Source organism: Pseudochaenichthys georgianus, chromosome 16, assembly GCF_902827115.2.
Source record: "Pseudochaenichthys georgianus chromosome 16, fPseGeo1.2, whole genome shotgun sequence".
Lineage (NCBI taxonomy): Eukaryota > Metazoa > Chordata > Actinopteri > Perciformes > Channichthyidae > Pseudochaenichthys > Pseudochaenichthys georgianus.
In genome coordinates, this window is record NC_047518.2 from 9,026,690 (window position 1) to 9,098,778 (window position 72,089).

The following is a 72,089-nucleotide window of genomic DNA, read 5'->3' on the forward strand; positions in this document are numbered from 1 at the left end:
CTGTCGCTGCACAGAGCCTGCCTCTGCTCAACAGATCCCTCTCTGAGCAGGACAACTTTAGAACACTCCTCCAAAGCTTAGCTCAACTGATCTGTCAAGATTCAAAGGCTTTATAGTCATAGCTACAGTGTTGCTATGCATTGGAAATCTTAAGTCCCCGGTTCAATACAAATAGTGAAAGACTATGTTGCAAGAACAATGTGGTAGTAATGCAGATTAATTCAACTTTATACATCCAAATTTTGCACCTTGTACACAAAGCTATCTGCATGGCTTTACACCTGTCCTACCAATACTGTACATATTATACCTTATACGTATATAAAGGTATATCTATATTTAATCTATATTTCGTGTAAATATTGCTATATTTTCCTGTTAGAATATTTTTTTTCCGTTATTTTCTCACAATGTACCTTCTTTAACTCTGTTTATGTATGCACCATACACCAAGGCAAATTCCTCGTATGTGTAAACCTGCTTGGCAATAAACCTGTTTCTGATTTTGACATGTCAAAAAAACTACAATAAGCTAAAAGTTGCAGTGTGCTTGTAAATGGCTTGTTGTGCTCATGATTGACCAATATGCGGGTCACTTGTAACTAGAATACATGTATTGTTAGCAATGTTCCCTGCTTCAGTGTTATCAGCACAGGAATGGCCTGAGCGGGGGGGCGGGGGACAGACCTGTCATGAGCAGGAGGCGCAGCAGGATCATGTGCAGGCTCATGGTGCTGGGGAGGGCCAGAGCCAGCAGCAGGGCCAGGCTCCCCAGGTGGAAGAGGAGGTGGTGCGCCTGGTCCCATTCTGTGCAGGAGGTGCTATTCAGCTCCGCAGCCGGGACCCCTGGAGGGGCGGAGGGGAAGGAGGGCAGCGCGGTGAAGAGCGGGGGCAGCGCCGGGGTGGAAGACATCCTGCGGCGTGGTCACCTTGAAAAGCAGGGCGAGGTTGGAGAGAATGTGGGTCGAGGAGGATGAATACAGGAGAACAAACCTGCTTCTACTTGGTATGTTCCACATGTACCGCTCATTACAGATATGATCACCTTATAAAGTTGTTATGTTAAACATGTTAGCAAACTGTTTCCTTTGGTATGCCTCCAGCAGCTTTCAGTAACTCCACCTGAAGAATGTGTAGTTTTAAATATCCTTTCAGTCGTAGTTCAATCGTCACAAAAACATAATTTGCTTACTTTTGCAGCATTCATGCAGCAGAAGGTATGAAACATCCGGTCATACCAATGTGGGGGGGGGGGGCTTACTAATTATTCCTCATGTTGACCCACGAGCCAAAGTCACACCATCATAATCGCCTTTTTGTGTTAGATCTTTCTGGATCCTTTGATACAAACCAGATCAAAACAAACAGTGTAGGCGTACGGCTTCACAGAGTTCATTGTATACAGTATGTTGTATATTTTTTACAACTGTCTGAAGATATCGCATCGAATCATATCGAAGCTTTTTACTTAACATAAACATATATACATACATATAAATACATATTTCCTTTAACTATCACATACTTGGTAACAAATAGTTCATGTACCCAGAAGTGTGCACTTACTTAATATAATTTACTTTACTTGAGTACTTCCATTTTCATGTACTTCTACCTGACTACATTTCAGATTGAAGTGTACTTTACTGCATTGCATTTATTTCATACTTGTTACCGTTTACATAAATACATGTTTATGATGTATGTAGTACCAGCAATGTACTCATCATTTGCTCCATATTGACAAATTACAACATTCTACAACTCTTATAGTTCTAATGATAAAAACAGAATAATATAATATTCCATAATAATACAACACATTTATAAGATGCATTCTGCACAATGAGTACTTTCACTTTTGATACTTGACTTTCACATTGTAATGGAGTATTTTAAGACTGTGTTAGTACTTTTACTTAAGTAGATGATCTGAGTACTTTTTCCATCACTGCATGTTCAGATACGTCAATAAGCTGCATGTAATGATGAATTGAAGGAGATCACATATTTCCATGTGGTTTGTTATTTCTCTACGTGGACGACATACATGCATTCTCCACTATGCATGTACGAGTATCAGCTGCTGTGTCCCTGTCTGATGTGACGGGCTCTCATGTTATAAATAGCAGTGGGATAAACACCAGCCTCTCAGGAATATCTCACAGCTTCTACTTTCTGACGGTTCTTCAAAGTACAGAGAGGAAAGCGTTACTCACCGATCAGCAGCAGAGCAGGAGGAAGATCTCTGGGAGACTGAAGCAGTGAGGGGTCTGTAGGCTGGACCCTCTGAGGGGGGGGGGACAGACAGACAGACAGGAGGGGGCGGGTGTCAACATTCCACGCAGCTGAAAGGGAGAGACTAAAATGGTCAGGAAGGCGACAGCAGAGCACGTTCAGGGGCTGAGAGCTCCAGCAGGGGGCGACAGAGCGCACTGACCCCAGATCTGTCACTGGGACGGAGATGTGAAAATGCTTTTATTTAAAGGTCCCCTATTTTACTCTTTTTCAACAATGTATTATGTCTCATACCGTATATATTAAAAACATGTCTCTGAAGTGTTAGGCTGAAACAGATCATTTTAGCATCCCATAATCCCCTCTGTTTCAGCCCTGTTTCAAAAGTGCTGATTCTGTAGCTATCAATGCTAACGAGCTGCTGCTGGCCACGCCCCTCTGAGAGATATTTGTTTTTTCTAAAAACAATGGTGCGTAGGAGGAGATTCAGGTGATAAGGGGGGGGGCGGTACCTTGGTTGGTTATTGGCTAATGGTTACACAACCCCAAAAACATTGTGACATCATACAGTGGCCAAAATCTGATCAGCTCATTTTCAGACAGGTTTTTATAGAAATGGATCAGGACAAAAAGAGAGAGAATCTTTGTTCCTGAAACTTTACAATCTCTTTAGGGACACATATTTATGTATAAAAGACATGAAAAAGTGGATTTTGCATAATAGGTGACCTTTAATGATCTGCCAATACAAAGGTATTTTGTATGGAATTCAACATTCCAAAATTGTATTTTTATTGTTATGCTTAATATATAATAATTAATAAATGCTCATCCTTAAGATTTTTTTTATTATTGAAGCCCTTCTTGAACACACTTTGGGTGATTAGTAAAATAAGATGTAATTAATATTAACGTGGTCAACTAAATATTTTATTTCTGCCAGTATTATCTTGTTCACATTGTTGTTGGACGGGCGAAGGTTACACAACACACAACACAGATACACACTCATGCAACATGTGCTTTATTTACTTACTCTCCACATAAAATCAAACTTTATTTATTTAGCACTTTTCATACAGCCGAAATAAAAACAGTACACAACCCACCCCCTTTCCCAGAGGCCTGTACTACGAAGCTGGTTCAACCTAACCTGGATATGTTTGAGTTAGCCGGTTGGCCTAATCCAAAACATACGCGCTCTCCCTAAGCGGTCCGACGACGTGAAGTGGATCGCTCAAGCCAGCCGTGTCCTATCTAGGTGCGCGTTCACATGAAAGGGTGGTATCTGGAGCATTCGACCAATCAGAAACATGGACAAGCGTACTGACAGCGCAGCGCGTCATACTTCCTGAATGAGAAGTCAACTATAATATTAGACATGAAGAAGTTAAACTTTAAACATCCATGACTTAAACACTTTATCCAGGATCAAAGCCACAGAGCTGCACCTGCAAGGTGAATACAGCTGGTAACAGAAAAAGTGTTTGAATGCGTACATTAACAGGTTTATGATATCACTGCCCCGTCTAAAACACGATCTGACTTTAATTACATTTGACTCGAGTGTTTCGTCAACTTAATGTGTTGCTTGAAATAATATGGGCTCAGAACAGTCTCATAATACACACATGCACACAGAAGGATTCACACTTGTGTTTTTAATGCACACACAAATGTGTTCCGTTTCATATACATGTCAATAAAATCCAAATACAGAAAAAAGTCTTACATATGTATTTTTGATCCTCACATATTTGTTTTCCGTTTAAAACCTCTGCACCTTCAAACACAAACCGCTTTCTGTGCACGGATCTCTGTGCATTCGTGTGTGGGTTTTTTGAGACTCCCCTGACGGTCAGCCGATTCGTACTTGTAATTGTTTATATCTATAGCCAATCAGATGTCTCCTCAATTCTAAGCCAATCACATGAGGGTAGATTTCTTGCGTTCATGACGTAGCGCTTCATGTACGCATTTTGCGCAGTCTGGAGCTGACAGGTCCATGGAGCCTGCCTGCAGGCGCTAATCTCAGGACACCTCCACTCTCAGTACAGCGCCACTTCCCGAACAGGAAATGCACGCAAATACAAGCCTTTATATTATTAAGGTACAGCGCCACTTTCCGAACCATTGATGAATGCTTGTGTGTACACAAAAACGGCAGGCAAAACCGTTTTAAATGTGTGTTTCCTGTATGGCGAATAGAGCTGCTTTATTTATGTCTGTATGAAGTTGTCAGGCTTGTTTGAGACACATTGCGGCTCGCCTCGAAAGTAGACGAGAGTAGCCGATCGCAGCCGGGGGAGGTGTCAAAAAGCTCGTCTTGAGTCGGACAGCTCGGACTCGGAGTCGGCTTGACTGGCTGGGTTTGCAATGGCGGAAATTGCGTTGGCGTTTGCAAAACTGATAGGTGGACAGGCTACAAATGATCAGTCCCTTCAGATCCGCACACATGAAGCTTCATGAGCATGAAGTGAACAGACCTGCTGCTGTGTTAATTCTTTAGCTGCCACTTTAAGCTTTATGATGTGTACAACATGGATGTAATTTGATTTAATCTTGCCATTTTAAATGATGTATTCAATAAATAAGGTTAAACCAAATCATTACATTACAATAGATTTTATGTTAATGATTTGGTTTAACTTAAAGAGAAACTTTATTGTTATTGCACAGATTACAGGTACTGAGACAACGAAATGCAGTTTAGCTTCTAACCAGGTGCAACAAGCAGTGAAGTGGAAAGTAATGTACACAATCTACAGAATAACATATAGAATGAATTGAATGATGAATAAACAGTGGGGTATGAATACACTAGATATCAGCCTGTGAGCAGTATGAACAGTGTGTATGAATATGCTAAGATATATAAAGTATGAAAACGGTAAGCAGTATAGTATAAAATATATAGATATTAATTTCATGATGATAAACATTGTGGAACAATGATGAAAAATGGGAATGGATGTGGCGACGTAAAACTGACACAAAACAACAACAAACGTTTGCCAGCCAATTGGAGAGTTTCATCAGCAGCACGTGGTAAAAACCACCAATGAGCGCTCAGCTCGAGATACCAGCGAGCCGTTTCCCATCAAGCATTTCGCTTCCGCAGCTCGTGGAGAGCAACTGCGCCAACTCGCCTCGCCTCGCTCTCAAGGCTGCGGGCGTCTTTGTCCCGCGAGATTTCAAAGGCTCATGTGGGCGAGACTCCAGAGCAAGTCGGACAAAATGACTAACCATCATGCAACGCACTAGCAAGACGTTGATCGCAACTGCGCAGGTCTGCGCAGGTCTTGCTTGTCTCAAACAAGCCTGTTGTGAGTGTGGAGGGAGCAGCTCCAGGTTAGCTTCGCCTAATCGATCAGTGCACTACGAAGCCAGTGCTAGACAGTGAACTGTCACCGGTCATTATCGGCCGATATTCACTCTTAATAGTTTGATCGGTGCTCTCTATAAAGGCCGATCAGGAGAGCTGGATCTGATCGATATGGACATAAACGCGAGTGAAGTGTAACCGGACGAGAGAGAGAGATCAGATCAGCTGCTGAGTCTGACGGAGAGACGCAGCTCTGCATGATCACCTGATGCTCCGCCCTCTGTTTAGCGAGCTGAATACGCAAAATGCGTATCTGAAGTGTCATGAACGCAATAAATCATACCTTCGTGCGGGCGCGCTCATGTGATGGCTTAGAATGAAGGAGACATCTGATTGGCTATAGATATAAAAAATTACAAGTAGGCCTACGAATCGGATGAGCATCAGGGGAGTCTCAAAAAACCCACACACGAATGCACAGCGATCCGTGCACAGAAAGCGGTTTGTGTTTGTAGGTGCAGAGGTTTTAAACGGAAAACAAATATGTGAGGATCAAAAATACATATGTAAGACTTTTTTATGTATTTGGATTTTATTTACATGTATATGAAACGGAACATATTTGTGTGTGCATTGAAAAACACAAGTGTGGATCCTGTTGAGGATCATGAAATACAAGTGTGAATCCTTCTGTGTGCATGTGTGTATTATGAGACTGTTCTGAGCCCATAAAATAATACTTCTGCATACAGTATGTGACACTGTGAGTGTTGCACGGCCAGATACGGCTCAGCTGACTCAGATAAGGAAATATATGATACATTATGATGTGATATGATAATGGGACACGACGAATCAGGCCCGGTTCTACGGGGGTGCATAAGGGTGCACCCTCAGTTGAGTCGTTATGCACCCTCATTTGAAAAATGAAAAGTAAAAAATATTACATTTTGCCTACTATTACTAACCATAGTAGTAATAATAATAATAATAATAATAATAATAATAAGAAGAAGAAGAAGAAGAAGAAGAAGAAGAAGAAGAAGAAGAAGAAGAAGAAGAAGAAGAAGAAGAAGAATATAGTTGAAATAAAATAAATTGTAATTGTGGTTGAATAGCATTGTCTGCTGCATTTATTTGATCAATTTAAACGGTAAGTAACGTTATTATGTCAGGTGCGCGTGACCTGTGCCGCTGCACGTTCATCATCTGCAAGGTGCTTACACAGCAGTCAATGATGGATCAGAAAATGGTTAAAACAACCAGCCCTTATCGCCAGCATACACTGCATCTACTGCAGGTAATAACAGTTCAGATCATGGGGACATTACGTTACTGTCGTGGACACGAACGTCCTCCTGCCCGACTCGCCGGCTTTGCCCGCCTCGCCCACAGAGGCGGAGCAGCCACAGCCGTCTTCGTTGCCCCAAACGCCACCACCCCTCGGCGGCCCGCAAGTGCAAGAGGACCTCTGCAAAACAGAGCCTGCAGGTATATTTAAAAAAGTACCCAACTCGCCTGTACAGTGGGGTGAGGCGCTCATTTTGCAGCTCACGGTTTCAAAAAAAGAGATTGGCTGGAATATTCATGTAAAAAAGATGCCATCTTCTGCTATGCGTGTAGACATTTCGGTTCAAGTAAGTCAGATGGCTTCACCACAACTGGCGCCATGCTCTTATAGGCTACGTGATAAGGGACTGGGAAGGCATAATCAAGCAACGAGCACATAGATCCATAGATCTCTTCATGTTGTTCTCAAAGTAACCAGATTGATGCTTTTAACTTCAATATTTAAAAAATCATGCTCCCGGACCCCCCCAGAGGAGGTGAGGACCCCCATAGAGGGTGTTAGGTACACTCCCCACTTATAAAAATAGCACTTTACCACTGCACCCTCTCTAATCTCAGATGCACCCTTAGTCATTTTGTTCTGGAACCGGGCCTGCGACGAATGCTCCAGATACCACCCATTGTATGTGAACGCGCACCTAACTAGATAGGACACGGCTGGCTTGAGGGAACAAGTTGATAGCCAGCGTTGTAGGACAGTTTAGCGAGATCGGCTTTGTTTTGGATTAAGTCAACCGGATAACTCAAAAACATATCCAGGATATGTTGAATAGCCCCTGGGGCCTATACTACGAAGCAGGATTTTCGTTTAGCAAGCTAACTTCAGGGATTTCCGGTCCTACGAAGCTGGTTCACTTTTTAGCGGGCTAGATCTCCATGGTGACTTATCCTGGAACCTAGTCTGTGCTCCGAAGCAGGATATGTTCCAGCATAAGAGATCAACTCAGTGAAAGCACCACGCCTGCTGACCAATCAGAGCTCAGTGTGCGGAGGAAATACAGTTTAAACTGCCGTTGCAGGAAAGACGGCCGGCCAAAATCACTGCTGTGTGAACGTGAAAATGAATAGAACATCACCTCCCATCTTCAGTGCAATCTGACTATTATAACTATTATACTATTATGTTAAGAAAGCTTAATAACATATCTGCCACAACATAAGTAACCGGATCAAAGTAACATTACGTTGCCAGTCAGTGGCACTGTGAGTGCAGACGTCGATGTCTCCCATTATCATTCCACTAATGTATCATATTTTCCTTATCTGAGTCAGCTGAGCCGTATCTGGCCGTGCAACACTCACAGTGTCACATACTGTATGCAGAAGTATTATTCTAAGCAACACATGAAGTTGACGAAACACTAAAATGTAATTAAAGTCAGATCGTGTTTTAGACGGGGCAGTGATATCATAAACCTGTTAATGTACGCATTCAAACACTTTTTCTTTTGCCAGCTGTATTCACCTTGCAGGTGCAGCTCTGTGGCTTTTATCCTGGATAAAGTGTTTAAGTCATGGATGTTTAAAGTTTAACTTCTTCATATGTCTAATACAACCTGATCTCACCAGAATGCGTGACTCCACCACGACTCCTTAACACCACAATGCGTGGTGGAGTCACGAACTTTGTTACATTTGCGTGTCGGCACCACGCAAACAACCCCAATGTAAAGTGAATGAGGCTCCTTTGTCGTGGTGCACACACGCATTTCTACAACGTGCATTGTGTGTAATGCAACTGTTATTTTTATTAAATTAGTTAGTTTTTAAGGAAGGCCAGAGCTTCAGCTGTGTCAAATAGATTGTTCCCTTCAGTTAACGTTATTTAAAAGATAATGATCATGTCCCCTGTATTGTATTACGAGCGTCCATTCCCATTGGATAACGGAGAATTTTACACCCGGAAGTAAGTAGCCTATTCTCCTTACTGTCGATTGATTTTACAGTGATATCTGCACTACTCATCGACTAAAAAACACCAAATTGTCCTTGTTAATTACACAACATTGATTGGTTTGAATTGTGTACAATGCTTTTGTATTTTCCCCCTTCGATTCGGAGAAACAAATATATTTTCGGAGTTTTTGGACGGCAGAAGACACTACACTACCCAGAATCCTCAGCTATCGTTTGGGACTACACCATAGAGGCTTCTCAATACTCAAATGTCCCCTCCTCGACTCCCCTCCTCGATTCCCCTCCTCGAGACTTAGTCCCGCCCACAGGAGATGCGAGCGGAGGACCGAGGAGGGGAACCGAGGAGAGAGGAGGGGAAGCAGCAGACGTTTAAAGAAATGAGAACTCCTCTCCTCTGAGCGGTCATATTAAAGCGACGTCCGTTCATTATTACGTGGCAACAGCTGCATCAGCTGTCGAGTGTTTTGTCATATTTTATAATCTCTGTTAGATCAGCTGAACATTGTTCCCCCACATATTTACCTTGAATTCATTGAGAGTGCGGTATAATGAGACAATAACAGGCTACAGATGCGGACACACGCACACAAATATATTTATATAAATATATGCAATTTAAAGTATGAGAGCACTCTCATAATAACGTAACACAATCAGAGACTGGATATATCCCCCCCCCCCTCTCTCTGGTCGCTGAAATGGGGAATTGAAATTACGGGCCAAAAGTTGTATTTGCAAGTATTAAAAGTAAGCAGAGGACACCAAACCAACTAAGACCTGTCTGTCCGCCGCATCTGCGCACACACTGTACCACACACACACCTACACACTGTACAGGACACACCTACACACTGTACCACACACACACACACACACACACACACACACACACACACACACACACACACACACACACACACACACACACACACACACACACACACACACACACACACACACACACACACACACACACACACACACACTGTACCACACACACCTACAGCTCCTAAAGCATAATCAGGCTACAGCCGTTGTGTATTTTATTATGTGAAGCACTAAATGGTTTTAGAAAAATATCGACTCTTTGTTTGTATATATCTACTAAACTAAAGCAAATAAAGAGAGTAGGTCTGTTATACTGAGTGATATTTATTTTACACACTGCTCTGCTTTCTGCAGGACCTCACAGCTGTTCTCACTGATGCGATGAGAGCAGTTTCTAAAATAATATCCAGGGGATGCATGCAGAGCTGTCATTGGCTGAGATAAGTCCGGCCGTGCGTCACGCCTCCACCGTTCCCGGAAATGCATCCGCGGAGGAGCCGTGGAGGAACCATCAGTGTATCCTCGGTTATAGCTCCTCCAGAGAGCCTCCTCGACGCTCGATCCTCGGTCCTCGGTGTGCATTTAGAGAAATGAGACGTCCTTCAAAATGGCGCGCTGAAATTCATTTCCGGGTCACTACCGGAGGACCGAGGAGTCGAGGAGTCGAGGAGGGGAAATTTGAGTATTGAGAAGCCTCTAGTGTGCTTAGCTTGACAAACCCCGTGATCAGTCCTCAACCTCTGTGATTGGATGCGCGACGTTTACACAGAGCGTCCAAAAGGACTTTGAAATGGAATGAAACCCATCTACGGCACACTATTCAAAACAGGAATCGAACGTGTCCTACCCCCCTCCCCCCCTTAGGTCACAGGCTCCTCCAACAGATGCACAGAAAAAATAGTGAAATAGTGCAATAAGAGTCTATATACAAGTGATTGGAATATGATATATTAGATAAATAATTTCTAAGTAGCAGCCAGATGAATGTTATTTCTAAGTTCAGGTGTTTAATAGTCTTCTGGCCTGTGGGATGAAGCTGTCTCTGTGTCTGGTGATTTTAGTCCGAATGCTGTGGTACCGCCTGCCAGACAGCAGCAGACAGAACCGTTTGTGGCTGGGGTGATGGTGGTCTTTTATAATCCTGAGGGCTTTCTTTAAGGTTAACCTGGTATTTTTAATCGACTACATTTATTTTAGTTACTTTACAGATTTGGATTAATGATGTGAAATATAAACAACCCTTAAATCAGACTTTAGTTACACCTGAATGAAATTCAGTGAAGGTGATTGTCAAGTGCCAATAATCAGGCGAGATATTTGATAGTTGGTTGCTTGAGAAGACTAAATATTTATCTGCAGATCCGTTTAAAGCATATTCATTACTCGTTATTCTCTAATAGTTCATTAAAGACTGTATATAATTGCTATTTTGCACATCCCTTTCAAGATTTCAAGATTTTCTAAGGTTTATTGACATCATATACACAACAGTGTAGTTATGCAATGAATGAACAACTTGGGTCACAGGTTCATCAACAGTGCATTACAAGACATCTATCAATGTGTGTATACTTCCACCATTACACTGTCGTATTCTGCACATTTCTTTAAATAAAGCCTTATTAGTTAGCACATCCTCCTATCAGGCACTAAACTGTTTTACTCTAGATATCATTTGAGTATCTTCTTGATATTTTCTATTCTATATTTATATAATTGACCTTCTACTTTCCCACTATTTTGTATGTACTCTTAATATTTGAATGTTTTCATAAAATATAACACATTCAAAAGTGCGTTACAAAAATGAAAGACATTAAGAAAAAGGCATTTTAAACAGTCATTAAAAAGCAACACAATCTTCCTGCATTGCAATTACTCTAAACGTGTAATAACGTGCTTTAACCAGTAGGTGGTTTGGGTTAAAAGCATAGGTTAAAAGGCTGTCAAGTTTACAGTGTTAACAAAATAAAATATACTGCTGTTTCCGGTTTAGTTTACGACGAATATTATTTTGTTATTGTTTTGATATTTGTAACACAAAAGCGATGGAAAAAACCCATAGCAACCAAAAAAAGATGGTCTTAACATGACCCAGTCGTCTAGTAGTTAATAAAAAACAATAATATCAAAACAAAATATTACTACTAACTTTATTGTGAAATTAAAACAGAACGGTAAAAGAATAGTTTCCGGTGTATTCTGATGCCCGATCTCTGTAGATAAATAAAGAACTAAGACAGATGTGTAATATGTAATGCAGCCAAACCATTGATTACAATGCATTCATGTGATGACTATCAAAGAGTAAAGCAAGCACTGCTGAATAAAGTATGATTTTCTCTTTTACGAAACGTTTTTTTCATATGGAATGCAGTTGGAGGTCAACCAATCAAAGAACTTGAGGACTGATCACGGGGTTCATGGTGTAGTCCCAAACGATAGCTGAGGATTCTGGGTAGTGTAGTGTCTTCTGCCGTCCAAAAACTCCGAAAAAATATTTGTTTCTCCGAATCGAAGGGGGAAAATACAAAAGCATTGTACACAATTCAAACCAATCAATGTTGTGTAATTAACAAGGACAATTTGGTGTTTTTTAGTCGATGAGTAGTGCAGATATCACTGTAAAATCAATCGACAGTAAGGAGAATAGGCTGCTTACTTCCGGGTGTAAAATTCTCCGTTATCCAATGGGAATGGACGCTCGTAATACAAGACATGATCATTATCTTTTAAATAACGTTAACTAAAGGGAACAATCTATTTGACACAGCTGAAGCTCTGGCCTTCCTTAAAAACAAACTAATTTAATAAAATTAACAGTTGCATTACACACAATGCACGTTGTAGAAATGCGTGTGTGCACCACGACAAAGGAGCCTCATTCACTTTACATTAGGGTTGTTTGCGTGGTGCCGACACGCAAATGTAACAAAGTTCGTGACTCCACCACGCATTGTGGTGTTAAGGAGTCGTGGTGGAGTCACGCTTTCTGGTGAGATCAGGTTGGTCTAATATTATAGTTGACTTTCCATTCAGGAAGTATGACGCTGCGCTGTCAGTACGCTTCTCCATGTTTGTGATTGGTTGACTGCTCCAGATACCACCCCTTTCGTGTGAACGCGCACCCAACTGGATAGGACACGGCTGGCTTGAGCGATCGAGTTGATAACCAGCGTCGTAGTACCGTTTAGCGAGAGCGGGTTTGTTTTGGATTAAGTCAAGCGGATAACTCAAAACATATCCAGGATAGGTTGAAATAGATTCGTAGTATAGGCCCCAGGCCTCAGGTAACACATGCCTTTGTGATTGATAAAATACCTAAATAAAGAAAAACACAGCCACTAAACAAAACCAGAACAAAAATAATAGATATAAAATATTAAAAATGGAAATAAAAATAAAAGAAGGATGCAATTATAATACATATAATCAATTAAAAGTTTAAAACCCAAATGAATAAAGGTGGGTCTTGAGTTAAATAATAAAAAATGCCTCGTGTTTGAATAAAACATTCCATACATTAAAACAACAATCATTTATTTTTCAGTACAAGACACAAATAATTATTTACATTGTCACAATATTACATTAACAAAAGACAATCGCCAAGCATACTTGTCCTAATTAATCTGAGCCTTGTGTCATGAGCCTGAACACAAACACACTTTCCTCAGTCATATCCACTACCTTTTCTCTGGAAATCATAACACATTGTTGTGTGACGACGAGACACAGACACATTGTGGTGATTGTTTTTTCTCTTGATCAATATGTCTAGAAAGTGCTCAGAGCTTACTTCTACATCCAGTCCTGGAAACCCTTTCACTTTCTTTAATGAAAGACAATCCTATTCTACGATTCAGCTTTCATCTTAATATCAGTAAATATATTTATACCTCAAAATGACAATGATGTTTTAATTGCACAGGGTTAGAAAGCAACAGCTAGGCAGGGTACACCTTGGCAGAAGAGCGGCTAGGTAAAGCCATACAAATTAGACACCAAAGTATTTACCAATCATTCTTTTTATTGGAGTCATATTAATGGTCTTTGAATGGATTTAACGGTCAAGTACTTATAGCTGTTCCTTCTATATCGATACACGTGTTGAGTGCACCACACACCAACATGTCCTCACTCACTGCATCAATAAACTGTCCTTTGTCAATTAATTAGCTTCAGCAATAACTTTAACAAATTGTCATTATGTATTTACCAAATATCAAACAAATGACAAAAAGACACAAGCGTCCCAAACATGTTGAAATCTCTCCTTGAAGGTCCCGTGTCATGGCCATTTCTACTGATCATGATTCCATTGTTGAGGTCGACTAGACTAGATTTATACTGTGCAATGTTCCAAACTCACATTGGTTTCTCAAACAGCATCTCTGCATATTGTGTGTATTCACTCTCTGTCCTACACGGCTTGTTGGAGCTCCTGAAAATAGAAAATATGTGTTTTGTTTTGATGTTTTGAGGTACGCAAAGGCACGTAGTGACACAAGTGACGTTGCGCAATTCAGAGTTGTGCCGCGCATGCGTACCTGCGTACCAGTTATGTGCACCCCTGTTTATAACGCTGTGAGAATGGGTCTGCGGAGAGCATTTCACCGCGATCCCAACGTAGTAGCCCGAAAAACGTTTACCCATTTAAACAGTCGTGGTAGATGCCTTGTTTGTTTTAAACATCATAAATACACAAACAACAATGAATAATTATAGGTTGTGTACCCGAATATCCTGCTGGTCCAAACAAAGTAGGAACAGCATCGTTCTTCAGCCCTACGCTGTACATATCCACCATGAATCGCTGAAAGGTTTTGGGAAGCTTTGTTTCGTGAAAGGCTGGCAGAGGGTGCGACCTCTGAGTATTCACACGTCAGAGTACCCAGGAAGAACATGAGAAATCTCCGACGAGGCGTTCTGGGGCAGCATAGACTGTGTTAGAGTTTTACTCGCTACAGGGTGTACTTTGAGGGTTTTGACTCTACAGACCGTTTACATGCAGAAAAACCTTCATAACCGGAAAAGCATGACATGGGACCTTTAAAGTTGACAGGATCAGTTCTATAGAGCTGTTAACGTTTTCTCAAACTGCCTGGGAAGAAACTACTGATATCCTTTTGCCGCTAAATAGGCCGTGTATATGGAGGAAATACCTTCTGCAGGTTTAGCAAACAAGAAGAAAGTGGAGGATACTTTATAATTAGGCCTCTTGCTTATTTCACCTCTCTTCAAAACTCCCTGACGTCACGTTCCCGTCAGGTCTTTCTCCAGCGCATGAATACTGATTGTAACCTTTCCCGCTGAAATCACGTGTGCCCAGTTTACACGTGGTAGCAGCCCCCTGGAGAGTATCCTCTGACACATGGTGTGTTGAAGTCTGCCAGCTCCACCTACATACTTTACATGAGGTCTAATAATGTGGGCAGAGTAAACAAGACAACGCTGGACACACACTAATCCAACACAGTGCAGATAACACCTATTCCTACATGCAAGGAGTAGCTTTAGTGTTTATGGTTTACAGCCGTGTGTGTGTGTGTGTGTGTGTGTGTGTGTGTGTGTGTGTGTGTGTGTGTGTGTGTGTTTAGACAGTCTTTGGTCTCTGCACCGGCACTTGCAGGAAGACATCTGCCTTTTCTAATTCGGTCCCTGGCATGTGACAGTAGCTGGGCAGGCGCAGATCGTAGCGGTGGCCGGAGCTGTCGAAAGCCTTGTCGTTGAGAGAGTACAGCTTATCTGTGATATCGTTGCGCACCACCAGGGCAAAGATCTTAGCAATGTAGCGATGCTTGGCAAAGAGCAGATAGAGTTTCTTCCTCCTCCACACCACATATCTGCAGGGGTTATCGGCACGCAGCGTCACCTGTGGAGGCACACACACAGTAGAGGGTAACAAAGAGGTGCGGCTGACAGGAAACAGGCTGCCATCATGTGTGAGTCAAAGGAGAACTCCACTTTATTACAACGTGGTTCTTCTCTTGTAGCTTCGCCCATAGTTTAAGCAATGGCTGTGATCGGGAACAGATGGTTGTAATAGACTGGACATATCCTTTAATGGGAAAAGATAGGTCGGACAAAGAGAGTAGTGCAGCGTGGGCCGGCTTGGAAGTTATCCTCACAAAAGGGTCCCGTCAAAAAGCAATGTAATCTTCCATTGGATTGGGCTTCTTAAATACAACCACAGGATGTGAACAGCTAAGAAAACTACGTAAAGGTAACGTGACTTCACATCACCACCGCTAAGCTAACACAGCTAATGTGTTTGACATTATGACGTTACTGGTTATCAACCAACATGTTTAAGAAGCTTTAGACATTAACCAGTGCGGTTTTTACTGACTTGTTTCATGTCCTCGAACAAAACGAGGACATTGTGTGAACCACAGACCTCACTTCAGACATCGAACCAAAGAAACCTTGAAAAGCCACTGACTTCGAGACGAGCGACCCAGAAATGCTGTAATGGAAACTCATATCAGGGTTTAGGACTCATTCCTTCTATAATCCATAACAATGTTAAAGATCAGTCTGATCATTCGTGGAGAGGACAGTTTTGTTGGTGTGCATGGGCAAACATTAGAAACATCATTGATTTGGCCGCAAAATGCCCCAAAAGATAAAAATAAACGTTCCAAGATAAACTAGTGTGTTCACGACGGGTGCACCACTGTGGCCCATTGGTGAGGTTCTAATGAGATGAGCAAGTGTTGAAGTATCCAGTGACCTTACCAGGACCCAGGCGTGGCTCTCTAAAAATAGAACGCTGTTATCGTAAATGCTTTTCATTTCAACGTACGTGTTTCATGACATGACATGTCAGATTTGCTGTTGTGACGAAGAAAATAATTGTAACAATATAATCAGAATTTGCACACACACACAATAATGTTTATAGGAACCATTTCATGTACTAACATTGATTGGGTAAATACAGAAGGTGGTGTGTAAGCCTTATCCTTCAATCAGTGCAGTATGCTTTATTGGCATGAATGTAACACATTAGTCATTTAGGTTAAGCTGATGGTGTCATAACGGTGTGTGAATCTAAAATGTGGGTTACAGGCATAACAGTGTATGGTTGCCATGACATTCCTGAGTTATTAATAACTGAGATGTGTTTTTAATGTTTGTGTGTTCAATTGACCTGGAAAACGCCCTCCTCCGATGGTCGGAGAGAGTCCCACTCGGGTGAATCCAGAAACTGGAAGGGGTAGATGTAATGCAGGAACTCTCCGTTGACCGTCACACAGACTCTGTAGGAGAACGGAGAGACAGGTGACATTACTCACCCCCCGTCCAATAGGAAACAATATTAGAAGAAAACAGCCAGGGAGTGAAAGTCAACGCAACAACTGTACACACAACACCACTGTGTCCGTACGCAGCTGGTCAGTGGGATGTCCATGCAATTGCTTGAATTACTTTTTGGTGTTCATTTAGGTTACTTTCATTCTTCCTAATTAAAAAAAATATTTCATTAACAATTATTTATTCTCTCTAGTATTTGTTTGCACTTCATGTAATATTGACGTAACCCAAAAGTAATCAGGTTATGACTTTAGTGTGCATGTGTAGTGTGCGTGTAATAACATATGTACAAACAGAGGGGAGCACTGAATCTCCCCCTCGGGGTCCAATAAAGGTTCATCTTTATCTGAACATGTTGATACTCAGATAAGCTTACTGGTGACATTTTACTAAGTTATAGTCATTGTAACAGAACCAACCAGCTAATGCTCCTGATGGAAAACTAAAGTGTGTGAATGTTAATGCAAAGATTGACAGAATCTGCCAAAGAATAATACCTTGTGATGTTTAAATATGCAAACCTTTAAAAAAACGTGTCTGCTGTTGTAAGAGGACATAAGTCCGCCTAAAAGAATCATACAATTACAAATGTATATTATTCACCACATTTTAGAGTTAAATGTTTAAACGGACTTCATCTTAACCAACACATGTTCATTCATTTTAAAGATGTTTTATGATGAAATAAAAACACTATTTCCTCCCAGAATTGGAAAGGTCAATTATTATAAACAGCATTGCTAATCCCCAATGAAGCCAGTGGGAAATCAGAAGCACTAGTGCATATAGCAAAGTAACACAATTACTCTAGATGGAAAATAGTGAAAAATATCATTTTGAATTCCACTGTAAAGTATTTAATTTGACTTTGAGTTCATTATTTCATTTAGCACAAATATATTTGATCTATTCCTGCATTTAACTTGCACCATTGATTCCTTAGCATTGATGTTGTTTCTCTTTATGTCTTAAAAGTATGTGGCTCTGTTGGAGGAGCCAGAGACTTCAGACTCTGAGGTAGCTATTGGGCACATGACAGTAACACTTGGTAATCTTTTAATATTAGAATGCATTCTATGCTGTATTGTCTTGGATAAAACACAGGATGGTTTTATTGGCTTTAATGGGGACATGTTTACACCTGCATGTCTAGGGGAGGGCTGAGCTTGGGCCCCCTACAAATGAAGAGTCTATGACAGCATAATTTGTGATAGATACTAATTATGTTTTTTATGTTAGTTTGTGCACTAAAAAAAACTAAAAAAATGTTGAACTGTGTCATATGCATCCCCACAGAAATGTTTTAAAATATTTCTTATGATGCACAATTTATTTTGTTTGTTGTTAGCCTCAGTGATGTAAAGTAACTAAGTAGATTTACTGTACTATTAAGTACAATTTTGAGGTACTTTTATTTTAGTATCTCCATTTTCTACTACTTTTTACTTCTACCCTAACACAATTCAGAGGTATATAGTGTGCACTCCACTACATGTATTGAATACTTTAAGATTACAGATGTGGATTAATGATGTGAAATATAATCAAGTGTTAATCAGACTTTAGTTCCACCTGGAGTAAATTCACAAGCTACCCTGCAGTCTACAAAGTCATTCAAACTAGCTGCACCTTCACCAGCTTTGAGAACACTTTACTGATCAATCATTATAAAACATATCATATATATTATTCTGAAATGGACCAATCTGCACAATGACTACTTTTACTTTTGGTACTTTAACTATATTTTGATTGAAATACTTTTCTACTTTTACTTGAGTGATATTTTTGAATGCAGGACTTACATGATAATTCCTACACTGTGGTACGTTTACTTTATTCAAATACAGTACTTATTCCACCTCTGGTTAATAATAATCTCCTGCAGTGCAAAACTTCATTAAAACTTTAAATAGGCCTACAGAAAGTGTCATACTATATGTTGAAGGTAAACACAGGTCACCTGCCGGACAGCAGCACCGACAGCTTGTCTATGGCAGTCTTCCCCTCCACGGCGAAGCACTGGTCCCTCTCTAGGGTGTGGATGTCTCCCTCACAGCAGGTCACTATCTTCCCGAAGTGAGTGAGCGACACCCCCAGCTTCTTAAACATGCAGTTGTAGAGCTCCTGGAAGTCCTCACTGAGGGACACGCTCCTCAGGCGGTAGGACGCATGCAGCACCTGTACCAGACACACCCCGAACAAAGCGAAGCTCCACAGGAAGGAGTCCGTGGAGCAGGGGTTCCCCCAGGCCCACAGGGTGGAGCAGAAGAAGCCCAGGGTGAGGAAGGTGAAGAGGTAGAGGAGCCCGTAGAAGCCGCTGCCGCCCATGAAGCCGAGGAACAGGAGGATGTTGGCGAGGTGGAACACGGAGCCCTCCGCGGACTCCCGCCACGCCTCACACAGGGGCTGTCCCACCGCAGCCTCCACCGTGAAGTTCAGAGCCTCCACGTCCAGAGGCTCCATGTCCATGTCAAGTGAAGACAACTACCAGAACATTGGAGCCATGGGAGTCACAGAGCGGAGGAACACGCGCAACATGTCCCGAGTGTTCACCTGACTGTGTGAAAACAAAAGCACCGAAATAACACCGGAAGTAGCCTCAGTAGAAGGACACAACTGACCCATAATTTTTTTTCTAAATTCGTGTTCCCATAAACAATTTGACTGTTATATTTCATATTCTAGGTTTTGGGCAACACAAATAATTTTATTAAATTAGAACCAAACAGTATGTTTATTGCATATCCAACTTTTTGTAAGTAAGTTGGTAAATTAGTTGGCTTTGGCTATCAGAATATATATTATGTTTCATTCTGGTGCTATGACGTAAGGACACAGGTCACGCAAGAAATTAAAAATGTTCAGCGGGCTCTTTAAACCTCAGTCACAAATATTATACTTTTATTTTGAAAGTCAAAACATCGTATTTCCGGTTTGTATGTTTCACTGCGTAGCTTGACCATGGTTGGCCTCAGTAATAAAATATGATGTGAATATGATAGCAGAGGTCCCCTTTGTCCTGCTGTCCTCCTGATTCTAAATGTGAACTGTGATGTGTTGGGGAAATGAAACCAAAAAACAATTACAAATATGATTAATTATGAATAATAAGTGATAAAGCTGCAGCGCTATGAATGTGAGGCTGCTAAAGGTGACTATTGCTGTTTACTGGTTGGGATAAAGTAAGTGTGGGTGATATATCTGGGGCAGCAGATAATCCCAAACGTATTTCACGTCAGACATAAGGGGTCTGGCCCCGTTTTCGGATGAGGGGTAATGACAAAGGAAAGCAGAGGAAGGGCATCAGCTGCCAGCTTTTGAGCTATTTTTATGAGGATGAGAGAATATAACAGAACTGTTGCATGTGTCTCTGTAAATGTTTAACAAGCGAATGGATTTATCTCCCTGCATAGGACATCAGACAAGTATTTCCACTCACGGACTGTTTGAGGGTGTCTGCATACCCGATTTTAAATTGAGAGAAATCAGATAGCACCAGGTTTTGGGAGTAATGGATTACATGTAACTGGATCACGTAATCAGGATACATAAAAGTAACTTTTTCCTTACGGCTACATAAAAAAAGGTGTGATCAGATTACCCAAAAGTTATAAAATAAAGCGCATTAGCTTTTGAGTATTTGCTCATGTGTTTCATTGTTGGTCTGCTTCCTGAATTTGCTTAATGAAATGCAGGTTTTTCTTTAAAAAAACAAATTTCTAAGGTTACATTGTTCTGTTGTCTTACATAATACACTTACAGTAAGATTTGATATTTATTTTGTCTTGTATTTATTTGCATTGCATTTGGTATTGACGTAATCCAAAAGCAACGGAAGTTAATCAGGTTACATTACTTTTATATAACGGAATACATTTTTAACTAACCCTCCCAACCCTGATAGCCACATGACAAAGGGCCAAGCAGCACTAATGTTGGTGCGCATATAAGGAATGAAGTTTATATTATCACTGTTAGGAGCAGATGTGTCCAATCACACTCCATGTTCTCCCAAACACACTCCTGAGAGACACACAGCAATAATTAATCCGAGCCATTGCTGCCAGTCCTCTCTTATTTTTAGCCCTCCCTGGATAGATCACTTTGGGTTTTGGGGGGGGCAGTTGCAGGGTTTCATGCTGCAGCCAGAAGGTCTCAGGTTTCATCTCACACATGACAGCTATCAGTGTGTGTGGGAGGGTGACTTTAAAAGTGTATACAGGAACAGTTTGCCTGTAAACATTTAAAATGTAACCTGGTCTTAAATGACATTCATTTAAACACAGACAGTGGCAGAATATCAGTTTTAGTATTATTAGATCTCAGCGCTGCCTTTGATACTGTTGACCACAACATATTGCTAGACCGTCTAGAAAACTGGGTGGGAGTTTCAGCAACAGCTCTAAATTGGTTTAGTACCTACTTAAAGGACAGAAAAAACTTTGTCTCAATAGGCAACTACACATCAACTTTGACAAATATGTCATGCGGGGTTCCTCAAGGGTCCATTTTAGGACCTTTGCTTTTTAATATTTATATTCTACCTCTGGCTGAAATTATTAAAAAGAGCGATCTAAGCTATCACATCTATGCAGACGACACCCAGATTTATTTTAAAATCACACCAGGAGACTATTCTCCAATTAGAACACTGAGCAAGTGCATTGCATGACTCAGAACTTTCTCCAACTGAACAAACAAAAAACAGAGATAATTGTTTTTGGAGCAAAGAAGGACCGATTAAAAGTAATCGCAGAGCTTCAGTCGGCAGACTTCAAAACCACTAATAAAGCCAGAAATCTAGGTGTAGTGATGGACTCAGACCTGAATTTCAACAGCCACATTACAACAGTCATTAGGTCTGCTTATTATCACCTGAAGAATATATAGAGGATTAAAAAACTAATGTCACAACAGGACTTAGAAAAGCTTGTCCATGCTTTTATTTTCAGTAGACTCGACTACTGCAGTAGTGTATTCACAGGGCTGACAAAAAAATCCATCAGAAAACTGCAGCTGATTCAGAACGCTGCTGCACGTGTCCTCACTAACACTAAAAGAATGGATCACATCAGTCCGGTTCTGAAATCTTTACATTGGCTTCCAGTCGGCCAAATAATTGATTTTAAAGTACTATTGCTAGTTTTTAAATAATTACATGGTTTAGGACCAAAGTATATTGTTGAAGTCCTACATAATTACGGGCCATCAAGGTGCCTCAGGTCTTCTGGGACGGGTCTGCTATCGGTTCCGAGAGTAACAACAAAACATGGAGAGGCAGCATTTAGCTGTTATGCCCGACACTCTGGAACAAACTACCCAAATCATGCACGTCCGCAGAAACGCTTACTATTTTTAAATCGAGACTAAAAACATATCTCTTTGCCGCTGCTTTTAATTGAGATGATCATATTCGAACTACAGTATGCCTTTTAAACATGTATTGTATACCTGTGGTGTTTATTTTTATTATCTTTGCTTTGTAATGCCTGTTGTAAAATGCCATTATATAATGTATTTTACTGTATTTATTCCGAAAAAGTCTTTTAATTTGTTTTGTAAAGCACTTTGAATTGTCGCGTACAGAAAAGTGCTATATAAATAAACTTGCCTTGCCTTGCCTTGCCTTGCCTTGCCTTGCCTTGCCTTGCCTTGCCTTGCCTTGCCTTGCCTTGCCTTGCCTTGCCTTGCCTTGCCTTGCCTTGCCTGCCTTGCCTTGCCTTGCCTTGCCTTGCCTTGCCTTGCCTTGCCTTGCCTTGCCTTGCCTTGCCTTGCCTTGCCTTGCCTTGCCTTGCCTTGCCTTGCCTTGCCTAATCAGAGTATTTAGATAAAAAAGGTTATGTAACCTGATCACTTTTTGGATCACAATTTGGATTACTTCAATATCAAATGCAATGCAAATTGATAGAGAAAACAAATATATATCAGATGTTTTTAAATTGTTAAAGTATATTATGTAAGACAACAGGACAATGTAACCTTAACAAAATTGACAGTATCCTATACACCAACAAGGAAACACATGAGCACAAAAAAGCAGAAATAAAATCTGAGCTGACAGGAAATGCTCCGTTTTAGTTTAATACACACAGTTAAGCTCACACACACTATTGTATGAACATATAGGTTCACCTACTGAATTAAAAACCGAACAAATGAACAAAGAAAGTGAAAACCATAAATCATATTCAGGCAGATAGGCGTATAGATTCACACTTAAAGTATTAGTGAATAGTACAGTTTACAGAGAAGAGATAACATCTGATCCTTTACAACAAACTCTATATGCTCTTTTTAGGTTTTTAACAACAATGTAATCCTGCTAGTAATCCCCATTTTTAGAAATCTAACAATAATCTGATTCTGTCTATTACTAATGTAACTGTAAACCGGGAATATAGTTACCTTTTTTGTATCCTGGTAATGTAATCGGTTACTCCCCTCGCCTGCATGGTGTTGAACCTTCCTAACTCTGCACTCTAACCAAACTGACTCCTTTCCAATACCCCATTACCGCCAGCACTGTAACCCTTAATCAACAGTTCCTTCTCTTGTGTCAAAGGAGCAACATTGAAGGGGTCCTTTGGCAGAAATGGAATGTAATATTCATTATTATGTTTTCAAATGAGGATAATCCCCTGGGACTAACTCGTTTCTTTTCTTTTATTTTAGAATGAGCCTACAGTATCTACATTTAGTGTGGAAGAAGGCCTATTCTCCTCATTTCTAGTGGGTTAAACCAGGTGTCTTCAATTACAATTCTACATCCAAAATCTCCTCCCAGCAATAGTTTGAACCTCATGTGTACCTAAAGTAGCCGACATGGGTTAAAACATTTAAATGAGGAAAAAAACTTTACAGTTCAAATTTTCTTTTTAAATGCATACACAGTGACCTTCCAAACCTGCCTGTTGTACCTTGTTATAATTACAGTAATATTATTAATAATTCTAATAATACACTTTATTTATAAGCACCTTTCATGCAAGATGCAGCCCATGTGCTTTACAGATAGAAATTAAGTCACAGTGACTCATAGGGAGCAACAGAGAAAGTGTGAAATAACTGGCGGCCGACGAGGGCTTCAGGCGTGGGAAGATGAGATGAAAAGGTTAAATTAGAGAGTATGGAGCAGGTGACAATATCCTGTCTTTAAAGTTATTCAAGAGAAGGCAAACGGCTCAAAAGAGGCTGCTTTTTATCTGAGGTTGGGGTAATTTCATAGATTCTTCTAAGCCATTCTTCATTTGAGCAACCCCATCATACATCCATGAAGAAGAATAAAATCTGCACCTTGGAGAGAAACAGAAGCCCATCTAATTTTAATTTCTCGCAATCAAGATGCCCCCTGTTTCCTCTCCTCATACAGTGCAAATGGAGGAAGAACATCATCACAATTGCTGGATCTCTGCACATCAGCAATGCAGATCAGTGCAAATGATGTGCGTTCAAGTCTTTGTAACAGGAAATGAAAGAAGAGCACAGACGATTTGTAAAAAAAACCCAACAAAAGACAATTTGAAAAGCAGATTGGCTCCCTTTATCCTCCCAGCATAATGAGAGAAGAGGAGACAGAAGATTTCTATCTGACCTTTTTCCTGCGTTACCCAAGAGGTTTCTATTCTTTCAAGGAACACAGACTTTCTCTATAAAGTCCAGGGGGAAACCGGAGGGTACGGATGACAGTGTTACATGGACCTCTTCACATGTACTCTCAAACCATAAAGGTGTCACAACACTACATGTACTGTGAGAGCTGCTGTACAGTATATCCACACGTACAGCATGAACAAAAAAGGTAACTGTATTCCCTTAAATACAAAAATCTGATTACTGTTACATTTCTAAACATTGGGGATTACTAGCAGGATGTTAATACAAAAACTAGAAAGAGCATATAGTGGTTGTTGTAAAATCTCAAATGTTGGACTGTATTTCACTCAAAAGCCAAGCTGCAATTACTTGTACCTGCAATTTACTTTTTGGAAACTTGACCCAGATTTGAAAACAATGTCAGCCTGCAAAACCAAGCTATGATAAAAACAAATTGATGGAGTCTAAACGATAGAGGTATCCAAATAAATCGCAAAAAGTACCTGGTACCAAAAGTATATCCAGTCGTACCATCTAGGGAAATTCTTTATCACAGACCCCCAGGGAAACTCCCTCTGGAGGGAACACGGGGATTTTAGACTTTACAGACCCTTAACATGCACACAAATCTATAGAACACACTACACTACAGGAAAGGGAAAACCACAAAAAGCATAATAGGACCTCTCCAAAATGCTCTGGTTGCTCAGAAGCTTCATAGAAATGTAGCTGCTGATTAAAGTCCTTCTACATCAATCTAATATCAATGTATTTCTTTATCTCAATTTGTGCAATACTTTGTTCTAGACCAAAAACATTCTCATACTAGTTTTTAGAAATGGTTAACTAAATGAAGTCCTCTAACTTGTTGTTGATTGATGTGTCAGCTCGTCTTATAAAGTGTGAGCGCGCTCATGCTGTGTCGAGTGCTGAGTCATGGCAGCGGGGGTGCAGCGAAACCTCTCAGACCTAAGGACCTTTCAGGGAGGTGTAGAGTGCTCCTTCACTGCCATAAGACGGCGTGTAACCACGACAACCCCAATGTTATCTTCATTACATCCCACACTCTGTCATCTTGTTGATTATTCGATTCTGCATCATGATACAAGATGCGCCGGTCAAGATGGCCGCATTGTCGTTTGGCTCCTCTCCAACTTTGCCCTTTTTTGTATTTTGTGCATGTTTATTTACTTTGTGTCGTTTGCTTACCACAATATGGTGTCACCACACAAGCCCCCCCAGAATTCACAAGTAAACAAAATCCGTATGGCGGGGAGGAACCACACGCCTACCCCCACGTGTCCTGCATCGGAGCCGGCACAGCGACTTCCGCCTGTACGGTCCCCGTCAGAGGACGGATCGGAACAACAGGTCCACACCCCCTGACAGGAATCAAAGCTGGAGGGCGGCCCCGTCTCGGCAGTCGAGCCAGCACCACCGGCCGGTCCACGTCCAAATGAGCAGCCTTCACCCGGTCAATCGAGACGTGCTCAGCCTTGCCGCCCATGTCACCGTGCTCCAAGACCCGGAAAGGTCCATCGTAAGGGGGCTGCAGGGGGCCTCTGTGTGCGTCGTGCCGTATGAAGACGTGCCCAGCCGAGCGTAGCTCCGCGGGAACTTGGGACCCTGGCGCACCGTGCTGCGAAGTCAGAACCGGAGCAAAAGCCTCCGCTGCGTCTCTCAGGAAAACCCACTGGGCCGTGGCAGACCAGGGAGCTGATGCATTCGGGAGGAAATCCCCCTGGAACTCTCAGCGGCTGCCCGCCATGCTCTCTTGCCTGCAGATGGCCCACTGAGCGTTGTGGCTAACGTCTCTGCCCCGGGCTGTTGTGTAGCCAGGAAAAAGCGATCCACTTCATCAGCCAAGGCACGGGGCTCCGTGACAGGCGTGTTGGCCAGCGCCGTCTGGACCCGGGAAGGTAAGTGACGCAGGAAAATCTCCGTGAATAAAATCCGGGGATCTTCCCCCCTAGCAGATTTAGCATTTTCTCCATTAGCCGAGATGGCTTGCTGTCTCCTAGGCCTTGAATGTTAAGTATCTGGCGGGCCCTCTCCTTAGCAGATAAGCTAAATGTCTTAAGGAGAAGGGCCTTAATCGCCTCATATTTGCCATGGTGTGGGGGGTCTGTGATAAAACCAACCAACCTGGACGACGTGGAGCCTCCTAGCGCTGCTACAACATCGTAGTACTTCAGGTCCCCGTCACGGACCTGTCGGCAGGCGAAGTGCGCCCCCACGTGTGCAAACCACGCCGTTGCGGCATTCTCCCAAAACTCCGGCAGCTTTACGAAAACATCGCGCTCAGCCATGTTCGTTAATTTTCCAGAAACTTTCTCGGAAAAGTCGGGGTCACCAGTGTGGTGCCAAGGAAATGGAGTCGGAGGCGGTGTGTTTAGAATAGAGTTCCACTCTTTATTATAGGTTAACATCCAGTAGGTAATACACGTCTGCTCTGCATGACAAGCTAGCAGGACTCAACAGCTAACACTAGTTGGGTGGGGAGAAGGGGGTATCATGCACCCCCCTGAAATATACTTTTAATCAGATTTTCTAGATTGAAAAAATGGTGTAGAAAACGATTAGCTATGTTAAAAAGTTGAAAAATTGTCCCACGTATATTTTTTTCCCAAATTAGTGTTTATTTACCCTAAAAATCGAGTTTCACTCTTTTTACACCTTTCACTATATCTCAGCCATTATTGCAGATAACTGAACAAATAAGGTATCCAGATCCATGTTTTGAGGGTCAAGGAACACAATAAAACTATTCTTAAAGTGATCACATGTGTCTGTGGCATGCTATTATGCTAATTAGTGCCGCCATTACAATAAAATAGCATTTTAGTCTTGTACCAAGAACGATGTATTTTGCACCGACAGAGAAATATTCTTATAATCAGTGTTTCCTAAGTGTAAAAAGTATGTAGAAAATGATGAGCTATGTTAAAATGTTGTCTGGATGTCCCACATGTATTTTTTATGCAAATTAGTGTCACAATTGCCAACAACGGAATGTTCACACTTTTCACTCTATCTCAGCCATTATTGCAGATACATGAACAAATAATGTGTCTAGACCCATGTTTTGATGGTCAAAGATCACAATAAAACTATTCCCAAAGTGATCAGATGTATCTGTGGCATGCTATGCAAATTTAGAGACGCCAATATTGCAGTACAGTAAGTGAACACATAGGGTGTCCAGACAGATGCTGTGTATTTAACCAATATTTATTTGTTTTGTACTAGCCTACAGCAAGGGTCAAACATCATAATATAAGTATTGATGTGACTACTCTTTCCCATTCCAGATAAGCAGTCAAGGTTTGGCTCTCCACTATCTGATTAATACTCAATTTGAATCATCGTTTTCAATGCTATCATCAGAGTCAAATTCCTCTTCCTCTTCGTCTTCCTGTTCACGCTCTGTCGTGTCCAGGAGATCAACCAGGGAGGTTGGCAGGACAGGACCACAGGACCACACCGGTCTCAACACTCCATCAGTCCTCATCCATCCCTGCTCCTCATCATAGGGGTTTGGTTTTTCTAAAATTGATTCATCAGCTCGCTTGTATAGAGCGACGCGATGGTTCACACGTTGGACGTGCGGCTTCAGAGCATCATAGCATGGAGGAAGGCGAGCCAGGTCAACCTTAGACTTGGCAGTGAGTTTATCGTCCTGCCCCACCATTTTGCGCAGCAACTTGGCACGGACTACGTCCACTGAAGACTCACGACTCTCTCCATATATCAGACAGGTGAATTGCTCCAACTGCTTCAGCACCTCAGGCTTGACATTCCAGTTGTCACCGAGTTGACTGAACGCCCTGTGAAACTTCGGGTTCTTCTCCAGCTTTTTCAAGGGCCCCACCTTCCCCTTCCCTTTGAAGGCACTGGTGCAGTCTTCTCCGCTGAACACATGGAATCCAAGAAGTGTGGCACAGTAGTCTTCTCCCAGGGATTCTGCGAGCTCAGAGAGGTTGAGAAGTTGTCTATGTTTCCCTGACCCCGTATCCAGGTATATAGTCAGCCTGATGGCATGAGCGTGGTAAAGAAGAATCACAAAGATATCTGTGTCAGGTGTTCAGACTACAGCATTCTTGTACCCAAGGGCAGCAGCATGATGAAGGTAGAGTACCACCCTTGTATCAGTCTCTTCCTGGTTGCTGTAGATAGTGGGGAGCTCACGTACCTCAACCTGATACACAATGGGACATTGCACTTTGATCAACAATGACAGAGACTAGACACAAATCACAGATAATCACTTAGAGTATAATTAAACCATCAATCACTTTTAATATGGGCTTTCAATTTACCTTGCCATTTGAGGAGAGAAGTTGATGGGCTCTCCCTTCCACGACCAGCACTGCCATTTCTGTTCTCTCCAGCCTTGAAGCTGCCTGTTGATCACTCCATACACGCAGCAGGAGCTGGCAGAGTTGCTTTTTGTTGTCATCATTTGTGAGAAACATCTTGAAGTCATATGGCTTCCTGGTTGCTGGTCCAGCCAAAATGATCTTCTCTGAACTGCCACGTCTCAAGCTCTCCTGTGCTTTGATAGATCCTGGATGGCAACTGTCAGTCGAGAACAAAAAGTGCTTTTTGGCCACCATCTGATCGAGCAATTGTAGGCATATCTCCCCACAGGTTGGAGGAAGGTTGGTGAGGACATGGAGCAGAGCCATGCCATCCTGGATGAACAGGGCATCCTTAGGGTATGGCAGATCCTTTGGGGTGGTGTCCGCCAGAATGTAAAGAAAGGGTCCAATCATAACCACATGACGGACAAATGTATCTGGCCAACACCAGATGATGGGTAGGGCTTTCATACAGACACCAAGATCAAATGTATTCAGGACCCACCTCTGATCCACCTGATCAGTGGCTAGCTCAGAACGCTTCAGTAGCTCACGAACAACTGTATTGTCAGTGATTGGTTGATGGATGGGCGTGCCGTGAAGTAGTCCACTGTTGATTTTCTGAGTGGAGGAGTACCAGTTGCAGAGGTGAAGCCCCCAAGTCCAGGCACAGGCAGCTGTCCATTGCTTCCTATGTGCCTGATAAAGAGCCAGATGTAGTACACTTGCATCTCAGTTGCATAGACTGTGTCATTCTCTGCTGGCTGTGTGAATGATGAGCCGTCATTAAACTTTGGGTCGGCGTGAGTGAAATACAAGGGTCTGGTGTGTTGACTTTCAGGCTACGCTGTTGCGACTTGTCGATGACGGGTAGCATTCGGACCTTGTTGCTCTCAAACCCAGGCTTGACCACCTGGACCATGATTCCCCCAGCACTGTTGACAATGTTGCTGCCGTGCACACTGGGCGTGGTTTTATTCAAATTGTCCCACTCACAGTGGAATACCATGTTTCAATCTCCTATCACAATTGCGGGTATCCGATAGGATGAGACTTTGTCCAGGACCTTTGCCAGGGCAGTTTCCAACTCCAAACCAAATCCGTAGCTCTCAGAGTGGCCAAGCCTGTGTAATATTGTGGTGAGCTGCATGGTCCAGGTGGTCAAGCCTGGGTTTGAGAGCAACAAGGTCCGAATGCTACCCGTCATCGACAAGTCGCAACAGCGTAGCCTGAAAGTCAACACACCAGAAACACTCCCACCCTTGTATTTCACTCGCGCCGACCCAAAGTTTAATGACGGCTCATCATTCACACCGCCAGCAGAGAATGACACAATCTATGCAACTGAGATGCAAGTGTACTACAGCTGGCTCTTTATCAGGCACATAGGAAGCAATGGACAGCTGCCTGTGCCTGGACTTGGGGGCTTCACCTCTGCAACTGGTACTCCTCCACTCAGAAAATCAACAGTGGACTACTTCACGGCACGCCCATCCATCAACCAATCACTGACAATACAGTTGTTCGTGAGCTACTGAAGCGTTCTGAGCTAGCCACTGATCAGGTGGATCAGAGGTGGGTCCTGAATACATTTGATCTTGGTGTCTGTATGAAAGCCCTACCCATCATCTGGTGTTGGCCAGATACATTTGTCCGTCATGTGGTTATGATTGGACCCTTTCTTTACATTCTGGCGGACACCACCCCAAAGGATCTGCCATACCCTACGGATGCCTTGTTCATCCAGGATGGCATGGCTCTGCTCCATGTCCTCACCAACCTTCCTCCAACCTGTGGGGAGATATGCCTACAATTGCTCGATCAGATGATGGCCAAAAAGCACTTTTTGTTCTCGACTGACAGTTGCCATCCAGGATCTATCAAAGCACAGGAGAGCTTGAGACGTGGCAGTTCAGAGAAGATCATTTTGGCTGGACCAGCAACCAGGAAGCCATATGACTTCAAGATGTTTCTCACAAATGATGACAACAAAAAGCAACTCTGCCAGCTCCTGCTGCGTGTATGGAGTGATCAACAGGCAGCTTCAAGGCTGGAGAGAACAGAAATGGCAGTGCTGGTCGTGGAAGGGAGAGCCCATCAACTTCTCTCCTCAAATGGCAAGGTAAATCGAAAGCCCATATTAAAAGTGATTGATGGTTTAATTATACTCTCAGTGATTATCTGTGATTTGTGTCTAGTCTCTGTCATTGTTGATCAAAGTGCAATGTCCCATTGTGTATCAGGTTGAGGTACGTGAGCTCCCCACTATCTACAGCAACCAGGAAGAGACTGATACAAGGGTGGTACTCTACCTTCATCATGCTGCTGCCCTTGGGTACAAGAATGCTGTAGTCTGAACACCTGACACAGATATCTTTGTGATTCTTCTTTACCACGCTCATGCCATCAGGCTGACTATATACCTGGATACGGGGTCAGGGAAACATAGACAACTTCTCAACCTCTCTGAGCTCGCAGAATCCCTGGGAGAAGACTACTGTGCCACACTTCTTGGATTCCATGTGTTCAGCGGAGAAGACTGCACCAGTGCCTTCAAAGGGAAGGGGAAGGTGGCGCCCTTGAAAAATCTGGAGAAGAACCCGAAGTTTCACAGGGCGTTCAGTCAACTCGGTGACAACTGGAATGTCAAGCCTGAGGTGATGAAGCAGTTGGAGCAATTCACCTGTCTGATATATGGAGAGAGTCGTGAGTCTTCAGTGGACGTAGTCCGTGCCAAGTTGCTGCGCAAAATGGTGGGGCAGGCCGATAAACTCACTGCCAAGTCTAAGGTTGACCTGGCTCGCCTTCCTCCATGCTATGATGCTCTGAAGCCGCACGTCCAACGTGTGAACCATCGCGTCGCTCTATACAAGCGAGCTGATGAATCCATTTTAGAAAAACCAAACCCCTATGATGAGGAGCAGGGATGGATGAGGACTGATGGAGTGTTGAGACCGGTGTGGTCCTGTGGTCCTGTCCTGCCAACCTCCCTGGTTGATCTCCTGGACACGACAGAGCGTGAACAGAAAGACGAAGAGGAAGAGGAATTTGACTCTGATGATAGCATTGAAAACGATGATTCAAATTGAGTATTAATCAGATAGTGGAGAGCCAAACCTTGACTGCTTGACTTGACTGGGAAAGAGTAGTCACATCAATACTTATATTATGATGTTTGACCCTTTGTTACGTGCCGTAGTGTGTGTGTGTGGTCGTGTGTGTGTGTTTTCCTCTCTCTCCCTCTGATTGTCCCCAGGTGCAGCCTCTCCCCAGGTGCTCCTAATTAACAATCACGGCTTCCATATAGGACCGGAGGAGGACGGCAGTGAGGCCCCTTCTTTCTCTCCTTCTCGTCTGGCTGCATGTGTGCAGCATGTCTCTGTGTGAGACCCAGCTTGGTTGTGTGATGTTTATTGTAGTCTTGTGTTGTAATTTGGCTGGTGAGCCGCCTCACTTATGTTCTTATTAAAACCTCACTTAAACTCCTTGAGCATTGAGTTTCCTCTCCTTTTTCTCTCGTCCAGCTATCTTGTGTGTCGCTACTTCCCTTGGTACCCCTAGATCTACCAGGGAACGTAACATGGGGGCTCGTCCGGGATTTTTGACAAAGAGTGAGTATTTGGTTGTTGGTTAGTGTTGATATTGTGTGTGGTGGTGAGCAGTAGTGTATATAGGTGTAAGAGTGGCTGTGAAGTGTCTTCCTGTTGAACAGCTTCCTCAGTTTAGACAGGGGAGTGTCTAGCTGGACTGAATCAGTCCTTCCTTCAGGCACTCATTTTTTATTTTGCCTTTTTTATTTTCGGGGTAATCCTGGGTGGGGATTCATTCCCTGTTGGGGGCAGGCGATTCAGGGTTTTGGCCGCTGATGTTTGCCTTTAAAGTCGCCTCGAGCCCGGCACGCTCCAGAAGATAGTTGGGTACAGTTTGGTGGGCAGGATCTGGGGAAGTTTGTAAATAAATAAATAATAATATTTGTAAGTAGCCGTTACTATGGGGTCTAAATTAGATGCCAGGGTAAAAGTGCGTATGGCTCGTCTCCAGTGTGAGAGGGAGGAGCGTGAGTGTGAGCGAGAGTTTCAGCTCAGGCAGGAGCTGGAGATCAGGAAGTTGGAGGCAGACACTGCTGTCCGGATGCGTCAGCTAGAGCTCCAAGCAGCTGTGGTGGGTGATTCTGCCGTTACACCTTCAGGTTCTGCTGCTGCTTTTGATGCTGGTAGCAACATTCAGCTAGTCCCTGTCTTTCTGGAGTCGGAAGTGGAGATGTTCTTTAGTGCATTTGAGCGCATTGCTGCTGCTCTGCTCTGGCCAGAAGACGTGTGGGCCATACTCGTACAGTGCAAGCTAGTCGGCAAGGCTCAAGCGGCTTGCTCTTCTCTTTCTGTCGAGGATAGTTTGGAGTATGACAAGGTGAAAGGTGCTATTCTCAGGGCATATGAGCTGGTGCCTGAGGCCTACAGGCAGGGTTTTCGCGGCATGAAGAAAGCTGCTGGCCAAACATACGTGGACTTCGCGAGGGAGAAGAAAGTCCTCTTTGACAGGTGGTGTAGAGCATGTAAAGCGGATGACATCGCTTCAGTATGTGAGCTGATGCTGGTAGAGGAGTTCAAAAACTGTGTACCGGAGCGTACGGTAGTCTACCTCAATGAGCAGAGAGTGACTACCCTTCAGCAGGCTGCCACTCTGGCAGACGAGAGTGCGCTGATACACAGGAGCGTTTTGTTTCAGCGGGACCCTCCTCAGCGGGACACTTATCGGAGAGCTCCTAATAATGATGTTCCCTGTGCCAGTGTTCCATTGTTAGGTCCCAGGATAGACAGAGCTTGTTTTTTTTGTCTTGACCCAGGTCATATGATAGCAGACTGTGCAGCTTGGAAGCGAAAGCAGGCCACCACTATGGCGGATGAGGAAGGGCTTGAGCTTTTGGCTCAGAGCGATTCTCCTCATCGTTTTGGTTTCCGGAAAGCTCGTAACAGGCGTGCCACACAGGCTCATTCTGCTTCTCTTCCAGGACCCAAGAAAAAGAAATTGTGTTTCTTTTGTCTTGATCCTGGTCATCTAGAGGCAGAGTGTGTAGCTCGGAAGGAGCAGGTGGCAACTGCTCTGGAAAAGCCAAAAGACCGGCACCCGGTTGCGATGCGACAGAGTGGTGTGGTGCAGTTAAGTTCTGCATCCGTCTGTGACAGTGCTGTGGGTGTTTCCGTCTCTGAAGCGGTGGGTGTGGACCTAGCTCAGAGCGATGTGGATCTGTGTTCAGTGAGTGGTGTGTGTGTTGTGTGTGTTCCATGTGTTGCTCCGGTGTTGGCTGCTGGTGAGCAGTATAAGGTGTGTTTTATGGGGGGAAGTGTTACGTGCCGTAGTGTGTGTGTGTGGTCGTGTGTGTGTGTTTTCCTCTCTCTCCCTCTGATTGTCCCCAGGTGCAGCCTCTCCCCAGGTGCTCCTAATTAACAATCACGGCTTCCATATAGGACCGGAGGAGGACGGCAGTGAGGCCCCTTCTTTCTCTCCTTCTCGTCTGGCTGCATGTGTGCAGCATGTCTCTGTGTGAGACCCAGCTTGGTTGTGTGATGTTTATTGTAGTCTTGTGTTGTAATTTGGCTGGTGAGCCGCCTCACTTATGTTCTTATTAAAACCTCACTTAAACTCCTTGAGCATTGAGTTTCCTCTCCTTTTTCTCTCGTCCAGCTATCTTGTGTGTCGCTACTTCCCTTGGTACCCCTAGATCTACCAGGGAACGTAACACCCTTGCTGTAGGCTAGTACAAAACAAATACATATTGGTTAAATACACAGCATCTGTCTGGACACCCGATGTGTTCACTTACTGTACTGCAATATTGGCGTCTCTAAATTTGCATAGCATGCCACAGATACATCTGATCACTTTGGGAATAGTTTTATTGTGATCTTTGACCATCAAAACATGGGTCTAGACACATTATTTGTTCATGTATCTGCAATAATGGCTGAGATAGAGTGAAAAGTGTGAACATTCCGTTGTTGGCAATTGTGACACTAATTTGCATAAAAAATACATGTGGGACATCCAGACAACATTTTAACATAGCTCATAATTTTCTACATACTTTTTACACTTAGGAAACACTGATTATAAGAATATTTCTCTGTCGGTGCAAAATACATCGTTCTTGGTACAAGACTAAAATGCTATTTTATTGTAATGGCGGCACTAATTAGCATAATAGCATGCCACAGACACATGTGATCACTTTAAGAATAGTTTTATTGTGTTCCTTGACCCTCAAAACATGGATCTGGATACCTTATTTGTTCAGTTATCTGCAATAATGGCTGAGATATAGTGAAAGGTGTAAAAAGAGTGAAACTCGATTTTTAGGGTAAATAAACACTAATTTGGGGAAAAAATATACGTGGGACAATTTTTCAACTTTTTAACATAGCTAATCGTTTTCTACACCATTTTTTCAATCTAGAAAATCTGATTAAAAGTATATTTCAGGGGGGTGCATGATACCCCCTTCTACCCACTAGACTACACAGGTGTTCTCACTAAAGGGTACGTGTAGCAACACAACAAGCAAGGCGAATTATGGTCCACAATATGGTGTCACCACACCCTATTAGTTTTTAAGAGTCCGCTTAAGACCTTCCTTTTTGATAAAGCTTATAGTTAGGGCTGATTAGATTCAGCCCCTAGTTTTGCTGTTATAGGCTTAGACTGTCGGCGAACACCTTACTTCTTCCTTCTCTCTGTCTATACCTGTGTACTCTCATGTTCCGAATAACCCATCTTCCCCCAAATTTCTTTTTGGTGTCTATCTACGCCGGGATCCTGAGTCGTGGCTGTGTACCTGTCACTGTGATCTTATCTGATGGTCACATTACTACTTCAAGTCTTCTCTGATGGCTGCCAGAGGGTTGTTGACATCCCCGTGGATTCATCTTCTTATTACAGACACATGCATTTCCAAACATTCGGTCAACCTACGCTGTAAAATGTATTATCTCTTACACATGGCATCTATTGCACGTGTGACCGTCCTGGGAGAGGGATCCCTCCTCTGTTGCTCTCCCTGAGGTTTCTCCCATTTTTTCCCTTTAAACTGTGGGTTTTTCTCCGGAAGTTTTTCCTTGTACGATGTGAGGGTCTAAGGTCAGATGGTGTCATTTTCTCATACTGATATCCTGCACAAATTGTGCTGTTGTATTTACTGTATAGTGTCCTTACTGTAAGGTAATTATTATATGTACAGCACTTTGGCTCGACCAAAAATCGTTTTAAAAATGTGCTCTATAAATAAAACCTGATTTGATTTGATAAAAAGAAATAGCACTTTACCATTGCTTACACCTACAATATATGCTGTGAGCTGATTATCGAGCTTCATTGTAACAGTCGCGGGTACACTGTGTATGAGCGTGAGGGGAGTGTTGCAGTAGAACATTCCACTGTAGCGCCGGTACATTAATTGGAAACCCTACATCGTTTGAACACCCTCTATATCAGCGGTTTTCAAAGTGTGAGGCGCACCTCCCGCGAGGGGCGCCACAGAGCTTCAGGGGAGGCGCAGCGTGAGAAAAAAATAACGACAAACTGTGAAAGTTAACTTCAGCTAACTTTATGCGAGCGGCAACATGGATCGATTTTTAGTGAAGTTACCTAAAGTGAAAGAGGAGACAGCGTCTGGCGGAAAATGTCAGCTTTGTTTTGAAATAAAAGTTGTGGCTCATCGGACATTTATGAGAGAAAATCTCTAATGTCCGAGTGCAAGTGAATGCAGCACAAGACGGGAGCCTTGTAACCTTGTAACCCCTCACCCGGCCCTGGCGCGAGCGAGGAAATGCGATTGAAGATTTCATTTGAACGGGACGGCGCATTCGGACCCCAAGTACTGAAGGAATGAGGTATTTGCGGTCTACAATGACAGAGAAGAGACTGTGAAGTTTGGCTGTACTCAGCATTGAATCAAAACGCACTAAAGCTTTAGATCTTAATAAGTTTGTGAGGCGTTTTGCTGATCAAGATGGTAATAGCCGCATTCAGCTGTAATAGGCATGCCAACTTGATGCTCTGCTCACGACTCGATGAGTATAACTAACTGTTAAGATGATGACCTTACATGTGTAAATATTTTTTTTTCTTTGTCGGGGTCTGCCCCCAAAACACTGTTTTAAGTCCTGAGAAAGTCAAATAAGACGGTGTGTAAAACTACACTGCCCAGCCAACAAAAAGTAACCACTTTGATTTAACTAGGTCAATAGGTAAGGGCATTCCACTGGATAACAATACCCCTGCATTATAGCAACAACAACAATAATAATAATAATAATAGCAATAATAATTAGGAGGGGGGGCACGGCTGTTCTTATGTTCTCTGAGGGGAGGCTCACCTTCCCACACTTTGAAAACCCCTGCTCTATATGAACCGTCAAGCTACCCCACAGCACTCCCAAAAGAAAATCTCTGGCGCCGCCACTGGCCGCGGCACATGACGGTTTTGTGTGCCCTCCCATGAAAATCGTATGCCCTCTGTAGATTTGTTCTGGCGCCGGGTCTGGTGTTACATAGGGATGTCACTATGTTACGAGAGTGAAAAAGGAGTCCAATTGAGGCGTTTCAGGCAGGGGGTTGAGTGTGCTGAAAACTAATAGTGCATAACATCAGGTTAGCTGGTGCCTCTGGTGGAGAAAATGAGACATGACATGTGGAGCACTTCATCAGGTGGAACTGTATTCAATTCTCTCAGCTGGGCACCTACAGTGAAACAAAGTGTTCTCTCATGACAGACATTTCGCCAGCTAAAACACTTGATATTTCCTTTTACATTCTCATGAGTAACACACTCCTCATACTGCAAATACACTTCATATTTAACAACACAGGGTCACATACTGTAAAAAAGATTGCATTTGACACCGTCCTACAGTAGCGATAAATGTTACACTGAAGGAGATGTACTTTTTATGTGTTGGAATGTAGAGTTTATTTGTCATTCTCACACACACACACACACACACACACACACACACACACACACACACACACACACACACACACACACACACACACACACACACACACACACACACACACACACACAAGTTGGTGTTATAAATAATAGTAGTCATACATGGTTTCATTGGCGTTTTAGTGTCCCAAAACATTTACAACTTGTCGATTTTAGTATAGGAAACACATATTTTTATGAATATATCACAACATATTGGTAGATTTGGGGTGCTGTTAGCCTAAAAGTACCCAAAACATAAAAAACAAAGAAATACATCCACATTCAGTCACACAGAGGCTGAATAAAGGGGCAACATTTAGCTTTTAGTGTGTTGGGGTATTTAAACTAATTTTAACACATACAGCGCTCTCTCACTGTCTCTCGGTCATACACACACTGGAGGTCATCTGAAGGTGTGTCTCCTTATTTGAGTGCCTGCCAGATGATGATGATGAAGATGATGAGCACCAGCGACAGCACCATGGTCAGAATGCACATCCTCTTACGGGACTTCCTCTGCACACAACAAGGGGCCATGTTAGTGTCATCAAATTCAGAACAAGTGACAGTGTATGGAGACAGGACATCATAGTAAATGTATTCATTCTAGTAAACAGCATGAATCAATAACTAGATGATTCTCTTGATCTTACTGTCAACTTATCACATGAAAGGTCCAAACCAAAACGGTGTTACTCCTTCTCTTAAAGGTGGGGTAGGTAATTTTGGAGAAACCAGCTCGAGTGCGCTAGAATTTGAAAATACACAACCGGAAAAAACCTGCCACTTCCTCACAGAGCCCCTCCTCCAACACACACGAACGCGCACATGACCAATGAGGGCACGAGAGAAGTTTGTGCACAGATGGAAGGCTGACAGGCAGGTAGGCCATCCAGTTACTTTAGCCGGGCCGGCTCAGATGATTGGTCGTGCTTTTTACAGCACTACGGCTTCTACAGATGACATTTTTTTATGGATTTGTTGTCAAAGCACTTAAGATATTCATTGCTATCGGGATGTTAAGAGCATTCCATGGAATATAACAAAAAGTGTATCTCGAGCCGGTTTCTCAAACTTACCTACCCCACCTTTGATACTTCCTGTGTCAGTGCTGTAAGCTCACTGCATATGGAACTAGACCTCGAAAGAATAGATAATAAAACAAAGAAACCTGAGAACTAAGGCAAACATTGTGAAAGGAAATGGCATTCCATCAAGCTGAAAGAACCTTGTTTAGTCTTGTAATATTATATTATATATATTTCTCAGAAGTGATGACACCATGAGCTTCTTTAGTGATACAATGATAAAGAGACAACATTAATAACCTGCTAGCTTCAACCAGGACCAATTTTTCTTCCACAACAGTAACTTTATAAACTACAGAAGAGGATTAGAGCCACATGAACAAAAGCTATTTTATTTTCATAATTCTAAGAAAAAACTTAGAATGATAGACAATTCTGTGAATGATGTATTCTGATTTGAAAAAGGCAGAATCTCAAAACGCTGTCTTTAATTACAGAACAAAAAAATAAAAACTCGTTTCACATAGCGTTTTTTGTAATAAACATCTGTTGCACGTGATTATACGAACACTGCTTCTCTATCATCGACCTTCACTTGAACACATTCATGTTTTGAGGCAATTCGAAGAGCAATTAGGCAGCTTAAAGAAGTGTTACCATCATTCCTTATCAAATATGATAACGATGTCTTTGTTGTCAGGATATGAACTACACTCTTTCAAAGAAGTTGCGGGGGAAAAAATGTAAGCAGCAATTTTTATTCAGCAATTTGAGGATGCGTTAGACACACTATACTTGTAAGATTCCCAGTGTTTTGTTAGTTTGGTATTTGAATGGAATGTCTCCATGTGTACATGCAACAGTGAATGACTCTGCTCTCTCACCTTGTAATAGGAGGCCTTCTGCAGCTGGACGGTGCCCCTGTCTACATGAACCTCAGCACTCTCCACATGGGCCTCTATGGTGTCTGTTCATCACACACAGGGGGGGGGGGGCACTCATGAGCATATTCAAATCACATGTGCGAAGCATCAACTCTGTTCCTTCTGACTCACCGATCATCTCCCCCTGATCGTGGATCATCACAGCCAGGTCCTTGAAGATCTGGTTCACGTCCTTGATGTTGGCCTGAGGAGACAGGGGGAGGGGGTGTTAGCTGGGGGAGAGAGCTACAGAGTCCCTGCCTCTGAGGGGTGAGGGGGGTGTACTGTACCTCCAGCTGTCTGATGTTGGTCTCTCTCTCCCTGATGGTCTCCAGGTTCTCCTCAGTGACCGGGGGCTCCTCGGTCTGAGTCTGGCTCTCACCCCACTCATCCTCACTGCAATAACACACACTTTATTTCACAGAGATACGGACCTTTGTGACATTCTGTTATGTTACGTCAAACTGTTCAGACTTTCCCTTAGACTACTTAAGACATCTTTTAGTGTGATCTTTTATAATTGATTATACAGATAATACAGAGGGTGCGGGGGTCCAACACACCCATAGGTGTCCCATAGTGTTGTCTTTAACAACAGCCTGATGACACAGTGTGCAGTGACTCAAAGAACAGCGGAACAACATACTGTATTTCAGGCTTGCTGTGGCTTTCTCACCCAAAATGGTGTTAAAAAATGAAATAGTGGCTGGAATGAGCTGAAGGTAAAATATTTAGAAACACTTACCCTTCATATGTGACCAGTTGGTCAGTCACATTGCCTCCATCTCCCTGCAGACAGTAACACAAGATAATAAACATCAGCGTTCATCACTGTTATATCCTATACATATTACACTATGATTTTAACCCTCCTGTTGTCTTCGGGTCAAATCTGACCGATGTACTACTTTCATCAATCATAACTTTTTTGTTTTACATTCGATTGCATCATTAAGGCTTTATGATATCCTTCACAGGAGACATTTGAACATAAACTGGCTGATCACCTCTTCCGTTGCATTCTGGATGATTTAGTCAACTTTGTAACACCATGGTGTTCCCGCTCAAAAATGACCTCCATAAAGAAAAGGAATTAGTAACCATCCGGATCAGATCACACACACACACACACACACACACACACACACACACACACACACACACACACACACACACACACACACACACACACACACACACACACACACACACACACACACACACACACACACACACACACGCACATACTCTAGACGTGTGTGTGTGTGGCTTATGTGCCCATCCCCCCACATGGATCACACCTGGCACACGCAATACATGTTCAGTGTCTGTTCTTTGTATATTTACTGCAGTTCTTCATGTGTACCAGTAGTCTGATACAATATGTACAGTTTGAAAGGTTGTTAAAGATTAATGGTTTTTGTGTTAATATAATAGCAGTTAAAACAGGACCGGTCAAATTTGACCGGCGACTGTGGCTACGAGGGCGTGCGGTCGTCTTTCAACCAGAAGGTTGTGGGTTCGATCCCAGCCCATGCAGTCAACATGTCGATGTATCCTTGGGCAAGACACTTAACCCTGAGTTGCTCCCGATGGCCAACGGTGTGTGAATGTGTGTGAATGTTAGTTCCTAGAGTTAGGTACACTGCTCTGTATGAATGGGTGTGAATGGGTGAACGACATGTAGCATGTAAAGCTCTTTGAGGGGTCTTCAAGACTGGATACAGCGCTATATAAGTACAGTCCATTTACCATTACCACGAACACCAAAGTAAGGGGGGGGGGGGACACGAAGACAATAGGAGGGTTAAGAGTCACCCTTTGTTCACAGTGAGTCAGAACTCACCAGGACTCTGGATCCGGCCCGGGCTCTGGCCACGGACTCCTTCTCTCTCTCCGCCGCCCTCCGCTGAACCACCTGGAAGTTGTTGAGGGCTGAGGAGAAATCATTCATCAAGCGCTCCCTCTGGAGCTTCTGCTGCCTCTGGAAGAAAAAGAAAGAAAGGAATCTTTGTTAACATTCGGTCAAGGCTGTCCTTTTGCATTAGAGTTCAGGTCTAATGCAAAGCTCTGAATGGTGTTAACCTGAGTCCATTTTTCACTTAGTCCCTCCACTGGCTCCTTGCATGTTTTACAATGTTTCAAGGTTTTAGTTATTTACTACACGTTCTAAAGTTGGCGAGCACCAGCCTATCTCTCATTTTCATTTTTGCTGTTTTTCCCCCAAAAACATTTAGTCCAAACGTTGGTGATGACGTGTCTGAGTGTGCTGCTTGGAGTTATTGAGCGTCTCAAAGGTTATCATTTTGAAGTATATCTCGACTGCAGGCAACATGGATGTCCCGATGTGTTTAGTCTTTGAAAATGAAGAGAGGACAAAGCAGAGATAACACAGGAAAAACAAATCAACTCTGAGATTGCTCCAAAGATCCCACAGCATGCCCTGGACCCTAAACATTGAATATAGCTTTTAATTGAACTTGACCTTCTTCTTTTATTATGTTCACTATAATTATTGCTATCAAGTCATTCTAATTTGAAAGATGTCTGTGTCTCAGCCGAGGAGTTGTAACTCATCAGCAGATGGTTCAAAACACTGTGAACTACACGATCAACTAGTAAACAAAGATCAATCGGCTGCATAATCTAAATAAAGAGTACTGTCATACGGAGACTTCCGGAATGAAGAGTGAGGAGTAGACGTGTTTTCCTCCGCTCCCTCGCTTCCAAATTTGTTATCATGTAGAAACCTCGTAACTCACTTCAAACGTTTACCAATCGATACAGAGCAACTTGATACCTTACACACACACATGGCATCTTTAGCCACAAAACTATTGACACCCTTTCTATTGATGAAGAACCCAATACTTAATTCTCAGCAGAGCACCCCCCCCCCCCTCCTCTCCCTTTTCTTTGCAATACTATTTCATATTCATCCTTTATTTATTTTGCTTTTGATTTCCTTGTCCCCCCCCCCCCTTGTATGTTTGCGTGAATGAGATTGCGGGGTAAAGAGGTTTGTGTGTGTTTGTCATCTATATTAGGAAAACACAGTATTTTACATGTACCTATCTCGCTATCTGTGCGAAAACTACTACACATATTTATTAAAAAAAAGAGTACTGTCATCCATTGGGTTGTAGTTGTAACATGAATAGCACCATGAGAAGGCAAAGACAGAGATTGATTTTGATGCAGGAACAAAGTCCAGCCCACTCTCACTTCACATCCTGAAGTGTGTCAGTATGAGCAGCATTCTCTGGAGGACGCAATGTTATTCTCTCCTTTGTACATACATTAAAATCACCACTAATGCTATATTCTTTTGAAAAGAAGTCACCATCTTCAATGATCATTTTGTTTACAAGGCATTTCTTTAATATCTTTGTAGATTGTTAATATTTTGTATTTCCTTTAACTTGACCACCCTCTGCTGGGCCCTGCAGACTCCTGTCCTGTGGTATGATGCAATGGCCTCACTTAACCCTACAGTAAGTGTGTTTCTGTATGTTCCCTATTGAAGTGCGCTTCTAATAACCATGCTTTTGCTACAAAGTGGTGGTGAGTAATTGGTTACGCCATGTGTTGTCATTTACTAACGAGCTCAATTATTTAATTCTTAGTGTTTGTATTTGTCTGGACTGTGACCAAACGGTCATCATTATGCTATTGTTACATGCAGCGTCATTTAGCTTCTCTTGTCTCCTTCCCTCTCATCCTGAAGCTATCCGCGGCTCTGCTTTTTGATGACGCATCAACAATGATCTGACCGTGGAATAAGCTTATCATGGCATTCATTGCCCTACTCTGATTTTACTGACATGTTGATAAATATCAATCGAATGATTTATTGACATAGCGATAGTTGGTACAGAGATGTGCGCTCAGGGGAGGCCGCCTCTCCCATTTCAATGAAAGTAGCATTTACAGAAAGTAAAAAAAGATATACATATAAATATTACGTCTTTCAACTGATCTATGACTAAATGTAATTGTTTGATTGCGATCATTTTATACAATTTTTTTTTTGAAAATTCGGCTATTTTGTCAAAATAGCCGAATTTGCAGAACTCTGCTTCAAATAGGGGGAGACGTCATTGAACACTGACCTGTAGGCCTATGTGTGTGTTTTAAATAATGATATTATGAGATATGAAACACACGGTCTCCTAACCATTAGGTCAGTCATTGTGTAACCTCCCAATCGAATGGAGAATTCAAGCTTCCACTATGGGGCTCATATGTCTATAAGTGTGGCTCTGATACTAGCCAGCGCCTCTGTGCCCATTGACCACCACACGTCACTGGTGAGGGCTGACCTGTTCTGATGGAGACAGTGGGGGGGGCAGGGAGCCCAGCTCCTTCAGGTGTCTGTTGGTTTCTTTAGCCAGCTGGTTAGTGTAGTGCTGGAGCTGTTGGCTGCAGGGGAACACACACACACACACACACACACACACACACACACACACACACACACACACACACACACACACACACACACACACACACACACACACACACACACACACACACACACACACACACACAACATTAAGATCCTTCCACTCTGAGATATTACCCAGGGTGCTGCTGGTCCCAGGTCAGTACTCACAGCTTCTCCTTCAGCTCGGAGCTCTCCTGTCTCAGCCCGGGTTGGTTGAGGAGGTTTTTGATCTGACCAGCTGAGGAGAAAAGGAACAATTGAATTACACACAGGGTGGAGAGGGTTACTACAACATGTGTTCCTTTACAATTACTAGTTGCCAGTCAAATAATATGTTATCAGCAACCTTATCTAGGTATCACAATATTAAAGTAATGTAACCTGATTACTGACTGGTGCATTTGGATTACCTCAATATCAAATGCAATGCCAATACATACAAAATCAAATAAATATCAATAAGATGTTTTTTAGTTAAGTGTAATATGTAAAGACGAAAGGACAATGTGACCTTCGAGAAGAAGAAACCAAGATATTTAGGATTTTTAAAAAAATGATTGTATTGATAGGAACCCTGTCTTTCACTCAGCCTATTCAGTCTACACACCAGCACTGACACACATGAGCACAAACTACAGTTTAAAAAAGCAGACATCAAATCTGAGCTGACAGAAAATGCTCTGTTTTAGTTTAATACACACAGTTAAGCTCACACACACTATTTTATGAACATATAGGTTCACCTGCTGAATTAAAAACACAACAAATGAAGCAAAGAAAATATATATATTTATATATTATTAAAATATATGAATTCTACTGTACAGCTTTTCATTCTCTTTTATCTTATTCGTTTCTGAATTTGACTTGCACCACTGAATCAATATTTTTGACTATATTGCTTTACGTCTTAAGTACATTGTATGGTGCGCTGTATTGGACTTTCCTTTCCCCTGCATTAGCCTCAGTGCATTCCACAATACAACGTGAACATTTGAATAGATTGTGTTCTCCAGCGATCCGGTGTGGAACAGGTTGTTGCTGCTGCGCGTGACACCGTGCGCACTCACAGTTGTTGCTGATCTTCTGGATGTTGGAGCTGCAGGTGTGGATGAGGCTGCTGAAGTCCCTGGGCTGGGACCAGCTGCTGCTGTCTGCACTCATGTAGGACATCCTGACGCCTCACTGTCACTGAGGAGAAGCACGAGCTGAACACACACAATGAGAGGATTAAGCACACTCAGCAAATTAGATTTCATTTCAGAGAATTTCAGTTTTTGTATTGAAACAACTTATAGTGTTAAGTATGTGACTGTCTCCTGTAGTTATTGAATTGCTCTTAATACTGCACTGTCAGTGTTCCATTTTATTATTATGCTGCTGTGTTATATGTGTTATTGTATTTTTGTAACTCTGGCACGACAATTTCATCGGGATAACTAAAGTCCTATCTTATCTTATCCAAAAACAGCAATTTGAAGACTTTAGAATTTGTATATAACTATTGCTCTCAAATATGGACAGCTTTTCCAACAGAGAAGTCAAATGCAAACGTTCATATTTGATTATTTCTCTGAGACATATGATTTATTTATTTATGATATAAAATGGCATGCCATAGTGTATGCTCCAGTGCAGTAGTGAAAATGGACCTTAAGCTAAATACACGAGTACAGTCAGTCATTCCAAATCTGATTTTAAATCTTAAATTCGAATGAAATTTGATGCCAACTTCCATCCTCAAAGTTATCTTTTCATCTGTAATCCTTTACCATTACATAGCCTCTAAAGATGATACATGCACTGGTGGGATGTAATAATGTACTTTTACTCAAGAACTGTACAATGTTGAGGTACATGTACTGTACTTGAGTATAAACGTTTTTTCCTTTTTTATACTTCCGCTGCATTACATTTTGGAAGTCAATATTGTACTTTACAACATTTATTTGACAGTTTAAATTACTAGTTACTTTATAGTTTTGGCTAATACAATAATGATAAAAATTAACATATAAATAAACATTGTAATTTAATGTCAGCTGTGATACACATCAATAATCACAATCCAGAAATGTAATATAAATTATTCTGAAAAGGGTCATCATGAGTACTTTTATTTTTGGTTCTTTAGTACTTTCACAATCAGAATTCTTTTATCCGTCATTAACATTGTTGCAGCAAAGAGCCCAAATAAGGACACACATATAACAGTACTGTAGTAGTAAAGCAAAGTGGCAAGAACACATTAATACAAATTATCAAATTAGTACACAAGGTAGAAAAGACAAGTGGCAGCATTATAAAAAAGTGGAACAAATAGAAAGTAATGACGTACCTCTCAGATAACAATAGTAAATAGCAATATATTGAAAATAGTAAATATTGAAATAGTACATTGTTGTTACAGTATTGGGTAGTGAAACAAAGTCAGTAATAGTAGCAGCGTAGCATATATTGCACTACAGTGCTGTTATAGTCTGTGTTGTTATGTGTGTGGTGGTCTAGCAGGGGCTAATGATTTTTCTTTGAGTATTTTCACAAATAAACTATTGCTACTCTTACTTGAGTAAAAAAACGAGTATTTATTCCACCATTGCCTATAGGTGGGCTGCCCAAATTATGAAGTAATCGTGATATAGTGTGTCATCTAACATAATGGAGAACAGAGCCAAAACAACAGCATGTAACGGAGGAGATGACCTGCCCTCCTCTTCCTCACGGAGTACAGTAAAGAGGCTGCGTGCCGCTATCTAAAGAATAACAGAGGCGCGCGCGAGCCAAACCCAAATCATCGCGTGGATTGTGCCAGATAATTCTGGAACGAAAATAAACACACAGCCATACGGACTATAGCCGACTGACACCATATTAAACCATCCCTACTGCTGTTAACAAAGCATTTTACTCTAGCATAAAACTAACCTTATATCGACAGTCGTCATTCAGTGGTAACAACAATATGTCACGTGCATCAAATGTAACCTAGATATGTTTACAGTGTTGTGCACAGCAGCAGTTAAACATTCCTGTTAAAAAAAATGTAGAATGTTTACAGTATATGTTTTACCTGGCGGTGAAGCAGACGTTGGCAGTGTCGGTTGTCCAAATGTCTCAGATTTATATTTCTAAATCAGAATTAGCGGACCCAGCCTGTGACGTCACGCGTACAGAGCTCTGATCCAACTTTGCTGTGATGCTGCGTTCACTGACAGTAGCAAAGGTGGTTAACTCAAGTCTTCAGTGACTAACAACTTGCTGTTAACTGTCACGTTATATTTACTGCTAGAACATAGTTTCTAGAAGTGTTTTAACTGCTATTCTAGCATACTTTGAAACATACAGTTTTGTTAGGACTTGAAAACGATATGTTTCTTGTGCATCCCCGGTTTCTCCCACTGTGATTTGTAGACATCTAGTCTGCACTGGAAACTAAAATTACATTTAAATATTCAACGTTGACGAAGTGATCTGCTGGAGTAATCCCGTGCCTGTCCCATGACTCTCAGACTGACTCTAATAATAAACCTGAATGCAGCCCGGGCAGCTCTGCATGTGACAGCTGACTTAAATCAATATCCGATAGCTCTATGGAAAAATTATAATTATATGAATCCACGTGCTATGACCATTTGCAATATACATTTTATACTGGGCAAGGTATATAATGCATCTTAAATAACTCTGAAAAAGTCAAAGACAGTGGTGTAAAGAAAAAAAGTGCATTTACTCAAGTAACATTTTTAAAGACTTGTAGGCCTACTTTATTTGAGTATTTCCATGTTATGCTACTTTGTACTTTACCCCACTACAGTTCAGAGGTTAATCGTGCAATTTCCCTCCACTACATTTATTTAATACCTTTAGTTACTTTACAGATGTGGATGAATGATGTGAAATATAATCAAGTGTTAAATCAGACTTTAGTTCCACCTGGAGTAAATCCACAAGCTACCCTGCAGTCTACAAAGTCATTCAAACTAGCTGCACCTTCACCAGCTTTGAGAACACTTTCATGATCAATCATTATAAAACATATCATATATATAATTCTGAAACGGACCAATCTGCACAATGACTACTATTACTATCGCTACTTTCACTATATTTTCACTAGCAGGAACCACGCCACAACAATGTGATGTTTCTAAGTTTATTGAAGTAACATGTGAATGATGTGAGGGGAGTATATAATTCTGAAATGGGCCAATCTGCACAATGACTACTTTTACTTTAGGTACTATACTGTACGTTTATTTAGAAGCATATACTTTGGTACGTTTACTTGAGTAACATTTGAATGTACATAAAGAACCTTGAATGCAGGAATTTTAGTTTTTAGTCTATCCCTACACTCTGGTACTTAAGTACATGGTCCGAGTACTTCTCCCACCTCTGGTAAAATATGCATACAGTATAGAAATATTGCTCAAATATTCTAGCTGTGTGATTTCCCCCCCCTTCTTTTGTCTGACAGATGGTGTTGCTGCAGTGCCTCCAGTAGAGGGAGGGAGTGTGCCGTGTTCCAGTGCTGTGCCTGAAGCTCTCTGTAGTGCAGCTCAGCGGGGGCTTTTGGTATCATGTGGGACGCTTCATTATCGTCTGTTGTACCAAGACTGTTTATTGAGTTGTTACATGGTTTCTGTAAAAACAGATATATTATTATCTATTTTATATCTATATTCTGTGGTTATTCAGTGCTGACTTAGTGGCAGTGCTTACTGTCGCACATGTATGCAAATCATATTTATTTTAATATTCATACTTCCTGTAATCATACCCAAACAACCAATGGCACTAGCTAGAAATGCAACAGTAACAGCTTAATTTGCTGTTTATATACAGTATGTATAATACACCGAACAAAAAATGTTCACACACAATGAACAAGCAAAGAAAAAAGTAATCCTAATGAAACATGACAGGAAAGTAATAAAGTTGGTTAGGTTTCAGAGTCAATGTCAGCATGTATAGAAAAAAAATCAGTATTGGTGAGATATTGGTAGAACCTGATGATAAAAACATAAGCTGCTGTGTGTGTGTGTGTGTGTGTGTGTGTGTGTGTGTGTGTGTGTGTGTGTGTGTGTGTGTGTGTGTGTGTGTGTGTGTGTGTAGTCTACAGCATATTTAAATGTGCTTGTGTACACACATCTGGTCTACATAGAGTTAGTGTCCCCTGGCTGCAGTGTAATGAAGTCAAGGTGCAGATGAGATCCTGGGAAAGAGACGAGGGGCGTTCACAAACAGTATGTTACAGACTGACAGGCACACAGAGACTCAGCAACACACACTCCAGCTGTTTCTCAGGGCAAGATTTAAAAGACACTCAATAAAGTGATCAGCTGCAACATTATATGAACAGCCCAACTACAGACATGTCCCTGTTACTCACTGACCCAACATGATGGTGTTAATAAAACAAATGTCATTCTCTTAATTAATTAATGATGTTTAAGGAACATGGATGGGGCGGCAGTAACAGTTGGAAACTGGGGCCACTCCACCTCCTGGACACTGCTCAGTTGTCCTTGAGCAAGGCACCAAACACCCAACTGCACCATGGAACTGGACAACCTGGAAGTCTCTTTGCTCTGACACCTCACCTCAAGAGGTGTAGAGCTGCTCAGAGGGGGGAAGAGAAAGAGTCGGATTTATTGGATTAAACCCAAAGTGCATGGCTAAAATGATAAATCATCCCAACAACATTTCACACGGTCAGCTGGTTAAGTCATGGCCGATACAGACTTGCTGTTGGAGGGTTTCATAAATCCAATCCCCTGCTGCATCACCTGGCACAGCGCTCTCTATAGGAGGTGAGAATGACTTCACCTGCGGAGGAAATTGAATAAGGGGTCAAGGGGAGGTGGTAAGATAAGATAAAGTGATGATATACTTTATTGATCCCAAATAGGAAATGTTTTTGTTACAGCAGCATAGAAAACAATTCATTGCACATAATTAGAAATAATTTCTTTTTGAAAATAAACAATAATGAAATATAAACATCTCAAAAAATGAAATAAAAAACATAATCAATATACTTGTATATTATACAAGTTGAACGTGAAGATAAAAATCGTCGACTATTTGACAAATAAAACACAATTGATGGGCCAAATTACAGCTAACACAATATAAAAGTATGACATCTCTTTTTGAATCATTTGCCTTTATTGAAAGCTCAGTTGACGATATACAGTATGTGCCATTATGATAAAATACTATCAATTTGACCCATCACATTTAAAAGTTAGATTTTTCATCTAGCTAATTTAGTCACACATACTAAAAGCATTAAGAGTTGTTGTCCCGGTGAGGACAGAGAGGACTCATAAAGAGAAAGCCATGTGATTTAAGAAGGTGTTTTTTTGATTTATCTCAGAACACCTGTCTCCTGAAAGCCCTGTGCAGTTTGACCTTCCTGTGAATTCAAACCCTGTCCATACACAATATTGTTTGTATGAAAACACAATTTATAGGAGACCAAGCTGTCATATTTTCTGCTGTTTTTTGTTCATTAGGTTCACAGTCCATGAAGTGTAACAGCCCCTACACACGGCGGCGTGCATTGACGCTTCAACGCTTCTGCCCATTCACTTTGAATGGGGTTGTTGGTCTAGCTTCAGACATGCCCGCCGGCAAGCGTCAATGCACGCTGCCGTGTGTAGGGGCTGTAAGGGTAACTTGCTCCTCTGTGGGTCAAGAAAACTGTCAGGATGCGTGGAAAAGGTAGGACCCAAATGCAGAATTTAACAAAAAGCGAGGTTTATTAAAGCATAAAAGCTGTGGCAAAAAGGCAGTATCCAAATGTATCCAAACATAAACGAGCAGCACAAGGAACACAGACCGTGGACACATGGAGGGGAAACAGTGTCGGCCGAACAGGAACTGGAGCCAGTGGGACAGGCTTCGGAAGGATCCCCCACGGAACAGGACAAGAGGTTGGCAGGACCCCCGGCAGGAGAGTTGTCGGTGGAACCCCCAGAGGAACAGGACATAGGATTAGCAGGACCCCCGGCAGGAGAGTAGTCGGCGGGACCTCCAACGGCACAGGACATAGGGTTGGCAGGACCCCCAGCAGAAGAGTAGTTGGCGGGACCCCCAACGGGACAGGACATAGGGTTGACAGGACCCCCGGTAGGAGAGTAGTCAGCGGGACCTCCGACGGCACAGGACATAGGGTTGGCAGGACCCCCAGCAGAAGAGTAGTTGGCGGGACCCCCAACGGGACAGGACATAGGGTTGACAGGACCCCCGGTAGGAGAGTAGTCAGCGGGACCTCCGACGGCACAGGAGATAGGGTTGGCAGGACCCCCGGCAGAAGAGTAGTCGGCGGGACCCCACAACGGGACAGGACATAGGGTTGGCAGGACCCCTGGCAGGAGAGTAGTCGGCAGGGTCTCCAACGGCACAGGACATAGGGTTGGCAGGACCCCCGGCAGAAGAGTAGTCGGCGGGGCCCCCAACGGGACAGGACATGTAGTTGGCAGGACCCCCAGCGGAACCTCCAACGGCACTTGAGTAGGGGCTTGAGTGGGGACTCGAGAGAGGGCTTGAGAGGGAACTCGAGAGGAAACTGGAGAGGTGACTTGAGAAGGGACTCGAGAGGGTACTCGAGAGGGAACTTGAGAGGGGAGTCGAGAGGATACTCGAGAGGGAACTCGAGAGGTGACTGGAGAAGGAACTTGAGAGGGGAGTCGAGAGGATACTTGAGAGGGAACTCAAGAGGAGACTCGAGAGAGAGAACTCGAGAGTTAACTTGAGAGGGAACTTGAGTGGTGACTTGAGAGGAGACTCGAGAAAGTACTTGAGAGGTGACTGCAGAGGGGACTGGAGAGGGAAATCGAGAGGGGACTAGAGAGGGAACTCGAGAGGGGACTCGAGAGGGGACTCGAGAGGGAACTGGAGAGGTGACTTGAGAGGGGAGTAGAGAGGGAACTTGAGAGGGGAGTCGAGAGGATACTCGAGAGGGGACTAGAGAGGGAACTCGAGAGGAGACTTGAGAGGGAACTGGAGAGGTGACTTGAGAGGGGAGTAGAGAGGGAACTTGAGAGGGAACTCGAGAGGGGACTCGAGAGTTGACTTGTAAGGGGACTCGAGAGGTGACTTGAGAGGGGAGAGGAGACTTGAGACGGTCGGTACGCCGATAGGACACGGGGTGCTGGAGTCGGCCAGGACACCGACAGGACTCGGGGAGCTGGCGTCGGCTGGAGAGCCAACAGGAGACGAGGAGTTGGCGTCGGCCGGAGAGCCAGTACTGGAGCCAAAACTGGAGTCGGGACCATGGCTACTGGGGATGGTACTGAAGCCGGAACCATGGCTGCTGGGGCCAGGACTGGGGCTGGAACCATGGCTGCTGGGGCCAGGACTGGAGCAGGGACCATGGCTGCATGGGCCGGTTCTGGACCCGGATACATGGCTGTGGGAGCCGGAACTGAAGCCTGGATCATGGCTGTGTGGGCCGGTTCTGGAGCCGGAAACATGGCTGTAAGTTCCGGTTCTGGAGCAAGGACCATGGCTGCTGAGGCCGGCACTGGAGCCTGAACCATGGCGGCTGGGCAAGGAACCGGAACACGGAACCATGGCTGTGTGGGATGGTACTGGAGCACGGTACCATGGCTGCTGGGGCCGGCACTGGAGCCGGAACCATGGCTGCTAGGACCGGTACCTCCATTTGTGCCTTTTTGAGGACAGCCTCTTTGTCCCTTTTAGCCGAGATTCTACTCCATTCAGCATAATGACACTGAAGAGTGTACTAGGGAGAACAAGTCCAAATAAAAATAAAAACCTTCTGGGTCCATTGTTGGTCGGTCCATTCTGTCAGGATGCGTGGAAAAGGTAGGACCCAAATGCAGAATTTAACAAATTCTGTACCTCCGACGGCACAGGAGATAGGGTTGGCAGGACCCCCGGCAGAAGAGTAGTCGGCGGGACCCCACAACGGGACAGGACATAGGGTTGGCAGGACCCCTGGCAGGAGAGTAGTCGGCAGGGTCTCCAACGGCACAGGACATAGGGTTGGCAGGACCCCCGGCAGAAGAGTAGTCGGCGGGGCCCCCAACGGGACAGGACATGTAGTTGGCAGGACCCCCAGCGGAACCTCCAACGGCACTTGAGTAGGGGCTTGAGTGGGGACTCGAGAGAGGGCTTGAGAGGGAACTCGAGAGGAAACTGGAGAGGTGACTTGAGAAGGGACTCGAGAGGGTACTCGAGAGGGAACTTGAGAGGGGAGTCGAGAGGATACTCGAGAGGGAACTCGAGAGGTGACTGGAGAAGGAACTTGAGAGGGGAGTCGAGAGGATACTTGAGAGGGAACTCAAGAGGAGACTCGAGAGAGAGAACTCGAGAGTTAACTTGAGAGGGAACTTGAGTGGTGACTTGAGAGGAGACTCGAGAAAGTACTTGAGAGGTGACTGCAGAGGGGACTGGAGAGGGAAATCGAGAGGGGACTAGAGAGGGAACTCGAGAGGGGACTTGAGAGGGGAGTAGAGAGGGAACTTGAGAGGGGAGTCGAGAGGATACTCGAGAGGGGACTAGAGAGGGAACTCGAGAGGAGACTTGAGAGGGAACTGGAGAGGTGACTTGAGAGGGGAGTAGAGAGGGAACTTGAGAGGGAACTCGAGAGGGGACTCGAGAGTTGACTTGTAAGGGGACTCGAGAGGTGACTTGAGAGGGGAGAGGAGACTTGAGACGGTCGGTACGCCGATAGGACACGGGGTGCTGGAGTCGGCCAGGACACCGACAGGACTCGGGGAGCTGGCGTCGGCTGGAGAGCCAACAGGAGACGAGGAGTTGGCGTCGGCCGGAGAGCCAGTACTGGAGCCAAAACTGGAGTCGGGACCATGGCTACTGGGGATGGTACTGAAGCCGGAACCATGGCTGCTGGGGCCAGGACTGGGGCTGGAACCATGGCTGCTGGGGCCAGGACTGGAGCAGGGACCATGGCTGCATGGGCCGGTTCTGGACCCGGATACATGGCTGTGGGAGCCGGAACTGAAGCCTGGATCATGGCTGTGTGGGCCGGTTCTGGAGCCGGAAACATGGCTGTAAGTTCCGGTTCTGGAGCAAGGACCATGGCTGCTGAGGCCGGCACTGGAGCCTGAACCATGGCGGCTGGGCAAGGAACCGGAACACGGAACCATGGCTGTGTGGGATGGTACTGGAGCACGGTACCATGGCTGCTGGGGCCGGCACTGGAGCCGGAACCATGGCTGCTAGGACCGGTACCTCCATTTGTGCCTTTTTGAGGACAGCCTCTTTGTCCCTTTTAGCCGAGATTCTACTCCATTCAGCATAATGACACTGAAGAGTGTACTAGGGAGAACAAGTCCAAATAAAAATAAAAACCTTCTGGGTCCATTGTTGGTCGGTCCATTCTGTCAGGATGCGTGGAAAAGGTAGGACCCAAATGGAGAATTTAACAAAAAGCGAGCTTTATTAAATCATAAAAGCTGTGGCAAAAAGGCAGTATCCAAAAATATCCAAAAACAAACAAGCAGCGCAAGGAACACAGAATGTGGAAACATGGAGGGGAAACAATGGACCGACATGGAACACAGGGGAAGACTAAATACACAGAAGGGTAATCACAGGACAAGACACAGCTGGGCAGGGGAGGCAGAAACACAAGGGCAACAGGTGAACACAATGAGACAATCAGACACACCAGGGAAACTGACGACAGGGAGGAGGACCAAAAAAAAACACAAGGAGGAAGACAAAACACCAAATGAACAGACTTACAAAACCCATAACCAGACAGACAACACTAAAACCGTGACATAAACCTAGGAGTGTGACAAAAACCCTTCAGAATGGGTAGAACATCAAAATGATGGAGTAAATGGCTGTGAAGCTGTTGTTAATTTTGGATAATTTGACACATGCTGGGTTGCCTGTTGTGGTTGGCTAACAGTTCAGATAAACTCTTTGAGAGAATTACTGGAAAATGGAAAAGGCCAAACACATAAACACCTAAGGGAGGCTGGGTTTCACTTCATGTCATTTGGTGCTTTCTATTGCATTGCGTAACGGCTGTTGCACAACAACTGAAGACAAAAACAAAGGCGGAGTGGATCTGATGCTGTTCTCAAGAGATAACTGCTGTTCTGAACAAACAGATCGTAACAAACTTAATTTCCTAAAGCAACAATAGACTTTAGAGTGGTCTATGATTAACATCAACTTAACTAGGCACATTATTATTATATGACACTATTGTGGACATGTCATGAGCTCATTCATGATGCTGCGTAGGGGTTAAATTGGGGCTCAGGCCCGGATTAATCATGGAGGTACTGGGTGTTCGTACTGGGTAATTAATTTAAAGCCGTTATCCGCTGATTTACAGACTCCTCTATCCCAATGTAAGTCAATGGGAAAAAGTATTTTTGGGTCCAATTACATCACGTATTAAAGCATAAAGGTTCAAAGGCTCAAAGGGCTTTATTGTTACATGCACATTATAGCTACAGTGTAGATATGCAATGAAAAACTCACAAGCTCCTCCAACAATGCAACATAAGACATAAAACCAAGTTATTTCAAAAAAGAAATATTGGAAGAAGAAACAAAGTAGAGATAAAATACAAGAGAATGTTGCAAGACTAATGTGCAAGTAATGCATGATAATGTAACTATATGCAAATAAAATAGAATAAGATGAGCTTAAAATAGATTGTGAAATGAATGGCTGTACAGTGATGTCAAATACTCCTTATTGTTAAAATAGATAAATATGTGAGCTGCACACAGATACTTATACATAAGTTGTAGTAACACTGTTTGTCCACCATGGACATTTGCTTCATCTTCTCACGCACTTTGTGGGTGATGGGAACAATATATGCTCACCTCAAATTAAACAGCGCTTCATATCAAATCAAGCGCTCCCTTTACTACAGACACCAGCCACGTTAGAGATGTTTTGACTTCCCGCTCTGTGACTGTAATTATTCATGTTTTTGATTTTATATATTGCAATGCATATTTTGCAGGAACAAATTATATTGGAAAGACCATTTCTTAATATTGTGCCCCAATTTGTACATTAGCACAATTAGATGTAAATGTGAAATTATAGAAAGAAATTAGTATTAAAAGCTCGGAAATGCAATTAATAATGTTGTCACTTACACGAATAAATAATCGTGATTATTTACGTGACCTCATTAATGATCGAAATAAACATGAGTATAATTTTGGCCATAATCATTCAAGAATCTGTATTGAGTACACTTGTAGTTTATTTTCACTTTTCTTTGGCAAGATTGAAAGTAACAGTTAATTGGAAGTTATTCTTTAGAACTGAAGGACATATTTTGATATTTGAAAAAGGTGTGTTTGTATGGTACAATATAAGATGTAGCTACATATCAGAGTAGTGCAAGTATAAAAAACCTGACCCTAAATACGTAGATACAGTTATGATTTCTTCTATCTAGATAATAAATAAGTATATTGTGCCCAGTCCTTTTTGACCAAATAAGAACCAACGGGTTCCCACTGACTGAGACAGAGAATTATTTTGCTTAAAGAAACATTTATTGACATGTGCATGAGATGATAGAAATGAGAAATGTTGGTGATTAGAACCCAATCATATATCTTAAGGGGTGCAGCCGTAAGTAGAAAAGGAAAAAACCCAGGGTCTGGACATGTGGTGATGTTGCATATCTGGATTTGATAAGGAGTGGACTTCTGATGAGATGGACCTGGGCGCTGGATATGGTGACAGGAGGTGGATGGGGTGGAGCATTAACGGCTACAATTAGAGCTGACTGCAGTGCGATGATTGGCTGCTGGAGAACGTGGTAAAATATAATTGGTTCAGAGTAGACGGTGGTTATCAGCTGACTAGATGAAGCTGAGGAGTAATGTAAAGGTAGTGACTATATGAAAAAAGGTGATTTGGCTCACTGTGTCAAATCAGCATGATCATTATTATAGTCGATCATCGAGTCAAATATTCTGTCTAGCGAGTCATCAACTTAGGAAATTGTGACGTACCAAATTCTCTACAGGAATATAGAATACATAACTCTTGTGCCAGATGGGCTTTTAAATTATTGACAGAAAGAAAAGGCCTTAACTTAACCTTATGACTAAATAAAAACAAAGATTACAATAAATAAAAAAATAAAACACTTTCCTGTCAACACAGATGAAATGTGACAAAAATACGTGGTTGGAAACATTTAGAGTTAGGAGCCTGTCGTAACCAATCCAAGCTGCTTGATTTGAACTAAATGTTCTGTGACTGTAGGCCCTGCTATGATCCCTTTTAGTATGCTCTGCATCTCCAAAAGGGAAATTAAGAGCAGTTTCCTGAAGTGGGATCTTACATACTGAGGTTATTGGAGACATTTCCCTCACAGTGTGTTATATAACAGATACAGTGCTTCATTCAGCCACTGACTGGAAACAAACAGTTAACTGTGTTGAGTGGCGTCCAATAATCAGATTAGTGAGGGAAGTAAAAGGACAGTCTCAGAGAACAGTAACCTAACATCAGCTGTGGATAAGGTACTCAGATCTTTCACATTAGTCAAGGTACAAATACCAAATTGTAGAAATACTCCAGAAAAAAAGTCCAGTCTTTAACTTTTTACTTTACTTAACAATACAAGTATTAACATCAACATGTACTTAAGGTACAACAAAGGGAAGGTATTATTCAGCACAATGGCCCATTTCAGAAATATGCTTGCTCTGTTAATGAATTATAATTATGAAATTGTTCATTTGTTCGTCAATTAAATGTCGTGCAGGTAAAGAGGAACTTTTTTAAAATTACATGAACTGCTGGTTACCTCAAAAATGTCACCAAAGGATCGATGAAGTTTATACATGATGCTGTATTTTGTATAATTCATTTTAATCTTCAAAACAACCAAAGCTATCGAATGAATGTATGAAGTAGCTTACCTCAAAAGTACAGTATTGCTTGGTATCACTTTAAGTGCAAGGTGCTACAATAGAGTGAAGAACAATACATTGAACATAGCACAGAATAAGGTCAGATGGGTGAAGGATGAAGAGGTATGTCCATTGCTCCACTGGTCCAGATAACGTGCTCAATGGATAAGTTCTTGTAGAGAGATTTTGTTTTTTCAATATTGATTTGCTGCTGTTGTGCATCCACGTCACTGTTGTGCAGCAACCTCATGGCTGTCTTGATTTCACCAGGGACAGCTGATAAGGATAAAGCCAGCTAGCAGGATGGAAGGAACAACGGCTATCCTCACTGAAATCTGGAGAAGGACACAGAGGATGCAGGGTAAATCGAAGAGAAGGATGATTAGATCTGGGTCCAGATATATGGAGAAAAGGAGATATAAGCCGGTTCTCCCCCCTCTCATCATGGGCGATTCAACTTTCTTGTAGAGCGATTTTCTTTGTTGAGTTGCTGCTGGTTTGCATTAACACTATTGTTGAGCAGCAACATATGATTGATAATGATGGGACCGTTCGGTGAATGTTTCTTTTGATCGTTTCCAAACAACTATGTACAATATGTGCTATTTGTGCCGTTAATAACTGTGCAATATATAGCTGGCTGCTAAATCCTAAGAACTGTTACAGGATGTGTATTTTGTAAATTGTGTAACTTTTTATTTTATAATATTTTATTTTTATTATAACTTGTTTTAACTTTAAAGGGGACCTATCAAGCACAATGCACTTTTTAATGTCTCTTCTACATCAACATGTGTCCCCTCTGTGTAAAGAGACTCTGAAAGTTCCAGGAACAAAGATTCTCTCTCTTTTTTTCCTGATCCATTTCTATAAAAACCTGTCTGAAAATGAGCTGATCAGATTTTGGCCACTTTATGATGTCATAACGATGTGTTGGCTTGTGTAACCATTAGCCAATCACCAACCAAGGTAACCCCCCCCCCCCTATCACCTGAATCTCCTCCTAGAGCACCATTGTGTTCTTTTTAAGGGGCGTGGGGAGGGGCTCCTTATTTTCATCTAAAGTAACAGACAGAGAATCAGCACTTTTGAAACAGGGCTGAAACAGAGGGGATTGTGGGTAATGCTACAATGATCTGATTGGTATTTCGAGCCAAACACTTCAGAGACATGTTTTGTATATATCTGAGACCTATAATATATTGAAGGAAAACAGTATAATAGGGAACCTTTAATACTTTTTTATGCATGTAACATTATGTAACATTAAGCTGTCTGTGGCTCTTTTTCTGCTGTAACAACGTACATTTCCCCTCTGTGGGACTAATAAAGGTATTCTGATTCTGATTCCGGACTGTCCGGATTGCGCTTCACCATTAGCCTGAGTCTTCATCATGTCTTCAGTCTTGAACTCAGAGGGTCCCTGTACTCAGGGCAGAGATGTTCACAAGTCTTTTTTTGCAAGTCCAAGTCAAGTCTCAAGTCTTTTGGTCACGAGTCCAAGTCAAGTCTCAAGTCTTTGTGGGGTGAGTCTTGAACTCAGAGGGTCCCTGTACTCAGGGCAGAGATGTTCACAAGTCTTTTTTTGCAAGTCCAAGTCAAGTCTCAAGTCTTTGGTCACGAGTCCAAGTCAAGTCTCAAGTCTTTGTGGGGTGAGACTTGATCAAGTCTCAAGTCTTTGGTCACGAGTCCAAGTCAAGTCTCAAGTCTCTAAAAAAATAAAAGTCTCATGTCTCTTCTGGTTGTAATAAGCCTTCTATTGTCTGCTATCCAGTCTGTTAAGAATACTGCACGCTATATCTAAGAAATTCAAAGCATTTACTGTGTTATTATCACTCCTATATCTATTAGCATACAGTATCAGTACTGATTAGTTGTTTGTTATATGATCACTTTAAACAGGCTATTGCAATGCAATATGATTAACGTTACCGACCTTTTTTATGTCATGTCAAGAGTTGGATGTCAACGCCACTCAACTCAAACAAGTGTGACAAGCAATTCACTAATCTTTTCAAATATTCAGTTTTCAAGTGCCTGATGAAATTCGAAGTTGTTGCGCCAGCATCCTTGATTTTGATATTGCAGACTTTGCAGTGTGCGCTCCTTTTGTTGGTGCCGCCGGCGTTTTGTTCGAAGTTTTTGTAGTTGAACCTAATTACAAGCGGTACAGCCGCAGGTGTGCCGCCGGTCGCCATTGTGTTACTACGAGGTAGTAACAGAGGCGCGCACGTCTGCGTAATGAGCCCGGCTAAAATAACTGGATGGCCTGCCTGCCTGTCAGCCTTCCATCTGGGCACAAACTTATCTCGTGCCCTCATTGGTCATGTGCGCGTTCGTGTGTGTTGGAGGAGGCGGGCTCTATAAGGAAGTAGCAGCCTCTAGCAGATTATCTCCGGTTGTGTATTTTCAAATTCTAGCGATCTCGAGCCGGTTTCTCTCAAATGTACCTACCCCACCTTTAATACGCCAAAAATAGAAAACACAATGATTGTTCACGAGTCCCAACACACGAGTCCAAGTCGAGTCTGAAGTCTTTTGGTCACGAGTCCAAGTCGAGTCTGAAGTCTCTGTGTGTGCGACTTAAGTGCGACTCGAGTCCGAGTCGCAGACTCGAGTCCCCATCTCTGACTCAGGGCCGTATCCACCATTGAGGTCACCGAGGTCCGTACCTCGGTAATTTTTTCCGAGCTGTGTATATAACAAAACTTGCGAAATAATTGCACTAAACGGGGTATGTTGTAGAACTTCCATTTCCTGACGATGGGGGCGCTGCATAACTACGTAGCCTCGATTAAAGCAAACAGAAGAAGACGACATATTAACAAACATCCGCAGCCCGGACTTGTACCGGAGCAGCGGAGGAATGATGAGGTATCTAGAGATCTGAGTCCAGCGGGCTGCTTGTGTTCCTGTTCATCAGGATATCATATGACCAGCAGATCCTGTGTGAACGCTCTACGTTAGTCAGTGGACGTCCGACAACATGCACACTAACTTATATTGCAGCTATAGTATAGGCTAAACTTTGGTTTAAATTGCGTGAATAAACTAGCTAGAGAGCTAAAGTTAATTACATTCATCCAATGTCAGAAGGATTACCTTTTAACAAACGTTGTAATGCTTTTCTTTCATTTCACTTTGAGTAAACATCGAAGATATAACATTGTATTGTTTTCATTTTACACCGAGAGAGGAAGTGATGGAACTAGTCAGGGAGGAACTGCAGGTACATTCACACAAAAGAATGTAGGCTTAATAACCCCATCTATCTATCTATCTATAAGAATAGTCTTCATTTACAATAGGCATACATTTAAAACAACATACATATATTGCAGTTATGATGTCATAATAACATACAATTGTATAAAACACAATTTGCTCACATTTTTGTTCTCTTTTGAGAATCAAACATAACATTTAAATAAATAAAGAATGCAAACAAACAAGTGAAATGAACTAAATTGCTGAGTTGCTTTTAATTTACTGGCAGGAGCGACAGGTGAGGAGGAGCAAAAAGAGCAAACACAGTAGTGGTGGCTTAAAGCCCACCTCCGCTCCGCGCCGCCCGTTAGATGAGCCTGGTCAGATTTAATAAAAGAAGTTCAAAACACCGGCATAAAAGTTATAACAATAATCTGATTTTAATGGTAAAAAACACAATACGAAATACAGAGTGTAAGAGAGCACTCCGGGCTCCCCGCTCTACTGCCGTGCGATACAGATATCAGGACCAGCCAGTCAGAAACAGGGGGCATTTTGCATGAATAAACAACAGTGTATATATAGACATATTTGTGGCGGAGTTGTGTTGGCTCTTCCGTCCCATTTTACTCCTAAGCGAATCAGAGAGTCCGTGGGGAGGAGTTGGGTCGGTTGCTCACTCCCCTAGGTGTTCTTACTGGTTGGATTCACTTCGGGTCGGGCCCAATACAGTGAATCAGAGTTCTGGGAAAAAGTATTTTTCTTCTGAACAGAGCTCGACAGCTTCGGAAGTAAACAAGGACAGAGTCACTCTTTATCTTCCACCTGGGTTAACTCCTTTACTTTCCCAAGGAATATTTCACACAAACTATTCCTTCCCAGACAATCAAACATTGTACACAGATATATTGGTGCTTGAGATTATATTGGCCCCAGAAAGAACCTTGAAAAGAATGTGTGTGTTGCGGGCGCGTTGCGGGCACGTTGCGGGCGCGTTGCGGCTGTGCCGAAACGTCTGCTAAAATCGTGGCCACTCAATGGGTGCTATTCCACCAGACGCGCCGCGTTATGGCTCAGAAGTGTCCCAGAAGCGTCTCGCCGCTGGGCTCCGCTCGAAATAGGATTGAAGTCTATTTTTCGACGCGACGCAGCCGTAAGGTATTGTCGGGCAAGAGGTGGAACGGTTACAGCATCCAGCCCACCCCCCAAAACCGGTTCCTTCTCCTCCCCCCATCCCTCCTCTGTAGTCTTTCCAGTAGGAGAATAAAGGCCAGCGTTCTCCTTCGGTTTACAGGCACTGTGTGTAAATTATATAGAATAATTATGATGATGAATGCATTTTTTTTACCACTAAAATACAGCAACCCATCTTTGATTTATGTTGTTTTTAACTGGACTATTACAAATATTATTAATTATGTCTGTAGTCTACAACACAACAAAATAGGAAATAACAACAATAAACACGATTTAAACAGACACAAAAATAAACCATTTAACTACGTAGCCTACTTACTTTCTTGTAGAGGTACAAATGTCCAGGAAATATGCCCAAATCAACAAGAACTGGGAGCCGGCATGCACGACGCTCCGCTTCCGTAATGCTTCTGAAACGCTCGTGAAATGCGCCCGGTAGGGTATGACGCCGGAGGAGGCCGGACCAAAACCACGGCGCAGCCGTAACGCGCCGCAGACGGACCCGGTGGAAACTAGGGGTTAGAGTGCATTCACACCGAATAGTCCGCTTCTCTGGTACGCACCAGACCACAGTTTGTTACATTGTTTCATTTTTCGGAAGGTTCGGTTTGCGTTCACACGGGCAAAACTCAAACTGACTATAAACTTTAAACACAAGTCATGTGCACGGAAATGCTGTTCAACCATTGGTCAGACATTAAGGGGGTAAAAACGCAAATTCCGGCAATTTCTACCGGAGCCTCCGCCATGGAGCATCGGCACTTTCGGCAGGTTATTCTCATGCTGCTGTTAATCTGGAGATCAACAGACACTAGCGGCCCGCGCATATGATTATATAATCAGACAACGCCAATTAAAAAACATTATAACGCATATAATGAGAGACGTTCTGCAGTAAGGAGGGGCGTTTCACCGACGACAGGTGTTCTTACTTTTATGTAGTTGACGGTGCATTTTTACTTTACACGACACTGTTCAACACTTAATTCTGCTTCACTCTTTAGATTAACAACCGCGGATGTCTTGAAAGACTCTTTCGCTAAAGATTTTGAAGACATCCGCGTTCTTGTGACACGTAAGTCCGGTTGTTTAGTTCACTTAAGAGGTCTCGGACTGCGTTCACACCAACCCAAATGAACCGCACCAGGGTTCGATTCAACCGGACTATAAAAGGCTGGTGTGAATGCACCCTCAGTCTCCACCTGTCCTGTGCCAGTTCGTCTTTTTTCATGACTCGACATCAGAGTTCCCGTTAGAATATTTTTTCGCCGGTCAACATGTCCGTTAAAGTTTAAATCTTCCGGACAAAATGAGAAAAGTGCCGGTCAAAGGTCTTCTTTGTTATTTATTGTGCTTTAAAACAAATTGATTCGATAGTAAATAAACTAATTATAGTAGATTAACTACATTATTCAAAAGTGTACAGTAATTTACAATAACACGGGAATAATAAACGGAGCGCTCTCCCTCTCCTGACAGACTGTCAGTATCATGCAGCTCGCGGATCCGAGTTACGGTAGTTTGAGAGGTCATTAAAATAGCTACGTGTGCTATTCTAACCTGGTGTGTGTTTTGTTCTGTGATCATGCAGAGCTGCGTGTCGACTCGTCAGCAGCAGCTGATCTCTCTCCCGTCAGATAGACTTCACTCGCGTTTATGTCCATATTGTTCAGATCTAGCTAGTTCTAGCTAATGATAGTACTACCTGCTTATTAAAAGACACCTAAACAATAAGCGTCACTATGCAACCGGGTGAGGCCGCAAAGTATAGTGCAGCATTATGGATTAGTTTACATGCCCACCGGAACCCCGAGGCATTACCAACAGATCAACGCACAATCAACCCATACAGGACATCTCTTATACAGGACATCTCTTTCTCCACATTACGTGTTAGACATTAGAATTGTCTATTCTTGTCTGTCACATACTCTTTTGTTTGTCACATAAATGGCGCAAGTTGCGCAACTGCTGTGGTATTGCGCTAAGCGGAAATTATTTTGAACGGACACTTTGACCGGAGAGATTTAGATTTGCCGGTCTTGAGCATATTTTACCGGTCGTAGTCCGGTAATTACCGGCTAACGGGAACTCTGCTCGACATACCAGTTTACATTTAAGCTGGATCCATGTTTGTTGTTTTGTTTTAAGTTCCTTGTGGAAGTATTTAGTTTCTCCTCGAAAAAGTGATTTTCTGTTGTTTGTTTTGGACTACCTATGTTGCAAATGTATTATCTTTTCAATTTACACACGGCATCTATTGCACGTCTGTCCGTCCTGGGAGAGGGATCCCTCCTCTGTTGCTCTCCCTGAGGTTTCTCCCATTTTTCCCTTTGAACTGGGTTTTCTCTGGAAGTTTTTCCTTGTACGATGTGAGGGTCTAAGGACAGAGGGTGTCGTATTGTCATACTGATATTCTGTACACACTGTGAAGACCACTGAGACAAATGTAACATTTGTGATATTGGGATATATAAATAAACATTGATTGATTGATTGATTGATTGATTGATTGATTGATTACTGTGGAAATTCCAGTAAAGTACGTAAGTATTATTTGAAACCATCTGAGTCTGAGTTGTGCATTTGAGTTCATGCCTGAGTTCACCCCTTGACACTAATGGCGCATTTCCACTGCAACGGGGTAGCCCCGTTTAAGCGTCCCTACGCGTCCTCGCTCAGGCCTCGGGCTGCCTCGCTGGCCGGCCGAGGCCGTGGCGCATTTCCATTACACTTTAGGACCTGGGGTAGCAACGCAGTGTAGGCGGGGCGATCAGCTTTTTGGGCGGAGCGACGCTGGGTAAAACTGCAGTGGCGTCAGCGACACAACTCACAAAACACACACAACAATGGAGGATGTGGAAGCGATCGTTTACTTGTTTCTTGGTGTGTGGCTTGTTATCACAGCAAGAAGGAAAGTGATCACAGCAAGCATTGCATTGTATTCATTGTATTGAACATAAATAAATCCTTTTTTTTTTCATATACATGTGTTTGTCAAATGTTTTAAACAAATATTATCTGAATTGAATATTTGAAATTCAAGCACCAGTAAGTACTGCCCGATAATAACATTTGAGGAAATATCAGATCATGGAAAGAAAATCTTTCTAATCAATTAAGCAAATATCAAAGCTGACTATAAACATAAATACTAAAGTGTAAAACACAGCAAAACTATATTCATAAATGCAAGTGTAAAATAGTGTGGACAATTGTAAACATGGATGGAGACTAAAGTATCCACAACATAAAATAATATATTAAATATAACCTCAATCTTTCTTCTAGACATGTTAAAAGCTTGCTTGAATGGGTTATAGGTTTATTTTGGTCTTTAAAATATATAAGGAATGTGTTGTTTGAGTGTAGTAGAACGAGGGTATTACAATTGAGCAATTTCTACATGTATTATGTATTTATCATGTATTCTTAATACCATTACAAAATAAACGTGTAATAATGTTTTAGAGTAGGACCTCAAGCTAGCAAACTCAATTTCTTGCTTTAAATCTCTTAAAAGTAAGGGGCTTTTTCCTAACTGATGGTGTTTGTTATTGCTTTATAAATTCATGTATGTTTATGATTTTTTTATGTTGGGTGCCATTCATTATCAACAAGAGATAAGATAAGTTAAAGTAGTACTTTATTGATGGCAGTATAAAAATACAAATGTTGTATCAAAGGCATGCCATTAAACAATACAAATAAAAAATGTAAAACTGAATTGCAGCCAGCATAAATATACATGGAATTGTAAATATAAAATGAACATTTTAAAGAAAATAAATAAACAAGGAAGTACAAATGTTGCATTTAAAAATTAACTAGATACAAAATATATAATATGTACAATAACTATTAAGGTTTTTTGAAGTATCAGGGAGGAGACGGGCCACGTCGGCTGCCCAGTCATGGTGCCGTTCCTGCTGGGCCCGATCCTCACCTCCTCGTTTCCTCTTGCCTGGGTGACAATAAGATAATAATTAGCAATAAGGAAAACACACAGTACAGGTACAGGTCACACAAGGATATAAGAATAACATGTATAAACAGAACAACAGTAAGGTGAACTAAAGAAAGTTCTGGCCCTAGATGTTTACAATGATTGTGAAAGTGAATTACATTATGTCCAGCCTGTTGATAATGAATATAAATATATGTATATGATAGGATGTCACACACAACTGTACTAGCTGCTTACTAGCTAAGACTTTACTTGTAACAGAGCATTTCCACACAGTGATATAACTTATTTTAATTACTGACGATGGATGATCCACGGTTTAAAAAAACAATTCCAGTCGTTTTGCCATTTCTATTTCTTACCTAGAACCACACGCTGCGGTGTCGTGATGGCACTCGGTGTTGGTTGTTGAGTCGGTGTCGATTCTTCGGCTGGGGTCCGTTCTGGATTCAATGACGATGTGGACGGAACACTGCCATCACCCGTTGTTCGGGAATGTTCCTCCTCACGAGTCCCAATGTAATCATCTAGAACAGCAAAATGACTTGTTAATTCCACAAACTACTGCAGCACAATACTAAATAGCAACAACAACTATAGAAAAGAAAAACTGAACGTAAACAATGGCACATATGGTGTTAGCAAACAATAGCTCTAGCTAAGGCTATCTGCCTAGGCTATCTGCCTTAGCTAGCTATGTAGCTCTTCGGGGCTCCATAAAAGCACGGGTTGTCGAACATTAATGTAAGGATAAAATAGACTTCTTTGTTAGAAGTGAGCGTACCTTGCAGGGACTCCAGTAAAGCCGTTCCGTTTTCCCTACATCGCAGGAAAGTCCTCGAAAATCCGCGCTCGGACATCTGTGCAGAGACATCCTGGAACACTTTCACATTTCGCGTTGTTCCGTCGAGCTCCCGCTGGATTTTATCATCCCCAATGAGATGTAGGAACGTCGTCACCTCCTCGGTCGACCACGGTGTGCTTTTCTTCGACGTTGCCATTTTTGTAGCTCCTCCGTTTACAAAATGCTGCAAGCTTGCTTCTTGATATATATGTGACGCGAGGGATGATCTCGCGCGCGATCTTGTGACGATTCTCTCTGACCAATCAGCAGTCGAGTGTTGACGTCACAGCCCTGGCCTGGTCTGATAGAACCACGATTTTATGGGGCCGGAAAAAGAGAGAAAAAGTACCCGCTAGCCGGTACTAGGCTATATGGAAATGCCACCAAAAACTGGCCTGGCCGCTTGAGGACGGTCCAGGACGCTTAAACGGGGCTACCCGCTGCAGTGGAAATGCGCCATAACTGCTCAAATCGGACTAGGGACTGTCATGTGATTTTATAGGACGTATAAAATATTTAAATGACATATACAATATTTATAAATCTGAGTATGAAAATGTATGTCAGAGTAATGCTGCGTTCACACCGGACGCGATGCGAATATTCGCTTCGCTCTAAACGCTCAAGTTTTACCGCGGCTTGCAGTTTCTTTTATCGCGTCATTCAAAACAGACATACCGTTGACGCAGCATAAGAATATATATGAAAAGTAAAGAGTATATCTGAGTGGAACTTAAAAAATATCTAAGTGAAAGTAAAAACATATGTTAAAGTGATTGAAAATAAATGCATGTGAACTAGTACTGTATGAATAGATGTAAAAGTAAAATGAACAGTATGTATGTGAGAGTAATACAGTATGTGTAAAAGGAGAATATCAGTGGGAGGCCCACAATGAGTTATGGCTGTCAGGCACCTCATAGTGTGCAGGGTGTCCCTGCAAAGACCGTACTGCGAAAAGTGAAACCTCCCTGGATAAATACAGTAAAATATAAATGTACAAGCTTAGCTATTGCACAAGGCTTTATCACTAACAGGTCAATAGGGGCATACACCCATTATATTCCCCTAGTGCTTAATCTGGCCACAAAAACTTCTAAAATTCAACTGTGAATTGAGTATAAAACCATTAAGAGATAGTTGGGATATGTGAGCATGTTCGCCAATGTTTCTCAATAGCACCACAAGTGTGTCTTTTTAATTGTTAGGACACTACCAACTGTATGCATCCACATGGTACGTATCTGCATAGGTTAATTGTAAGGTCATAGTTAGGCATTATGTTGCAGAATTGTACTTCTGACAATTCTACTGATTAAGTAATATTAATGTGCCAAGTGGGGGCAGCATTGGTCGCACAGTGGAGAGTTGGAGGAGCAGCCTGAGGGAAACCAGCACCTGATTCCCATTAATCCTCTTACATGGAGACACTGTTGTTTAAAAGGGTGGTTAAGCCTCAGGGGAGAATACAAAATGAAAGCAATCTGTAAAGACAGAGAAGAATGAATGCATGACTTTTAAATGTTAATAAATGAAACTACCATAAGCTTAAAAGGTTTCAATTCTTAGTTTGACGGTCAATTGTTGGTAAAGGAAACTGAAAGAGTCATCTGGTCTCAATTTTCTCTTACATTAGTTGTAATTAGGCAGAACTGAACCATTAATTGAACATGAAAATGACATGCTGATGATGAAATCTTCACCATGGATGGTCCTCAAAGAAAATGTGGAAACCACTTCCAGAATCCTGCTGTGGCCCCTTACTGGTGTTGCTGGTATCATATGTTATATAAAGATGGAAACCAGCTGCCTCTACACACAGGCTGGACTTTTGCTGGTGGAGGAGGCCACTAAGAATTTCAGCCAAAAAGGAAGCATATTGTCAGAAAGGTACCAATTTGGGAGGAACTGAGAGACCCTAACCCTCGGTCCACCTGATGGAGATATAGCGTATAAGCAAGCAATAGTTTATACGGGACCATTTTTAATAGAGAAGCTACTTAATGCATAATACAACCTGCCAAAAGGCTACTTCTTTCCCTAGATTTCTGTCCAAACTTTGCACATTCATGTTTTATTTGTTTTTTTCATGCCCAACCAGTGTGAACGGATTTCTAACTAGAAGGCCTCAAATGAAACCAGTAATGTCACACACATTCTCATCTGTTGACCAATGGAGTGGTGCGTAAGAGTAGAGTGCTAAAACCCAGTAATGACTTAGCATTTCACCAATTGTAGTTCTCTCCTCTAGAAGTCAAGAAACGAAGAGATATTCACGTTTTGCTTTGCAGAAAAAAATTCTGCAATATACCGAAACCCAATGGTAAAAATCATATTGCTTTAAGTCGATAGTCCTTGCAATGCTAACTTCCGGGTCGGCCTACAAAAACACACCATCACTGCACCACTCTATAACCATAACGTCACATTCGTTTTGGGAAAAACACAGCACTTTTTTATGACAGTTTTTCTTTATTACACAACGTTATCAATCTCCTGAATTCATTATATGATATATCGTAATGTAGAGGATAAGGGAGAAAAGCCTTGAATGCAGAAGCCATCGCTTCAGCTGTAGTACCAGGTATCCTGGTAGTTCTCATTCATAACACTCCGTTCGATGTCTCACTATGGGATGCGCTTCAGCGCGTATGCAAACAGAAGCATCAATCTCATTACGCCAATCCTGATTGGCTGGTGATCTTGACGTCTACTTCTGGGAATCCACCCACCCTTTAAGTAGCTTGCGCGACGTCGCAGCGTCATTCAAACACCTCTTCTCGCTTCAGAGCACGTCTCGAATATCAGTAGCCGGGCTAGCTTAACGGTCCACAGACTGAACCCAAGCTAACATTCGGTCGACGGGCGCTTGCCGGTTACTTTTTTGCTTTGCAGAAGAATTGAACAAATATTAACACACCAGTTAATATTGTAATCTGCCGTTTTTTCTTTCGAAATAACAGTAAGGTTTGATTTTTTCTTCAAACAGTAACATACCTGTTGCTAGTTCATCCCTCGGACTCTTCTCTCCCTCACAGCAGAGGAGACGGAGATAAGAAAGATATTAACACACCAGTTAATATTTTTTAAAGAAAAATCTACCCCGTCGTTTTTTCCTTTCGGAATAACGATAAGGTTGGATTTTTTCCGGTAACATACCTGTTACTAGCTTGTCCCTCCACGCCGACACCCCGGCAAACGAGGATGGACCCTTCACTCCCTCACACCAGAGGAGTCGGAGGCTCGGCTCTGCGGCTGCGGGTTTAGGATCTCGGGCACGGACTCACACCAGGTCTGCTCATCCTGCCTTGGGCTGGAACACGCCCAGGAAGCTATCGATACCCCCGGTTCGTGCGGGCATTGTGCCCGCTTCACCATCAAGAGCCTCCGCTGATGGCTAGCGCGCCAAGCTAGCCTGTCGGGACGGGACCCCTTCATGTCCGTTGATTCGCCGACAGGCAATCGGGACATGGTGGCGACCGCCGCGGAGATTGAGCCCCGCGCTGTGTCAGGCTGGGGCTCAACAACGGCGGTAGCCGCGGAATCGGAGCCCCGCGCCGTGTCAGGCTGGGGCCCGGTGGCGGCAAGGGCCACGAGAGCGGAGCCCCACGCTGTGTCAAGCTGGGGCTCCCAACTGGACCTCACCGTGGTTCCACCCGCAGAGGATGTCCTACAGCTGGATTATATGGAGGAGGATGAAGAGGATGCCTCTGAGTTCCTCTTATCCGACTCGGATGAGCACGAAGATGACATCTTCGTTTCATCTGACCAGGCTGCCAAGCCGGAGGCGATGTCCGCTCCCCCGGGCGAAAGCACACCAGCTTCGTCCTGCCTCAGTATGGACTTGCAGGCCGTGTGCCAACGCGCTGCATCCAGGCTGGACATCCCTTGGCCTGAAGTGGTCAAGGAGACCTCCAGATCTCGCTATGAGGGGAAGAACTTGCCCCAAGCCGAACCGAACGAGCCTATAAAGCCGCAGCTTTGTCCGCCAGGGCGCTCAACGTCTCCTCGCTGCTGACTGCCTACCAGGCGGAGCTCTGCGAGGACATGACGGTAAAACCTGAGCCTGCCATGTGGGACGAGATCGCAGCGATCACGGACATTTGCCTCCGTGTGCAGCGCTGTGCAGTCCAAGCCACGGGCAAAGCACTGGGGATAATGATGGTACAGGAGAGAGCCAGGTGGCTCACCCTGACGAACCTTCCAGACCGGGAAAAAGAGGATGTCTTGGACATGCCTATTGTTCCCGAGGGCATATTTGGCTCCGCTCTAGCTTCGATGCAGCAGCGGTGTGAATCCAAAAAGAAGGAGGATGAGGCTCTCCAGCTTTGTCTTCACCGAAGGGTCCAGCCGCCGCCTTCAACGGCCCCGCGGCAGTCCTTCGCTCAGGCTGCCTCAAGAAGAAGAAGAAGAAGAAGAAGAAGAAGAAGAAGAAGAAGAGGGCGGCCTGACAGCCTCCTCTCCTCTCCTCGATAAAGGAGCTAGAAGTTCCCTGTTCTCCAGCTCCAGAACACGTTCCAGTGTTAGATGCTCATGTGTTTCCGGGGTGCAACCATGCCCCCATCTTCCCGCCACCTCGAGTGATGTCAGAATGTCATCCTCAAGTTCGCGCCATGAGGGAAATGGACTTAACAT

At 42.9% G+C, this 72,089-nt stretch overlaps 4 protein-coding genes across 4 annotated transcripts in view; 1 reads left to right on the forward strand and 3 right to left on the reverse strand.

Annotated features, from left to right (window-relative positions):
- LOC117460618 (blood vessel epicardial substance-like) overlaps positions 1 to 2,318 on the reverse strand; it is a 6,403-nt gene extending 4,085 nt beyond the window's left edge. The window contains exons 1-2 of the mRNA XM_071206037.1: positions 2,220 to 2,318; positions 688 to 929 (exon numbers count right to left, since the gene is read on the reverse strand). Of these exons, the coding sequence (XP_071062138.1) occupies positions 688 to 913 (226 nt within the window). The 5' untranslated portion in view covers positions 914 to 929; positions 2,220 to 2,318. The remainder of the gene's footprint in view (positions 1 to 687; positions 930 to 2,219) is intronic.
- Positions 2,319 to 13,181: 10,863 nt separating this feature from the next.
- popdc3 (popeye domain cAMP effector 3) lies at positions 13,182 to 20,635 on the reverse strand. The gene is made up of 3 exons (XM_034103418.2): positions 18,942 to 20,635; positions 16,815 to 16,923; positions 13,182 to 15,533 (listed from the first exon to the last, which is right to left on the reverse strand). The coding sequence occupies exons 1-3, from the start codon at positions 19,448 to 19,450 to the stop codon at positions 15,255 to 15,257; spliced, it is 897 nt and encodes a 298-aa protein (XP_033959309.1). The 5' UTR covers positions 19,451 to 20,635; the 3' UTR covers positions 13,182 to 15,254.
- A 4,854-nt stretch (positions 20,636 to 25,489) lies between these two features.
- Positions 25,490 to 34,583, forward strand: LOC139435466 (uncharacterized). Its single transcript, XM_071206123.1, has 2 exons — positions 25,490 to 26,493; positions 32,192 to 34,583. The coding sequence occupies exon 2, from the start codon at positions 32,926 to 32,928 to the stop codon at positions 34,378 to 34,380; it is 1,455 nt and encodes a 484-aa protein (XP_071062224.1). The 5' UTR covers positions 25,490 to 26,493; positions 32,192 to 32,925; the 3' UTR covers positions 34,381 to 34,583.
- Positions 34,584 to 37,622: 3,039 nt separating this feature from the next.
- On the reverse strand, positions 37,623 to 47,716 carry LOC117461514 (syntaxin-12-like). The gene is made up of 10 exons (XM_034103420.2): positions 47,393 to 47,716; positions 45,393 to 45,530; positions 44,491 to 44,560; positions 44,198 to 44,297; positions 41,722 to 41,859; positions 40,621 to 40,664; positions 40,166 to 40,271; positions 40,008 to 40,080; positions 39,837 to 39,919; positions 37,623 to 38,440 (listed from the first exon to the last, which is right to left on the reverse strand). The coding sequence occupies exons 2-10, from the start codon at positions 45,493 to 45,495 to the stop codon at positions 38,348 to 38,350; spliced, it is 810 nt and encodes a 269-aa protein (XP_033959311.1). The 5' UTR covers positions 45,496 to 45,530; positions 47,393 to 47,716; the 3' UTR covers positions 37,623 to 38,347.
- Between the last annotated feature and the right edge of the window lie 24,373 nt (positions 47,717 to 72,089).

Excerpts from the sequence above, each read along its gene's own strand:
- popdc3 (XM_034103418.2), bottom strand. The coding sequence starts at position 19,450 with ATGGACATGGAGCCTCTGGACGTGGAGGCTCTGAACTTCACGGTGGAG. Across the intron at positions 16,924-18,941 it reads TCGGTGCTGCTGTCCGGCAG|AGTCTGTGTGACGGTCAACG; the intron begins GTGACCTGTGTT and ends GTTCTCCTACAG. Across the intron at positions 15,534-16,814 it reads CGGAGGAGGGCGTTTTCCAG|GTGACGCTGCGTGCCGATAA; the intron begins GTCAATTGAACA and ends GTGCCTCCACAG.
- LOC139435466 (XM_071206123.1), top strand. The coding sequence starts at position 32,926 with ATGGGGTCTAAATTAGATGCCAGGGTAAAAGTGCGTATGGCTCGTCTC.
- LOC117461514 (XM_034103420.2), bottom strand. The coding sequence starts at position 45,495 with ATGTCCTACATGAGTGCAGACAGCAGCAGCTGGTCCCAGCCCAGGGAC. Across the intron at positions 44,298-44,490 it reads TCCGAGCTGAAGGAGAAGCT|CCAACAGCTCCAGCACTACA; the intron begins GTGAGTACTGAC and ends GTTCCCCTGCAG. Across the intron at positions 40,665-41,721 it reads GGGCCGGATCCAGAGTCCTG|GGAGATGGAGGCAATGTGAC; the intron begins GTGAGTTCTGAC and ends TACTGTCTGCAG.